The sequence below is a fragment of the Schistocerca americana genome, chromosome 7 (assembly GCF_021461395.2).
Source record: "Schistocerca americana isolate TAMUIC-IGC-003095 chromosome 7, iqSchAmer2.1, whole genome shotgun sequence".
NCBI lineage: Eukaryota > Metazoa > Arthropoda > Insecta > Orthoptera > Acrididae > Schistocerca > Schistocerca americana.
The window spans coordinates 571,875,914-571,940,809 of NC_060125.1; the positions used below are offsets into that span (position 1 = coordinate 571,875,914).

Below are 64,896 nucleotides of genomic sequence, written 5' to 3' on the forward strand. Positions count from 1 at the left end.
TTGACCTTCATGAATTATGTGCAATCGAAGTAAGGGACCCAGTCCTTCATTGGTGCTTAACAGTGGCGTGTGGTTCGGGTTGTGAGCCCCGTGCTCGGTCCAGTGTGGTCAATGGTGGCCGAGCAACTGGCTCGTCACAATACGCCAGTCACTACTCTCGATGAACTGTGGTATCCTGTTGAAGCTGCATGGGCTGTACACATAATCCAAGCTCTGTTTGACTCAATGCCCAGGCGTAGCAAAGCCGTTATTACGGCCAGAGGTGGTTGTTCTGGGTACTGATTCTCAGGATCTATGCACCCAAATTGCGTGAAAATATAATCACATGTCAGTTCTAGTATAACATATTTGTCCAATGAATACCCGTTTATCTTCTGCATTTCTCCTTGGTGTAGCAATTTTAATGGCCAGTAGTGTAAAATTTGCCGCTTCCGTAGGGGGAAGATTGGTGGGCCTATGCAGCGTGGCCACTGATGGATTAATAGACGTTAAAGGGGGAATATTTTATTGTTGGTCTTAAAATGCTGACACTCACCAGCGTCTGCAGACAGCCCCCACTACGGTGTGAAAGTCAGACAAAAAACATGGGCTTGTGAATGTACCTTATGAAGACGGTCATCTTCAAATGTGGTGCATCTTTGTAACACGTAATATGAACTAAAATTAAGGCTGTTATAATACAATGGGATGAGTAAAATAAAACATTTAGTAAACATATTATAATTACAGTCATTAAGTAATATAACATACTAATTTATATGTTGTTGTTGTGATCTTCAGTCCTGAGATTGGTTTGATGCAGCTCTCCATGCTACTCTATCCTGTGCAAGCTTCTTCATCTCCCAGTGCCTACTGCAGCCTACATCCTTCTGAATCTGCTTAGTGTATTCATCTCTTGGTTTCCCTCTACGATTTTTACCCTCCACACTGCCCTCCACTACTAAATTGGTGATCCTTCGATGTCTCAGAACATGTCCTACCAACCGATCCCTTCTTCTAGTCAAGTTGTGCCACAAGCTCCTCTTCTCCCCAATTCTATTCAATACCTCCTCATCAGTTATGTGATCTACCCATCTAATCTTCAGCATTCTTCTGTAGCACCACATTTCGAAAGCTTCTATTCTCTTCTTGTCCAAACTATTTATCACCCATGTTTCACTTCCATACATGGCCACACTCCATACAAATACTTTCAGAAATGACTTCCTGACACTTAGATCTATATTCGCTGTTAACAAATTTCTCTTCTTCAGAAACACTTTCCTTCCCATTGCCAGTTTTCTTTTGTTTCCTTTATTACTTGAATAACATCGCGGATAGGCTACAACCCTGTCTCACACCCTTCCCAACCACTGCTTCCCTTTCATACCCCTCGATTCTTATAACTATCTGCTTTCTGTACAAATTGTAAATAGCCTTTCGCTCCCTGTATATTACCCTTGCCACCTTCAGAATTTTAAAGAGAGTATTCCAATCAACATAGTCAAAAGCTTTCTCTAAGTCTACAAATGCTAGAAACGTAGGTTTGTCTTTGCTTAATCTATCTTCTAAGATAAGTCGTAGAGTCAGTATTGCCTCACGTGTTCCAATATTTCTACGGAATCCAAACTGATCTTCCCCGAGGTTGGCTGCTATCAGTTTTTCCATTCGTCTGTAAAGAATTAGCGTTATTATTTTGCGGCTGTGACTTATTAACCTGATAATTCGGTAATTTTCACATCTGCCAACACCTGCTTTCTTTGGGATTGGAATTATTATATTCTTCTTGACGTCTGAGGGAATTTCACCTGTTTCATACATCTTGCTCACCGAATGGTAGAGTTTTGTCAGAACTGGCTCTCCCAAGGCTGTCAGTAGTTCTGATGAAATGTTGTCTACACAGGGGGCCTTGTTTCGACTCAGTTCTTTCAGTGCTCTGTCAAACTCTTCACACAGTATCATATCTCCCATTTCATCTTCATCTACATCCTCTTCCATTTCCATAATATTGTCCTCAAGTACATCGCCCTTGTATAGACCCTCTATATACTCCTTCCACCTTTCTGCTTTCCCTTCTTTGCTTAGAACTGGGTTTCCACCAAAGCTCTTGATATTCATGCAAGTGGTTCTCCTTTCTCCAAAGGTCTCTTTAATTTTCCTGTAGGCAGTATCTATCTTACGCCTAGTGAGATAAGCCTCTACATCCTTACATTTGTCCTCTAGCCATCCCTGCTTAGCCATTTTGCGCTTCCTGTCGATATCATTTTTGAGACGTTTGTATTCCTTTTTGCCTGCTTTACTTACTGCATTTTTATATTTTCTCCTTTCATCAATTAAATTCAATATTTCTTCTGTTACCCAAGGGTTTACCTATTTTATGCTCTGCTGCCTTCACTATTTCATCCCTCAAAGCTACCCATTCCTCTTCTACTGCATTTCTTTCCCCCATTCCTGTCAATTGTTCCCTTACGCTCTCCTTGAAACTCTGTACAACCTCTGGTTCTTTCACTTTATCCAGGTCCTATATACTTAAAATACCACTTTTTTTGTAGTTTCTTAGTTTTAATCCACAGTTCATAACCAATAGATTGTGGTCAGTCCACATCTGCCCCTGGAAATGTCTTACAATTAAAAACCTGGTTCCCAAATCTCTGTCTTGCCATTATATAATCTATCTGATACCTTTTAGTATCTCCAGCGTTCTTCCATGTATACAACCTTCTTTCATGATTCTTGAACCAAGTGTTAGCTATGATTAGGTTATGCTCTGTACAAAATTCTACCAGGCGGCTTCCTCTTTCATTTCTCTCCCCCAATCCATATTCACCTACTATGTTTGCTTCTCTCTCTTTTCCTACTGTCGAATTCCAGTCACCCATGACTATTAAATTTTCGTCTCCCTTCACTACCTGAATAATTACTTTTATCTCATCATACATTTCATCAATTTCTTCATCTGCAGAGCTAGTTGGCATATAAAATTGTACTACTGTAGTAGGCGTGGGCTTCGTGTCTATCTTGGCCACAATAATGCGTTCACTATGCTGTTTGTAGTAGCTTACCCATACTCCTATCTTTTTATTCATTATTAAACCTATTCCTGCATTACCCCTATTTGATTTTGTATTTATAACCCTGTGTTCACCTGACCAAAAGTCTTGTTCCTCCTGCCACCGTACATCGCTAATTCCCACTATATCTAACTTTAACCTATCCATTTCCCTTTTCAGATTTTCTAACCTACCTGCCCGATTAAGGGATCTGACATTCCACGCTCCGATCCGTAGAACACCAGTTTTCTTTCTCCTGCTAACGACGTCCTCTTGAGTAGTCCCCGGCCGAAGATCCGAATGGGGGACTATTTTACCTCCGGAATATTTTACCCAAGAGGACGCCATCATCATTTAATCATACAGTAAAGCTGCGCGCCTTCGGGAAAAATTACGGCTGTAGTTTCCCCTTGCTTTCAGCCGTTCGCAGTACCAGAACAGCAAGGCCATTTTGGTTAGTGTTACAAGGCCAGATCAGTCAATCATCCAGACTGTTGCCCCTGCAACTACTGAAAAGGCTGCTGCCCCTCTTCGGGAACCACATGTTTGTCTGGCCTCTCAACAGATACCCCTCCGCTGTGGTTGCACCTACGGTACGGCTATCTGTATCGTTGAGGCACCAAGCCTCCCCACCAACGACAAGGTCCATGGTTCATGGGGGGTGGGGGGGGACTAATTTATATAGGTTACCAGTTAGCAGTAAGATCGGTAGGTATGGTAAATTAGTAAGGGCGGCAAAAGCGGCTGCTGCATATGTTTTGCCCTGAACAACACTGCTGCCTGCCGAAAAGTGATCAGAATAGTTGTAACAAACACTGCCATTGTTGACAGTGAGACTGAAAGAGGGAGCTTGTTCCGCTATTTCTTAGTAAAATCTTTTTTTGTGTTTGAGTCATCTGATGTAAGGTATGAGTTTCATTTTTTTTTATTGTTATCTCACTTGTACGGAGAGGAATAATATTTTACAATATGGATGTTTAACCAACGTCTTTTCACCTACAAATGTGGCTTCTCGTTTTTTTTTTTTCAATGTGTTAATATCACCTGTGGATAACAAATCATGGCGCCCGGTCGGGAAAAGCGACCAACCTACTCCTCTGGAAAAGCGGCCACGTTCTTTGCCCAAATAAGTTACTTACGTCGAAAAACTAGGCATGATACAAGAGATATAACTACCTTCTAAAAGCTTTTATACACAAAGCTGTCATCCGAGATTCTATCCGTTTGCAACTATTTCGAATTAATTATTTCATACTATTTAAAACTGTCTCTTTTCTGTTCCATATGATCTAGTAGAAAATTCCGATTGTAAACGGTCTGCTGCAGCCGACTGGTATTCTGTTAGTTAATAGGGCCCGAAGATGCAGGGAAACAGTTCCTGGAAATCAAGAAAATAAACATCGGATCGTGTTGCGATGGCACGTGCCACATTATCCGCTTGGTTACGAAAAACTCGACACAATGTGAGCCTTCAAAATATGTATGCAGTTTCTATATACCGTTTTTTGACTTAAACTGCTTGGTGTGATACCTTATAAAACGTAGATTAGAAATATGTAAGTCGTAAGCTTTTATCGGTGTTTAATATTTTTTATGGGATCTAAAATTTAAAAAACCTCTCACACCGGCCTGATTTAGCTTCACTGATTTGGATAGTAAAAGACATGCGTATATTAAGGGAATTTTCATTCACAAAGCAGGCTTATCACATTCACGCAGTTCAGTACTGTTCTATCCTGATTAAATTGAGCTTAACTTAAATTCCATAAGGCAGTGAAGCAATTTCGAAGTCTCGGTGTGACGAAAATTGTCAGTCGATCTCCTGAAAACATTTGTAATAATTATTACCTTTCGGTGATCACATGGGGAAGACCAGAGATCTGCTGGTAAGACCGTGTTAGCCTATTTATTTGAAGTAATAAACTGGATATCTTGAGCATACAAAACGGCAGGTTCGTCCAGTGTAAATCAGACGTTCCCCACTGACCCCGTGCAGCACAGCGTAGTAAGCAGACACTGTCAATAATACTCAGTTAAATAATACGCGAACACACTTACTTTAGTTTAGTTCATGTATTACATTCCTTCTAATACAGAATCTCATCACGATGAGGACTAGCTCAACGCTACATACCTATACATCTTCGTTCTTTCACGGCTAATCCGCAAGATCCCAATCCTTCTTTACATAAGAGAAAACACCGATAGCAGAGAAGCTATTCCATGGAGTAAATGCTCGCTCCAAGGAATAATAGTCCTTGAAACTACTTTGCATTGATAATCATCGTATATTAAAGTTTAGGAATCGGTAAGATAAGAAGAGCTATTTCGAGATATGTACTGAGTTATATAATTTATAAAAAATTTCTGAAAATATCGCGGAGAGACCGCTGCAAGAGACATTACAGGTAGCCATGGTTCGCTGAAAATGGAATTTCTCTTTGAGTAGCCACTTAACAGCCACCCCCGCCCCCCCTCCAACTCCTTATGTTTCTATGGACCAGTGTGCAAGTTATCACGCCACTTAACGTCAACACTGGTCCTTGACCGAAATAGTTTGACGCCCACTGGTGTTACACTTACACTGAACACACCCCTGTTCAGTCTTATTATACACCGCCACAACAGCGCTCCAAGCGGACAATCACCAGCACTTTTGAATACGATATCGGATGAGTACGAATAGTACCGTTTATATTAACGTAATTTCACAAGAGGGAGTGTATATATTGCGTTGAAAATTGACAATAATTAAAAAAAAGAGATTCCTAAGGAACTTGGGAGGTGTGAGACGGACAGGATAGATTACTAACCATTCTTTGCAAACGTACCGGTGTTTACGCAAAAATGTCGTTTCCCTTCAAGAACAAAGAAATGGATTGCAAACAGCAAAAGGCCTCATCCTTTAACTGGAAAAGTTGTAAAATTCCCATCAAGGAGAAGCTTTGTTTCCTACACTTCCAGGCAAATCAGTGAATGTGAAACGCCGGAAACCAGTGTGGAATACACTGCGTACATTATTTTACGACCCAAATAAATCACCGCAAATGTACTGGAAAGCAAACAACACAAAAGTGATAATAAAACACCGAAAGCAATAAAAATGCTTTTGCATCACAGACGAAACCAATTCTGTGATTGTTGCTAACTCTGCAGCTACACCATGTACATCAATAATCCGCAAGTCACTTGACGATGTGTAGCTGAAGGTACTGTAAGGTGTCAGGCATATCCAACAACTTCCATGAAAACCCTGACATGATAGCAAATCCGGCAGTGTGTCCCATAGCTCCGAATAAATCCTGACATTAAACTAACCAAAGTAATACGATCAACGAGTGAGCAAATGGAATACCACAGACTAACACAGGAACGCCTAAATGCATGTCATACCTTCCCACCGTGTAACAGACGCAGTTCCGCGGGAAGAAACGAGAACAGATGCCGAGAGCAGAATCGTGTAAGCTAGAAGGCCCTACGATAAGGGACGGACACCCACGTCGCCAGCCGACCGCCAAGACCACCCCACCCCCCCAGCCCATGTTAAAAGATAGAGCCCTCCAGAAGAACAGTATGAATCTTAAGAGAACACTAAAAGGGCCACACCAGCTGCAGGTTTTAGCGTGAGACTATACGTGTCTCTGTTACGTTGCAAACGTTGAAAACATTGCCCCACCACGAAAAGTATAACGTTTCTCATTGGATAGACAGAATTTTTGTAGGCGGAGCTTAAGGTTAACATTGAGACCCTGACTGGTCAGTTGTAAACGCAGCCAGATAGTTTTTTTTTTTTAACCAACTTCGGTAAATTGTAGTAAGGAGAAGTTAGGAGAGCGTTGCTTCCGAGACGGCGAGGTGTGTGGAGCTGCGCCGCCCGCCGCCCCGAAACTGACTAACCAACGACAAGGTAATGAACGCACGCATTGCCACGCTCATATGGCTTCACTCAGAACTGCAGAAGTCTCATCTGTTACATCCCCTTTTTGTGTAATACTAGTGTCGATCGTCAATTAAAGCTCATGGTATTCATATTTGCTACTTGAAGTTAAAAATCTGAAACGCGATGATTTTTCTGTTATATAATTATTGAGAAGCCACATCAGCCACTGTAATTTATGACAAGTTAAATAAGTAATTAAAGATAATTGAGGGTCTCTGTAGACCATTCTGATAGTTTTCTCTTTTATGAAACTTAACTTAAACCTAGATTATAGATGTGATATGGCATAGGTCATCCTTTGATCCATTGTAGAACTTGGAAACCCATTCAGGGAATATTCGTTCACATTCTTGTTGAGCGTAGTTGGTTTTTATCATCCTGTATTAAAATATTTCCTTTAATCAATAGTGCAATTTATAAACAATGTTTTGTGAGTAGAATAAAAATTCCAATGGTAAACGTAACTGCGTGTTCGACATTATTTTACCAGCTAACTAAAAATATGAAAGCCTTGAACCCCTTCCACTAAAATTAGTTAGTATTAAGATTCTTTTACAGGGAGTGCAGTGGAGCAGACGCTGAAATCATTAAGTATTTGATTATATCGTCGCTAGTCTCACTGAACTCTTCTGAAGTCTACATGTAATGTGTGGTCTGGCGTCTCCTTACCAGCAACAGGTCCCTGGTTCAAACTAGTCAATTCCCTAAAAAACACGCTCAGAGCGTCGTTGCGCGAAAGTGGTAGGGAGACACGACTTAGAACAAACAGACACCACGCAGAATGTTAGAGTACTTCTGGTACCACCGGCTGAACCCTACTTCCCTGTTTCAGAGCAGTGCTGTTAACGACTTTGAATGTGAAATGTGAAGCACTAACGGCTGTGGTAGACGCAATAGTCATCTGCGGAGTTACCATAGAGACGCGTACAAAATCGCTTTTGTAGCGTCTTCTGTTCTCTTAACGTTTCGAATTTAGTACTTGAGTCGAAGGAAACCTCTTTGACAGTTAATTATAACACAAATGCAACTTTTCGTGTGCAAAATGGCCAGGCCTTGAGGAGATGAAAATTTTGACACTTCATGTACACATGTAGCAGCAGCTGTTCAGCAATTTTTTCATTTTCCTTCAAGTCACTAATTAAGGATTCTCTTAATTACTCTGCTTCTTTGAAGCAAGCAAATTTTTTGCAAAACTTCACCTCGCTCTCGCTTATTTGATACGCCATTTGTTCATTGCCCACTCTTCGTTTGCCTATGAAAATTCGTACAAGAACTCTTTATGTTATTTATAGGTAATGATGTTTATGTTACACTCTGTCGTTTGACCAAAAAGGCAGAATCGATATAAATCAGTGAATATCACTCTGAAAATAGCCAAATCAATTCAGTTTGCTAAAAAAATGTCGTTTTCATAAGAATACTGACGGGGTATTTGTGAAGGCGTCTTTCGACCTGCGATCTTCCGTAGATAATTGGATGCTTCATCTATGAAAGTAACTACTAGCAAATGATACGAAATTTATTTCATATACTGGCATATTAGTGGCCCTCGTCAATGAATAACTTGTTCCTACTTCTTTTGCTCTTTGCTATATGTTTCTTTTGTTGTTGCGCCTCTGTTTGTCTTCGCATTTTCTCTTCATATGGAAATACATAAGTAAATGTACATGACATTAGTACACTGTTACACCATAACCAGTTGCTCATATGTCATCATTTTATTTTAGGTTAGATGAGCATCAAATGAATTTATAACAAAATGTATCCTCTGTATCCATTATTAGAATTAAATTATAACAAATAGGCCCATGATATGAAAAATTGTAACAAAGTCCTCTCCTTGTAGCCTCAAAATTTTAACAAATTTGCTCTCCATAATTTAGTAGCATTGCAATACTTGATATTAACATGGAGTGACCACATTTCACATTTATGATGACTCAAACTGTGCTGGGAACAATGATGTGTCTGAATGTCTCTGGAAGAATGGCAAACCATTATTCCTATAGAGCCCATATCACTGAACGTAGCGATTTTGGAAACTGGGGTCTGAAGAGAAGTCGACGTTATCAGTCGTCCCAGAGGTGTTCCATTGGGTTCAGGTCAGGAGTCTGGCCAGGCAAATATATCTCAGGAATGTTATTGTCCACATAAGATTGCCCCACAGATGCTGCTTTATGGCGTTTTCATCATTCCCGACTGTTCCTCACCTGTGCACAGCAGTGCAAATAGTGATCATATCCTTCTGCATACAGCATTTTCTAGAGCGTGATAATGGTCCACATGAAACACACTCCCATTTAGTAACACCGCCCACTCTATGCTTCACTGCTCACACTACACGTGGCTGCAGGTTATGTTCTCCAGGCATTCACCAAACCAACATCGTTGAGCCAGAATGCCACATGGTATAGCATGCGTCCCCTCTCCAAATAACTCATTTTCACGTGCATCACCCTTAGCACCACCTCAACGGTAACTTGACATTGACTACTAATGCAGTATGTGCGCCATATAAACATGGCCGACAACCGTACTCCATTCTTTTAACTCCCTAAGCAAAGCCATTAGCTGGATTGTTGGTGGCGCTTTGGTACTCATGAGTAATTCAACCAACTGATTTCATGCGATTCCTTACAACCACTCACCGCAATGCTCGATGGTCCCTCGCTGTCAGCGCAAGAGGTCCGCCCGATTCTGGGTTAGCTGCAGTTGTTCCTCCACATTTCCACTTCACTACCAACAATCGACTTGTGCAGTTTTAGAAGGGATAAATGTCCCCGATGGATTTGTTATTTAGATGTCATCCAATGACCAGTCACCATTCGAAGTCTCTGTGCTATTCTGACCAACATGTTGTGATTTTACTGCTTCCCTGCTGACGACCCAATTCTCAGTTCTGCTTTTCATACTGGCAGGTCCACCTCTAGTGACATTCAGTCGTCTATATTGCGTTACATAGGGACGTCATGATATGTTCAGTCAGATAGTGCCCTTCGCGTTATGGCAAAAATTGTAACAAATTGTCGTCCATAACGATGCACCACAACTGTCACAAATCAACCCATGTTAGAATAAATTTCAATAAACCAATTGAACCAATTTGCCCACTCTGTTGTAGTAAAGCTGCTACAAATTGGCTATCTTATAGCAAAACTGCAATAAAGAGCCCTCCGTGTAACAGAAAATTTGTATCAGTCGCCAATGTTGCAGCAAATTGCAAACAAACCGCCCATATGACAGCTACAGTTTAACAAAGAGCCTACCTTACACAGCAAAACTGCAATAAATGGCCATCCATGTTACAGCGAAACTGTAACAAATTGCCCATTTTACAGTAAAAATACAAAAAATCGTCATCCATGTGATACTGAAGCTGTAGCAAATTGTCTGAGGTCTTTCGTACTGGAGTCCTTGGAGAAAAAGTTCTCAGTAAACTTGCCCTGTCTAATTCAGATAAAATCGCTATCATTTGATGACTACCTACATCACCATCATCCTCAGAGTCTATTCTCACAGTAGTGAAACTCGCGAGGGTCCCCCTTTTATGCCCAAGTGACGGCATGTCATTGGCTGAATTGCAGCCCTCGTTACAGAAAACTGAACAAAACTGCCCGCCACATTACAGCAAAACAATAACAGATAACCTATCACATTCCATTGTAGAAGCTGTCAGATAAACAAACGGTGGTGCACATTCCGAGAAGCCCAAGATCTCTTCCTGTGTCCATGAAGTGAATGTTACATAAGATGTTTTAAATATGTATCCTCAAAGCAGTAGCCGATACACCACCTGGGCTAACTTGTACAAGGTTTTTGAGAAACACTTTTTTCTAGAGAGGACGCCAGAAACTTAATGGAATCTATAAACCTAAATTTTATGTACCTAAAATAGCCCACTTCCATAGATTTAGTGAATGCTGTAAATTTTTTTCAAGTTTGCTGCAATCACAGAAACATGGTCTGAATTTATTTTAATCATTTCTTCCACATGTTTACATAGGTTCCTGATTATAAAATGAATTGTAATTCATCAGATTGTGAAACATACCATGCACAATAAACCAGGACTACAACTGCAATTACATCTGCCATGTAAAACTGCACGTTAAATGACAGGATATTTATGTTTCACATCTGTTTGCTTGCAGCATTTCCTACAAATGTCGCTAAATTCTGACAGCCCTTCTTCTTTGGAAGTCATAATCAGTTTTTTCTTTTTTTTGTACGAAGTACTTTCTATGCGCTCTGCTATCTTATGCAGCTATCTGCCAAACCGTTCCATGCAGTCTACACATCGGTACAGATGAAATTCGGAATAATCGTCACTGTTACCGCAGTGCACGTAGAATGCAACACATTCTGATGGATTACACATTTTAGCAATTTGTCTTCAGAAGGTTGGTTGGTTGGTTGGTTTGTTGGGGGAAAGAGACCAGACAGCCAGGTCATTGGTCTCATCAGATTAGGGAAGGATGGGGAAGGGAGTCGGCCGTGCCCTTTGAAAGGAACCATCCTGGCATTTGCCTGGAGCGATTTAGGGATATCACGGAAAACCTAATTCAGGATGGCCGGACGCGGGATTGAACCGTCGTCCTCCCGAATGCGAGTCCAGTGACTAACCACTACGCCACCTCGCTCGGTTGTCTTCAGAAGGCTTCCTTGAGTATCACACTGTTTTCCTTTTTTCTTTTTTTTTTGATTGAATATGAAGAGAAGAAATGTCTTATTCGTTTAAAAAGGGCGCAATTGTCTCTCATGTGGAAAAACAATTGAGACAACACTTTTTACGTGTAGTCACTGTAAGTGCTTCACACCTATTAAACACAAATGTAAACTCAATTTAAACAAGCATGATCGAAAATTCGTGAAATTTTCTGATTGTAAGAAAAGATGACGAGGTAAAACTGAAATTGTGAGCTGGTGGTGTTATTAAAACATCCAGAAACATCAAAGTCTATAAAGAAATTTTAAACTCTGTACTTGATGTAATTCAAAGTGCCAGTTAATTGGCACAAAGAACTCAAAGAACACTTTATGATACTGACACCATTTATATGAGCTATAAATGAAACCACATAACAAATTTGGTGTTAGTAACTTAAATGTACATATAACAGATCTGTTTCTTTTTAGACATCGATGATTTGTAAATTACTCCGTGCTCTTGCTTTCAAGAACATAAAGTTCTGGTTATGAATCAGACATGAATCCATAATGAAGACGATGGGTCATCATTAAAGACCGGATTATATACAACATAAGAAAGCTCAAAATATGCATGCAAATTTGCATGAAACATGCAAGACCAAATAATAAAACGTGGTAGTTACTGCAAGTGATAAATCTCGAAACAGTACCTGTGAATATCGACTGATAGGAAGAGAGCCGGCCTCGACAGAAATCATGACATTTAGAATGCTCACCTCATATTCTGTATACTTTGTGGTAGAGGTAAGGCAGGATCCTTTATCAGATTAGTTGTTACAAAACTGCTAAAAGAAGACGGACACCGTTTTTCAAACATTGGCCCTTCATTGCATTGTAACAAGTGAATGCGATGCGAGTTGGTCACAGCAAAACAATCAATATGCAAAGGTCCACATTCGAGACATAACGCACCTAGAAGGGCCGCACAAGAACTCCGTAATGTTTTATTTAAAAAAACAACATAAAATCTGTAACATCTGGATGACATTAACTTTTAATTGGATATAAAATGTAGAATGGCAATGGTAAGGAGAGCATTTCTAAAGAAGAGAAATTTGTTAACATCGAGTATAGATTTAAGTGTCAGGAAGTCGTTTCTGAGAGTATTCGTATGGAGTGTAGCCACATATGGAAGTGAAACATGGACGATAAATAGTTCGGACAAGAAGAGAATAGAAGCTTTCGAAATGTGGTGCTACAGAAGAATGCTGAAGATTAGATGGGTAGATCACATAACTAGTGCGGAGGTACTGCATAGAATTGGGGAGAAGAGGAGTTTGTCGCACAACCTGACTAGGAGAAGGGATCGGTTGGTAGCACATGTTCTGAGGCATCAAGGAATCACCGTAGGGCAGCGTAGAGGGTAAAAATCATAGAGGGAGACTAAGAGATGGGTACACTAAGCGGATTCAGAAGGCTGTAGGCTGCAGTAGGTACTGGGAGCTGAAGCAGCTTGCACAGGATAGAGTAGCATGGAGAGCTGCATCAAACCAGTCTCAGGACTGAAGACCACAACAACAAAAACTTTTAATTAATATTATTGCACTAAAGTATAGTTTACCAATTACTTTAGACTTTGCTACTATTGTAAACATAAACGATCAGATACTGTTCCAAATGTTCCGCTGTAAGACTGTGTCTTCGATCACTGAAAACATTTTTATAAGCAGAAAATACCGTTGTACATTAGCTGAGGTAACTGGGAGGTATATGAATTTGGTGCTACTTCGCCACGTATTGTTCCTGGCAATAGTTCAACCGTCCCATTAGTAAACCCATTTGGGACAAGGGTTCAAAGCATTGGCTATTGTTCAATATGTTTTCAAGCTTTTCATTTAAGTTTCTCGGAAATTCCTCCGGCAGTGAGGATTTCACCACACTAATTTTATTCATTAACTGAATGCATTCATTCAAAGCCAAACCTTGAGTTTCAAGCTTTTTAATATCCGCAGCTATATGGGAAAAATAAGTGCTAATCATAGCAATGTTATTTAATACTGGAATCATTAAATGCCCCCTCGCATTTGTAAACTGCCAAAGACTCTTCACCATCGACGTCGTTCATTATGTATCTGATAGCGAAATGTTCATTGTAGAAAAACAAAGTTTCGACCCTTGTACCCCATACGAGCAACCACTGGTCTGGGAGGTGAGAACACATTTGGTAGTTTCCTTTGTAGGTCTTGATACGAACAGGTGCCTTAAGAAACACTTTCTTTGTGGATGAAATCTGTTTATTTACGGTCCAAAACAACTTCCGTAAGACGATCTACACCGTGAGTAAACCACGTCACATCAATCAAATTGAGAAAAAATACGGGGTGTTCAAGAAGTCTCTCCACAGTGCCGTATGATTTTTAGCCGCGTGTGCCATATGCCGCAGTGAATATACAGAAATGAAGCGCAATGAAATACAAGTTATTAATTTATTGAATATTCATTTTTACTTACAAATTTTCACATTAAATGTTGAAAGTTTCCAAATTGTTGTTGAATACACAATTCAGTTCCAAACACAAGCTGTAATATATCTTCTGTATCAGAAGCAGTGAAACTGGATATTGCAGTTTTCCATTCATCGATGGATTTTGGACGGTTTTTATAGACAGTTGCTTTCACTGCTCCCCAGAAGAAAAAGTCAGGTTGTGTTGGGTCAGGCGATCGTGGAGGCCAAAGTCCCTGTGAAATTATGCGATCACCAAAAACATCAAGCAGTGACACTGAAACGCGAGCTGTATGCGCGGTTGCACCATCTTGTTGAAAATAACCGTTCAGTATTTCACTTAACACAAGTTCTCCTATGAGTGGGTACAGAATATCACTGCAGTATTGTTGTACGTTTGCTGTTTCGTTGAAAAATATGGGACCCACAATCCGACGTCTAGAAATTGCAATCCAAACTACTATTTTCACAGAATACGAGAATTTTGCGAGTACATGTACCCGGTTAAATGAAACCACGCCTCATTAGTGAAAACTGTTTCATTAAAAATATCGCTTCCAATTTGTTGAACGAAATTTTTGAAGTATTGACAATAATGCAGTCTCTTGCCATGATCAGTATTTTTCAGTTCTGGCACGACTGTCACTACGTATGGGAAAAGTTCTAATTTTTTCCTAACAGCTGTGTGAGCAGTTCCGGCACTAACATTGATATCCTGGGCGTGTTTTCTTACTGACTTGTTCGGACTCATGGAAATTTTACCGGGAATATCGAGTAGTTTATCCTCAGACAAAACACTAGGACGACCACTTCTCGGTGCATCTGTCACTGAATCCGAACTTCTAAATTTGTTAAGCATGCCTCACACAGTATCGCGATGTGGGAGTTTTGTCTTCGGGAAAACTGAACTAAATGTTTGACGAACTGAAACTACGTATTTACCGCCAGCTTTGAACACTTGTTCGACTAAAAACACACGTTCTTCAATGGTTAGCATTTTAACAGTGGCAAAAATGAAACAAACGAACAAAGGAACTGAACTTAAACGTTCACGTCAACACGTAAGGCACACACAAACGATGCTACGGACGCTGGCTTAGATAAACAAAACAATGGAATGTTGGGAGAGTTGATTTGAAGGGAAGTAACCCAGGCAAGCGAACAATAATACAGCACGCATGGCTAACAATCATACGGCACTGCGTAGAGACTTTTTGAACACCCCCTACTTGGAGGGCTTTTGCTGCGTTTCTGATACAGGAGTAGCATCTGAGAGAAACACAACACTTTTTCATCTGCAGAACATTCTGGAAGTATTTTTCTAATACCTTTATTCAAGAATCTGACGATCGTAGAATGATACGTCTTTTGAAGTTCTTTGCAGGCCACTAAATATGAAGAAAAAGGCTCTTGTTTTAACGTAGCAACTATTACATTTGCAATGTAACGGCCACAGGTGCCGGTAGTTTCGTCAACTAAAATCCAAATAATGTTGTTCTTAAAGTTGACTACGTAATTCTTTCAGAACATCTAGGAAAATTGTCGGTATGTAGTTGTTATTCAATCTTGATTCACCTGGTATATGACTATTTTGTTTTAAACACTATTTGCACAGGAAGCCTTTGATGGTAGGGTTTGTAAATTTGTGAAGAGGGATATTATTTGCAACTCACCATGTTAGAGCGATCTGTTTGGTTACATCTGGGAATTAAATTTCTACTACTTGCCGCCGTCAAAAGTTGTCGTGGGCCTTTCTTATGTATTCCTGCTGTATGAAGCCTTGTCTTGACATACTGGTATGTTTGAAACTATTTTTTGCCCCAAACGTTTTTCTGGCAAACTCCACACTATAAAACATTTCAGTCATATGTGAATGTTCTAGTATGGTCAGTTAGACGAAACGACATTAATTTTTTTCTGGCAACATGGTACGTAACACGTTACACACTAAACGTAAACACGTTCAACTTTGTACAAGCAAATAGAAACCTAAACTGAAACAATGGACATGCAACTAACAACGTGCGTAATTTGTTACCGACGCGTGCGGTGTGACAGGGGAAGAGATTAAGCAGGGACGCATTGACTCTGTCTGCCTGGTCCTGTTCAGTAATCGGTTTTCGCTTACAAGTAATCTCTCGGTTAGCGATCGCACGCTCTTGTAGGTCGAGGTTACTCTGTAAGACATCAAAACGAAATTGACCTAGAGCTCGCCCGGCTACTTTTTGAAGTGTTGTAAACATACAGCGAAAATATGCATCGTCACTAGCTTTTAGTTAAAATATGCAATAACCGTTGAAAATGAGCAAAACATATAAATACACATGCAACATGCAAATGCATATATTCCGGTCTCCTCTCATCGTAGAACTCTTTTCTTCCAGAACTATAAAGACCGATGCCTACATCTCCATGAACATGAATACTCTGCAATCCACGCTTAAGTGCCTATCAGGGGGTTCATCCAACAACCTTCACTGTATTTCCCTCCTGTTCCACTCTGTAACAGAGCACGGGGAAAACGGGCACGAGAATGTTCCTGCGTGAAGTCTGATTTCTCTCAATGTATTACAATGATCGCCGGCCAGAGTGGCCGAGCGGTTAAAGGCGCTACAGTCTGGAACCGCACGACCGCGACGGTCGCAGGTTCGAATCCTGCCTCGGGCATGGATGTGTGTGATGTCCTTAGGTTAGTTAGGTTTAAGTAGTTCTAAGTTCTAGGGGACTTATGACCACAGCAGTTGAGTCCCATAGTGCTCAGAGCCATTTGAACCATATTACAATGATCACTTTTCCCTCTACCGGTGGGTGTCAACAAAGTATTTAAGCATACGGAGCAGAAACTTGGAGATTGATATTTCTGGAAAAGATCTCGCCGCAACGATAAAAACCTTTATTTTAGTGATTGGCAGTCCACTTGTGTATCATATCTGCGACACTCTCTCCTCTGTTTCACGACAGAAGTGCACGTTGGTTTACATTGGCTGACGACAAAAATTTATTTGTAGAACAACGAAAATTGAAAGTTTCCAAAATGTACTATACTGTACTACAAATCAGATCGGTAAAATATCAACAGCAAATCAGTTCGTAAGAAACAATTGGTAACCAGAATTAAAAAATTTACATAACTGCCAGAATAACATTCTGCATTACCTGATATCGCCAACAACATTCAACCCTTTGTGAATAAAGAGGCAACAAAATGTATTGGTATTTCGATACGAAGACATTTAAAATGGGATAAACGTATTTAATAAGTGACTTCAGAACTTATTTTTGGTTGACTGTATAGATTTGGGTGTTATCTTTGAAGGCTTCTAAAAAGGGTGAGCAAACGAGCAGTCGCTAAGGAATATTTACTCTGGCAGACGTTTCTTAATGCATGTCTGAAACATGACCTCATATTCTGGGTAACTTCCCCAAAAGTTCCGGGGACCTACAGAATCCAAAAGAGAAACTTTAACATTATTCCATGCTGCATGAGAATATAACTTTTCAACGAGTTTCCAGGTGATATAAATTTATACAACTGCATTTGAAAGATATATTTACAGTACCATGACTTCTTTTTTGTAAGTGAACAGATGAACTACAATTACGTAGTTAGTAATTTGTGATATGTAGGCTCCAATATGGCTACTTTCCTTTGTAACTACTAGCATTAAGTCACGTACAGTATCATCTTTCACATTCCATTGCATATGATCACAAGGCTAAATAAGTAACTGAATAAATAAACATATGTTACTTTGAATGTAGTGCTATGGTACAGCGCTTTGAACAGCTTTCCGAATGAAACAATTGATTCAATTTGTGTGGCGTCATCAGAACAACGGTAAATTTTAAGTTTCTTATATTCCCCAATAGCCTTCCGGTCAGTTTCCAGAACACGGTGTTATACCTGAAATTTATTCATCTGACGTTCTTCATCAACAGACAAACGCACTGTAATGAGAAACAACAATAATACCTCCTTGTTACCATAACGACGAAACAAAATAACGAAACAGAGGATGAGCTACAGCAAATACACAGCAGTTTCCCAAGCATCGCAGCTCAGGAACAGAGCAGAACGTTTTCCTTAGGCGTCAGCAGATTCCTCGAAAAAATTTTGTAATAAATAAATCACATGGAATCAGATAACTATGGCGATGCGATGTTGTTGCGTGAGATATGCAGTAGCTAACAGACCTAGAACTTGTAGTATATTAAAGGACCACGCGTTTTGCGAAATCACTCGCTCGATACGCAGACATCATAGAACACATGTCGTACAGCCAAATAGGTGTTTGGAAGTTGTAGAGGAAGTAGAATGCTTGTTCGACTGAGACGCTATTCATTCAATATTTATAAGCGAATCATTTGTTTATTTGAAACTTTTTTTCAATTATCTGACGAGTTCTGACGAAAAATAAATAATACGCACTGATCAAACTAATGGAGCCATTATGTCTTGTTCATATGAAATACTAAATGACTAAACTGAGAAGTTAAAAATGGAGATAAAATATGAGAGTAGCTTTTTTCGTCCTCTAAAGGTTCGCAGCTAACGATCGTTTGAGCTCACTATGGATGTGATGCATTTTGTCTTGCTACTGTAATATAGTTAGGAATGTGATGAACAGCTTTAACGAGATCGGGAGTTCGTCAGAAGGTCGTTCGCTGCTTCGTAGTGTGGACTGGGCCGGGTATCCCTCATACTCTTGCACTGAAGTCAAATTCTCAGCGTGTTACGCTGTGCAAGATGTCAAATTTAGTAATCCTACTTAGCTGCTAGGATAAATGCGTGGAAAGGACTGAATCACTTCGGCGTATATGTCAGACGAAAATGTACACAGAATACATCGATATTAGTGCAAATGGATTCAGAGAGAGACAGACAGAGAGAGAGAGAGAGTCAGAGACAGAAAATGCGACAAATTAAGTAAGCGCCTGTTCAAATATTTCTTTAGTTGCCTCGGTGTCGTCCACGATATTGGCACCACTACATCAAATACGGCACGTGCACATATGGCACCAGCCGGAAACGCTGTTCTTTTGTTCTTTAGATGTGTGCGTGCGTGCCGCCAACACGTGAATACTGCGAGCAAGCATCCCCACATAAAAGAGGAACATCAGTCGTCGCAGGTAGAGCTGAGTGGCTCGCAGCCAGAGTACAGGAGCGTAACACGGAAATGATAACCGTAAGTAGTTACTCGTCACCGGCTTCAGAATCTTTTAAGCCTCACAAAGCAGTTCATTCAATTTTTGCAAAATCTGCACTAGACCAATAGGCCATGGAACAAATATGTGTGAACTTACTACGAAACTATAACGCTAAAGCTTCAGTTACATTACATTACGTGGACAGAAACACACATAAGTGAAAAAGGAACGAGGCAAGCTGATATGACATGGAAAACATCGTCTAAAACACAATATTATTTTTTTGAACTAAACTGGAAGAGTTCGTATCAACAGACGTTGTCGGCATGACTACCGATTTTCGTATAAACTGTTGCGTTTGCGTGTATGACAGTAATTAATAGCGAGCCAAAAATGATGTATAATTGGAAACATGAGTCGTTGGATTCAGAAATAAATAAACAGGAGGTCAGTGATGGCACGGTAATCATTTTGATAGCTAAACGGCTTATTCTAAACTTAGTTTCCAATTTTGTCAGGAAACGTACAGAAAATACGGCTGTGGAGAAAGCTGAACATTTGAAAGAGTACACAAGTCTGGAGAAGACTTTTATTCATTACATGTGTTGTAATTGCATCTGTGAAATACATAACAAAAGAACTAGTAATTATGATGAAATATGTCTTTGACGCAGTTTCAGAAAGCTCATAGGGGCTAGCTGTATATTTGTCAAATGAAGTGATTCATTAACAACTGTCCCGTACGTGAAGACACAATCAAACAGGAACTTCGCCCAATCATTACGTGATTTGAACACATATGGGTATGACTTACTACGATACGATGAAACATAAAGAGGTCAGCTGTGCAGCGCAGTGAAACGTGGCATTTAATCTGACAGAATATGGGCGTGTCTGTCAACTGGTGTGTCAATGTATTAGATGAGATAGTTCTCATGATTGTGATATGTGAGGCTTCCTGCATTTCAATTTCCGTCAAAGTGCTTTACATTTCTAGTCACCATACACAACATCCATTAGAGAAGATACTTGCGGCTCATTTTCTGTCACATTTTTAGATTTGAACAGTAGTATTTGTGGTTGAGCTTCTGTACTGTGTAGGTGTAGACGTAGGTTTAAGTAACACTGATGATTGTGAATGCTGCCCGTTTCATTACGTATTTTAGTGATTTCGTAGTTTAATATAAACGAATTACAGGGTTAACATGATGACAGACTCTATTTATTAGGAAAATGTCACAGTTTCCCCATCCAATGAACTGGTACGAGTATCACCACGAATGTAAATGTTTTGCGCACCATTATAGGAACAATGATCCCCGTACATCGTAAAATCTACGTGATAGAGTAGCCATGTACAAATGCACAGTAGTTTGTCAGAATCGATTTTCAGTTGTGTATAATGTTAGACCGTCAAAGAGTAGCCGAAGGAAAATATGAAAAACTAATGAGTTCATTCACAAAATTCAGTTTTATGATATTTGTAAAAACGTCAACACACCCTGTTTAAAATGACAGAATAAGTCAACAGTGCCTGTGACACACAGTACGTTTTGCGAAACTACTTCAGTTACGGAAGGAAAACTTATTTTGGATTGACTAAGGCTATCTTCGAAATCAAGATCGTGTTTGAAATCGATAATGGGAAAGATGTGAACAGCATAAACTGAACCCAAACAGAATGTGTTATTTTGGTGAACTGCCTCTGCCAAACTATAAAGATAGACTCTGCTACCACTAAAGACATATGCAGTACGTCCGGCTAATACATACAAGATGTAGCGTAAAAAATGCTTGTTTATGCTCGCACGTATTAGTCGTTGGGAAACTCAAATTTTGTATACAGATACATGTGTGTGTAGTTCTGCAGGACTTTTATTGAAAGAATACAGTCATATTAGTTTGTGTTGTTGTGAAATTATAACTGAGATGAGTTTACGCAGGATGAACAATTGGAAATTTCTAATTGTTGTTTTATATTAAAAACAGATCGTTTCGAGTCGTTCGTGCTTTTGTTACTTTACTTTCGTACTATGTAGGTAGATACAATATGAAGTAAGCGAAGTACTTTAGTTGCTTACTTTCGACAGTGAGAAGAGAGAAGTGTCTGATTACTTCATAGGGCTATTCGACCAGTAAATCGATACAGGGGTACTTTTTATCGAGGAGCATTGCAAATAAAAGCATGTGCTATGATAGAGAAATGTGTATAGACTTATAGAAGCAATCAATGAAATACTAGAAATCGATGAGAAGCACTGATTTTCAGAGGAACATGAATCACTGTTTCAACGGCGTTGAAATGTTTTCCAGTCGAGAATACTACTGAAGATAGTTTCACATAATCGGTTCTGGATATTTCCTTTACGGAGCAATTAGATGATAGTCGGGAATCAGGTGTTATTAAATAATTACCCATCGAATATGTTGCAATACACAGTTGGGAAAAGCATATTCATTTTCTTCTTCAAAGTGAGCCCGTTTCGGTGCTGCAGTATCTTTTGTTGATGGGTGATTGTTAATTATGATTCGAAAGTGACGTAACAGTGAAGAATGGTGCTGTACTTGGCTATAGTCTTCGTTTGCGAGACGAGAAATTTCCCTGCTTGTAGCTATGAGAATATCTCTGCTTGACGTAAGAAGCTGATATGGGTCTTCATTCAAGAAGTATCATCACATTATGATACATTTGTTTTTGTCATCAGCGCGTTGGGTAAATTACTAAAAATCTCTGGAATTAGGGGAAGCAATGGCTAAGGAACAGCACTTTCATTTTGGCAAAGGAGGGGCTCAAATTTCATTCGACCTTCGAGATTTACTTTTTCCATTATATCCCCAAATAAATTGAGAGGAATCTCTTGAAGGTTGCTTACAATGGACACGACCTATTTCTTACCCATTCTTGTCCAATCTGAGTTTCATGTTCCATCTCCAAGTACCATGTCGGTGAGGGGGACCTTAGAACACACTCTGAATCCTGCGCTCTGCCTTTAATCACGTGGTCGTGGACAGAGAGTTAAAGTCCAATCTTAATTCCTTTCTCCTCTTTGTGAGTCGAGGGGCTATTCTTGCGCCAGTCAGTCCCTGACCTAATCAGTTCTCTGCTCTGTCGAAGGATGCTCCTAGTACCAATGTATAAAGGAACAGATATTGGAACAACATGGATCTGTAGGTGGTGGCATTGGGATTGGGGATTTGCTACTAAACGGGGCGCAATACTGTCATATATCTAGACGACTAAATTATATTCTATTTTACAGAGATCAGTGTTATCCATGGTGATGGTAATATACCAATGTGAGCCACAAACGACATATATATGTCAGTTGTTTCTTGGAGTCGTAACGTTTCTTTGTAAGTCCTTAATCTAGGCGAATATCACGCATACTACAGGCCCATGTGTTTTTAGTCTTTTGCAGCATTTCTGTGCAAATTAAGTCCTCGAATACCAGCAACATTTGTGCAGAAGTTGTAAACTCTGAAGCTGGCCTCTGAGGCCGAGCGGTTCTAGGCGCTTCAGTCCGGAACCACGCGGCTGTTACGGTCGCAGGTTCCAATCCTGCCTCGGGCATGGATGTGTGCAACGTCTTTAGGTTAGCTAGGTTTAAGTAGTTCTACGTCTAGGGGACTGATGACCTCAGATGTTACGTCCCTTAGTGCTTAGAGCCATTTGAAGCATTTGTAAACTCTGAAGGACAAGACTCTAAATTGCAGGTGAAATGAGCTATGCAATTTGCTTCTTGAGCTCTGAAGACACAAAAGGCACCGAAATCAACAGCTCTGGCGCAAATGAATAGCCTTGATGGCAGCTTGTAATAGGTAGTAGCTGCAGCCTTTGGACATTTCTGTGCTCACAAAACCTTCTGCATTTGCGTCTATACTCCGCAAGCCGCCTTGCGGTGTGTGGCGAAGGATACTTCCTGTACCACTGTCACTTGCCCCGTTTCGTGTTCCAGCCGCGATTATTTCGTAGGAAGAACGATGCCGATAAGACACAGTGTGAGCGCGAATCTCTTTAACTTTTTCCTCATGGTCTTGTCGCAAGATATACGTAGGAGGAAGCAATTTATTTTTAGACTTCCAGCAACGCACACTCTTGGAATCTAAACCATAGTGTGACACAGAACGCCTTCGATACTGCTTCTGCCCCCGGAGATCGCTGATATCTCTGTGACGCTTTCGCGCTTGCTAAATGAACCCGTAACGAAGCGTGCTGCTCTTCTTTGGATCTTCTCTAATTCTCTATCAGTCCTCTGTGGTATGGATCCCATAATGACGAGTAATATTCAAGTGTAGGTCAAACCAGAGTTCTGTAAGCTACTTACTTTGCTGATGAACTACGTTTCCCGAGGAGCCTTCTAATGAATCTCGGCCTTGCATCTGCCTTGCCCACGATTAATTTTATGTCATCATTCCACTTCAGATCCACGTCTAGATATTTTGTGAAAGCAAGTACTTCCAGTGATGGTTCTACAATCGTGAAATCATATAACAACGATCTTCATGTCTATGAATTTGCAATATTGTTTATGGTGAGAGTCAATTACCACTAAAGCGTCAATCATTTGAAGGTCTCCTCACATTTTACAGCTTCACGAGTTCTGTGTGTACAACACAATCATCTGCGAATAGCCTCGTGGTGCTTCCGGTGTTACCTAGTTCTCCGCGTGCAGCATTCCTTCTCTTTTTCGTCTACAACGTGTGCATATCTTCAGTACATAGTCCCCAGTTAATACTTCGAGATCCACCATCGTTAAGTTGTTCTGTTGTGCCATGATGGGAAAAACGCTTCGCTTTTGGCGTTCGTGAATCGGGGAGGGCAGCAGCGACGCGAAACGCTAAATGTGTACATAGTACTGGCGTCCGCAAATTTTGTTTCCTAGTACCTCCGTGGAGACATTTTCTGAATGCTGGGTTACTCTTGTGTTACACCATCTTACAGCGCCTGCAATAACTGAGTGAGAAAGTCCATTTTTTAATCATTGCGTGCTTTTGAATTATGTGTTTGATACCCTGCTCGACCGTGAAACCTACTTGGTGGTTTGTCGTTCGCCGTCTTCGCGCAGTACATTAAATCAGCGCTGAGACGCCCTTTGGTAGCCGAAGGATTCCATCAAGGTACAAAATCATACAGATTGTCTGAATCTAGAATGGAGACACTAAATGCTAGTGTGAGAAGTACGGCGTTGCTTACAGTGCATATTTTGTACCTGTTTCGCCTTCTTTGTTGTAAGCGTCGGATCTTAATGGCCAGCTTGTGACTGCATGACCTGCCCCAGGAGGCCCTGGGTTCGGTTCGTTGTACCATCAGAGAATTTGCGTCTGTGAGAAGACTAGAACGGGCCACGTGCAGTCCCTGAAGCCAGCTGAGGAACTATTTGACTGAGGACCCGGTAGCTCAAAGTTTTGGGAATCTGACATCGGCCGGGGCAGCGGTGTCCTGATTCATTTCCCTCCATACAACATAGAAATGACGTCATATGCCAGAGAATGGCACGTCGGCCTATTCTCATTGCTTAGTGCCCTACGCCAAATCGCATAGTTACTTTTCTTGTATAATATCAAAGCAAATTAAAAGCAGCTCCACTAGCTTGTGCGCCGCAGATGGTGCTGCTTTTTTAGATACATGCTTAGTGAGCAACCAAAGTCTTTCTAGGTCGGTGGATTTTGAGTGTCGAATAGCAGAGCAGGATATTTCCTTTTTCATAGCATTAGCTCTGTCAGGATTAGTGAGACTGTTTTGTTGGTGAGTTCATTCTGGAACCTCAAAAAAAAAAAAAAAAAAGGTTCAAATGGCTCTGAGCACTATGGGGCTTAACATCTGTGGTCATCAGTCCCCTAGAACTTAGAACTACTTAAACCTAACTAACCTAAGGACATCACACACATCCACGCCCGAGGCAGGATTCGAACCTGCGACCGTAGAGGTCACGCGGTTCCAGACTGAAGCGCCTAGAACCGCACGGCCACACCGGCCGTCTCTGGAATCTCGTACGACATTCTTAGAGCTAGAGGAATGCCCTCTGAAAAGCCCAACTTACGTTATTTTAGATATCAATAGGGGCAGAAAATATGGTAGCGCTAATCTTAATTGTAACGGCCGTGAAAATGTCATACTCTCCAAAGCCCACCAATAAATCCTTACATTGTAACGGCAGTACTCGTAGTTGCTGTCCCACATTAGGTTACGGTTACCAGTAGTCCGATTAAAATTAACATCACGACACATAAAAACTCATAATAGCTCACGGCGTCCGGTTCTGGTGTTGTCTCACCCATGGCCTTGTCCTGTCAGACCATTTAGTGGTGTGTGATTTATATTTACTTCCTTTTCGCCTTTGCCACTGATCGTTACCTACAGTTGAGTAATAAATCGTTTGTTTATTATGGAACTTTCGTCTGTCTACTAAGGCGTTGTCTCCTAAATGAATTAAAATTGCTTCTCTTCGTAGAAAAGGGTGGTCCTATAAAGAACTGCTACAATTAATGACTTGGTAGGCCCATTTCAGTAGACGGTCGGTAATACTCGATTTCATCTACCGACGATACAGAAACTTGACACGCTTCGGCCCAGAGGGAAAAAAAATGCGTTTTGTCCCACACTGGACTCGGTGCCAGGCTTAAATCTATTCATGTCTACTTGGTACGGCACAGTCATTCTTGTAATAATTAGTGATGCGCTTGACGCTCGTTCACAGGACACAGTATGTCCGATGAAGCGATAAATGAGTGGCTGTTGTTGAACTCAGCTCTTGCTCATTGTATGGAACTGTAAATTGTGTTATGAAGGAAAAAGAATAGTGAAGTACTAACCATTTGTATTCATCTTTCATTTGTCGGAGTTAAACATTATATGTTTATTCCCTCTGCTCGACAAAATTCTCGATATCTCTAGCAACCTGTCACTGGGTTCCTTGGCAGTTGCGAAGATTGCACACTATAGCTGTCGGAAGTTCGTCGTATTTGGCGGCATCTGCAGTGTGTACCAACGTTCGGTCCTCAAAGATTAACACCAATAGTGCTGAAGCGGCGGACTCTGAGTGAACGGTGGCATATTTTGGGCTGAAGGCGGAGTTAACTTCTGATACACGATCCACGAGCACTGAAAGCAGTAAAGGTGTAAAGGCTCTAGCCTGCCATTGACGTCGTAATTTGAGGATAGGTGAGCATCTCTGATGGAAGCCTATAATAGGTACTAACTGCAGTGTTTTTTGCAGTCACCAAATCTTGGCCAAAATATCTCCTCTCTGGCTGCGACGTGTTTTGTCTGTGTTGAGTATATAGTCTACCACAAACACTTCAAGATGTACCTTCGTTAACGTGGTCTGTTGTGTCGTGCTGGGGTGGTTCATACCTCTCCGGTGTTCATGACACAGTGGCGAGAAGTAGCGACGTGAAGCATTAAAAGTGCACCTGGGACTCTGGTCTGCAGATTTAGTTTCCTAGGCCCTCCACCGTGGAGATAATTCCTGATAGCTTGGTTACCCTTGTACTATATAATCTTACGCTGCTTGTAACAGATGAGCCGATCATCGCACGTCTCCTGTCCAGTTTTGTACACCTCGTTCACAGGAAACTAGGTCTTTGAAATACGTATTAAAGACACAGCTCCTCAAAGACACGTGTAAAGTGGATTTTCCATGCGTCATTTTGTTGCAGCACAGTAATTCAATAATAACGTGAGCTGTCGTGAATAAAGTATTCTATGAATCGTGTAGGTTCTCCGACTCCAGAAAACATTAAATTTTAATTTGAGAAGTGTAGCGTTGCTTACATCAAACCTTTTCTTCCTAATTCGTCCTCTATATTGTAACGTCAGTGTCGGTAATTGAGCGGCCAGCTTTGACCTATATGTTGCTCATTGCGAGGGTCTGAGCATGCGCTCTCCTCAATCCAACTGAGGAGGTTCTTCAGTGAAGAGCAGCGGCTGCAATGCCTGCAAGTCTCACAACGGGCGGGACAGCCGTGTGCTGAACCCATGTCCCCCAGTACCACATGGAAATGACGTAACCTGGCATAGGATGACGCAGCAGGCTGCCTCTTCGCGTAGTGTGCTATGCCAGATCGTATAATTACCTTCTTGTACAATGTCAGAACAAATTGAACGCGACCCTCGTAATTAATCAACTTTGCCTGCTTTGGTGCCGTAGAATGAGCTATTTCATTGAATACGTGTTAAACCGGCTACCGGTTCCTTTCTTTATCGCTGGTCTTTGCATGTTAAACATGTGGACATAGTTCTTTCACATTACCGCCTTTATCAGAAATGGTAGGGCAACGTCTTTGGTGGCTTCTTTCTGGAATCTCGTGCGTCATTACGAAAGCTAGTGAAGTGTAAGCTGAGAGGTTCAGGATAGGTTATCTCGTACGTCTCCCGAAGCAGAAAATATGGTAGCGTTAAGTAAAACTGTAGTGGCCGCGAAACTGTCATCTTCTTCGAAAATCACCGGCAAACTCTTATACAATAAAGGCAGGATGCTGTTGCCGACCCACACAAGGAACGATCGCCAATACTCCGAAGAGTGTTCCTTAAATAGCACAGCATATAGAAACTCATGAGACGTCAGTGAGTCAGATTCTGGTAATGTTGCACCTCACGGCCTCGGCTTGTCATAGCGTATAATGATGCATCGCTTTGTCTCTTGTGTTCATTGATCGTTAATGGTGGAAATATGTTGGGTAGTTGCTTGAAGTAATACTTGTTTATAACAGAGCTTGCCTCTGCTTGCTAAGGTCCTTTGCCCTGAACGAGTTTAAATTGCTTCTTTCTGTAAAAGAACTGAGTCCTCTGAGAATTTCTTCAACTAAAGACTTCATAGTCACGTCTTTCTCTATGATCAGCGATAGTACCTTTCTTCTTCGGACGATATAGAAAACTGAAGCCCGTCGGCCCAGAAGAAACTACTCCATTTTGTACGACACTTTACACGGGTAAAGTCTTAAATCTATTCATATCTATTTATCTGATACAGTGCAATGGCTCCTGTAGTGACAAGTGATGTGCTTCGCAACTGGAAGCAGCATGTCAAAGGTAAGTCGTAATTCTGTACTTGTTGATGAATTGGATCCTTGATAATTGAACTGAACTTTTCGAATCAGTTGTACTGAATTTAAATTTGTCGCTGATAAACATTCCTTGTTTATCCCCTCTTCTCGACAGCAATATTTCTCTCTAGCAACTTGTCGCTGGGTTCCTTGTCAGTTGCGAAGATTTGCTTCCTCTTTGTAATAAAGTCTTAAATGTCGTAATGCAGCCTGGGTATTACGTGTGAGGTACGGATGCCAACATTAGGGCAGACGTTCCCAACTATGTGATTTTGTTGTAAGTTCGTACTGATGTCTAGTGGAAGCATTGAAATAACTTATCTGTTATGACTAAGTATTTACAATTACATCTTGTTGCCTCCGTTTGCACGCGTTCCAGATACGTTAGGGGATTGCAGAACGATAGAAATCTCTCCTCTTCAACTCGCAGTAGAATTTAAAACCCATTGTCCTCGATTACTTGTTGCGCATATTCTGATGATTCCTCCTAGATTTCGGCACTCTTCGCCTCCCTTTGGTGCTTAGCAAGTTAGTTCTACCTTAACATATGTCTGTCTACCTGTCCCGTCTTGTGCACGGGGTTTTCCACAGTAATATTCCTTTACTCGCCAACTCTGTAGATAATTTCCATGTTTCTTCTCTTACCAATTCCCTTAAGTTTCAACCTGCATCTAGAACATTACATTTTAAACTCTTCGATTATCTTCTTTTCGGGTTCTCGCAAAGTGTATGATTACTTGCATTCAGTGTTGTCCTCTCGATGTACATTCTCAAAAATTAGTTAAGGATATCTGCTTCTGTATCGGCTTAATCAGGATGTAAAGATACACTACAGATGTTAGGTTTACGAACACAGTTAATTATACGGTACGGAAGGGCAGCTTTCACGTAAGAGGTTTAGACTACCATGGTATATTTGCTCACTTAAGACTATGAACAGAAGCCTCTGAAAGCGTTATCTTGTAGTGCGGCTAGAATTGTTTTGACAAGTGAAGCGTATAATTGAATCATCAAGCAGTATCACGAGCGTAGCATGACCACAGTTACAGACACACCCACAAGCTGCAGACCTGAAAAGATGCCTAGAAAGGATTTAACTTACATATCTAAGTAATGGTCTCAGCATTCTTCGGCAGGAAACTGCCAGTTTTGAGGAAAGGAAAAGCTCTGGGTGGAAACCAAAGACTGCTGTTAACGTAACCTTTCGACGAAAAGTGTGTCCCTTTTCCTCATTAGGTATAAAGGATGAATTTCTTCGCTGCAGCCATTTACCTGAAGAAGACGTCTATATCGCTCCAATGAATAAAAAAGCTGTTCACTTTGCTGTGGCTACCGATGTTTTAAATGTACAAACTTCATTATTTAACAACAGAAGACGGTAAATATTGAGGGTTTTTAAAGGTACAGACAGGCAATCAACACAGAAGGAGCCAACACATCATTCCAGAAGAAAATGAACAATGAAGATTCTGAACGCTACAGGTTGTGGAAACAGCACAAAGGGTGCTCGCTGCTGAGGACTCCGAGACATCGATGGACGGTGGACGATTCGTCGCGATCACCTGAGTATTAAGTACGTAAGTAATGAGACGACATTTTTCTACTCTTTAAGGTAGTGTCTGCTGCTATAAATATTTTTAATTAGCTTCAATTATACGTCGAACCGAAATCGAGTCCAGGAAGCACACCTTTTAAGGTCAGTGGGATAGCAATTGTGCACTCTCCTGCGGAACATGAAAACTGTGGACGGAAGAGTTTGAAACTGAGGAGTTTAGTGTACGAATAGCTATATTAATAGTGCAGTGTCCGAGAGGAGCAGACGCCTGGGTTCGTGTCTCGTTCCGACGCGCACACACACACACACGCAAAAGAAAGATCACGATGTACCACAAAAGAATTCTCCGAATGGCTCTGAAATCGATAGACGTGGTATACATGTAACATACAACTGATAAACGTTTCAGAAAAGTTGAATGATTATTTCAAGAGAGAGCTCCACTTGTGGCCTTTGTGTAAGCGGTTATTCGACTTGGCACTGATCGACAGAATTGTTGGATGTCGTCCTGAGAATTAGCGTGCCAAATTTTGTCCAGTTGGGGGGAGGGGGTTAGACAGTCGAACACTCGAGCTGGTTTGACGGCCCTGTCCATAATGCTCCAAATGCTCTCAACTGGGGAGAGATGCGGCGAACTTTCTGGCCGAGGCAGGGTTTCGCAAGCGCGAAGACCAGCAGCAGAAACTCTCTTCGTGTGTGGGCCGCCATTGTCTTACTGAAATGCAGACCGAGGGTGGTTTGCTATGAAGGGCAACAAAACGGGGCACAGCGTATGGTCGAGGCTCCGGGTACACTGGTTGATAACCAAAGGGTTCACGCCATGTAATGAAATGCCACTCCAAACCATCACTCCAGGTTATCTGGCCCTAGGGCGGGCGACAATCAGGTTGGTATCTCACCTCTCCCTGAGCGTCTCCAGGCACTTCGCTAGTCATCAGGCTTCAGTTCGAAGAGGGATTCATTACTGAAGACGATTCTACTTCAGCTAATGGGATCTCAGACAGGATGATCAGCGAAAACTTGGTTGGAGTCATCCTGGACAGCTGTGGGATACCAACCTAACTCGCCCGTTAAACGACCCGACAACCAGGAATGATGGAGTCCCATTTCGTTTCGTAGCTGGACCCCTTTGGTTGTCATCCGCGGCTCCCTGACAGCACAGCGATACGACGACAGTATTCTACGCCCTGTTTCCTTGTCCTTCATTGCATGTCGTCCTGGGCTTACGTTTCAGCACAACAGAGCCCGCCCACACACAGCGAGTGTGTCTACTGCTTATCTTCGTGCTTGACAAACCCCCATCTCGAGCAATAAGGTCACCGGATTTCTCCCCAATTGAGAATGTTTGGAGCATTATGGGAAGGGCCGTACAGCCAACTATATCAAGCAAAGCTGAGCCAAATAGCTGCTTGGGTAAGGGCCAGAGGTGGACCAACGTGCAAATGACTTAATTAACTCTCTCAAATTGTCAAGATCTCTCTCTTGAATAGATCATCCAATTCTTCCGAAACTGGAATCATTTCCCTATTTATTTGTCTGTATATGTACATCATATCTACCGACATCCGTCGCATTTGAATAATTCCTTTGTGGTGAGTCGTCTTTTTTTGTCTTAAAGTGTAATTTTTATTCCTCGCAACTAGATGATAGTGATGTTTATAGTATTGCTATCCTTCAGTGTGGTATAAGGAAGCAAAAGTAATATGTTGTCAGTTAACAGTTTCAATAATTTGTCTCTTTACAGGTTGTGTCTTCACACTCCGGACTCCGCTCTACGATCTACTGGCGAACAAAACACGCTCGTATGGAGATTCTCAGTGCAACTGAGTGTCTTTGGTTACATGAATGGGTAATTACAACAACTATTTCTGAAAGAAATAGACACCTAAAGCTCTTACCTTTCTAATGAGATTGTAGATTATAAGTAGATGGCAAAATTTAGAACGGTAATTACTTCAACAGTACATCATGTTGCGTCATTTATTATCAGCCATTGTAAACTAATGATTGCCAGAAAGTCTGTTACTGCACTACTGGCCATTAAAATTCCAACGCCACGAAGATGACGTGCTACAGACGCGGAATTTAACCGACAGGAAGAAGATACTGTGATTTGCAAATGATAAGATTTTCAGAGCATTCACACAAAGTTGGCGCCGGTGGCGACACCCACAACGTGCCGACATGAGGAAAGTTTCCAACCGATTTCTCATACACAAACAGCAGGTGACCGGCGTTGCCTGGTGAAACGTCGTTGTGATGCCTCGTTTCTGAATTTGATAAAGGTCGGATTGTAGCCTATCGCGATTGCGGTTTATCGTATCGCGACATTGCTGCTCGCGTTGGTCGAGATCCAATGACTGTTAGCAGAATATGGAATCGGTGGGTTCAGGAGGGTAATACGGAACGTCGTGCTGGATCCCAGTGGCCTCGTATCACTAGCAGTCGAGATGACAGGCATCTTATCCGCATGGCTGTAACGGATCGTGCAGCCCCGTCTCGAAACCTGAGCCAACAGAAGGGGACGTTTGCAAGACAACAGCCATCTGCACGAACAGTTCGACGACGTTTGCAGCAGCATGGACTATCAGCTCGGAGACCATGGCTGCGGTTACCCTTGACGCTGCATCACAGACAGGAGCGCCTGCGATGGTGCACTCAATGACGAACCTGGGTGCACGAATGGCAAATCGTCATTTGTTCGGATGAATCCAGGTTCTGTTTACAGCATCATGATGGTCGCATCCGGGGGTTGGCGACATCCCGGTGAACGCACATTGGAAGCGCGTATTCGTCATCGCCATACTGGCGTATCTCCCGGCATGATGGTATGGGGTGCCATTGGTTACACGTCTCGGTCACCTCTTGTTGGCATTGACGGCACTTTGAACAGCAGACGTTGCATTTCAGATGTGTTACGACCCGTGGCTCTATCCTTCATTCGATCCCTGCGAAACCCTACATTTCAGCAGGAAATTGCACGACAGCATGTCGCAGTTCCTGTACGGGCCTTTCTGGATACAGAAAATGTTCGACTGCTGCCCTGGCCAGCACATTCTCCAGATCCCTCACCAACTGAAAACGTCTGGTCAATGGTGGCCGAGCAACTGGCTTGTCACAATACGCCAGTCACTGCTCTCGATGGACTGTGGTATCGCGTTGAAGCCGCATGCACAGCTGTACCAGTACACGCCATCCAAGCTCTGTTTGCCCAGGCGTATCAAGGTTGTTATGACGGCCAGAGGTGGTTGTTCTGAGTACTGATTTCTCAGGATCTATGCACCCAAATTGCGTGAAAATGCAATCTCATGTCAGTTCTAGTATAATATATTTGTCCAATAAATACCCGTTTGTTATCTAAATTTCTTCTTTGTGTAACAATTTTAATGGCCAGTAGTGTACATGACTGATCAATAAGTGCTTGACTGAGGGAGCAAAGTTCACTTCCAAACTGTATGTATATTGTTTGAGTCTGTAATAATTTATGGAAGCATTGGAAACTTGTATACTTGTGTTTAAGACACTATTTCTCTAATTTTGACACAGTGGTCACTCCACAATATAAAGTCAAAGGCAAAAAAATACACTATCTGATGAAAACTAGCGGAACACTGCTATATAATGCGCGGTTGCGCAGTAAGTGTCGTGGGAGGCAGGCCCGCCATTACAAAAGGAGTGCAGTATCGTATTCTCAGTAGATAAACAGTAACTGCAGAATGGGTCAATGAGAAGAGCTCGATTACTTAGAATGTGGACTAGTGGCTGGATGTGATCTGAGTTACAAATCCGTCAGGGACATTTCAACCCCTCTAAAGCTGCCTAAGTGGACTGTTGGTAGTGTGATTGTGAACAATTTGCAGGTAAGACGGGATCAGGCTGGCCTCACGTGTTGGCGGACAGGGACCGTCGAGCACTGAGGAAGTCTGCTGTAAGAGTCGCATTAAATTAACAGAAGAAAATGCTCTTCAGTTCCAAAGTTGTTTCAGCAGTCGAGCTAGGAAGGTGTGAGTTGAGGGTTACAAGTAACTGACTTCAGTGGTAGAGCAGCTCTGCTTAAAACGGACAATTCTGTAATCAGTACCAACGGACTCTTCAGCTGGTGTAAATAGCGACGCCACGGGGCAGTTTATGACTAGAAACGAGTGATTTGGAGCGCTCCGATGGAAGTGTTTGCGTTTTGCGAAGCCTGGGGGACGTTACATGTCGTCGTTTGCACTGCCACAGGGAATTGCGAGGGAGGTAGTGTTACGTTTATCGTTGTTGGAGTTTTACGCATACGAAAACGCTGGTTGCGGAAGAATATGAACACATTGCACTCGCGTTTAGTATTGCGTGCGTTAGAGGGACGGTTCGAGGACGTAACAGTAGTTTTTACCAGCAAAAAAAAATGCAGCATATCATAAAGAAACAATATGAAAAATGGTTTCCGCACAAGTTTTCAGAAATGGACTGGCCAGCCCCGAGTCAGGAGTCATTGGAACACCTTCCGGATGAATCAGAAAGTCGTGTTTCGGTCCAGATTTCAGCGTCCAACATCACTGCCTTCTTTGGTTTCGGCTCTTATGGAATAATGGGCTCTCGTTATTCGACAGACACTCGGACACAGCACTGAAAGTGTCCCCAGCAGATTTCAAGTCGTCATAAAGGTGAAGGGTGGGCGCAACCTATAACAATGACCACTATTAAGTGTCTGGATACATCAGAGTTAGCCGGCCCAAGTGGCCGTGCGGTTAAAGGCGCTGCAGTCTGGAACCGCAAGACCGTTACGGTCGCAGGTTCGAATCCTGCCTCGGGCATGGATGTTTGTGATGTCCTTAGGTTAGTTAGGTTTAACTAGTTCTAAGTTGTAGGGGACTAATGACCTCAGCAGTTGAGTCCCATAGTGCTCCGAGCCATTTGAACCACATCAGAGCTTGTACGTATATTGGTATTTGGAGGAGAATGTTGCTGACTGAAATTTCGTGAAAATAATTCCCAGGAAGTAATAATGATTTTATTTTAATCACTGCTATGGCAACTTTGCCATAATATTTATGCCAGTTCCTCTTCTATTTCATTATAACACAAAACATATCACCCATTTTTGAACTTACTCGATTTTCTCTATCAATACCATTTTGTAAGGAATACTGAAGCGACAAAGAAACTGGTATAGGCATGCGTATTCAAATGCAGAGATATGTAAACAGGCAGAATACAGCGCTGCTGTCGCCAACGCCCGTACAAGACAAGTATCTGGCGCAGGTGTTAGATTGGTTATTGAAGCTACAATAGTAGGTTATCAAGATTTAAGTGAGTTTGAACGTGGCATTATAGTCGGCGCACGAGCGATGGGAGACACCATCTTCGAAGTGGCGATGAAGTGAGGATTTTCCCGTATGGGTTTTTCACGAGTGCAGCGTGAAAATCAGGAATCCGGTAAACATCAAATGTTCGACATCGCTGCGGCCGGAAAAAGATCCTCCAAGAACGGGGCCAACGACGATTGAAGAGAATCATTCAACGTCACAGAAGTGCAACCCTTCCGAAAATTGCTGCAGATTTCAGTGCTGGGTCATCAACAAGTGTAAGCGTGTAAACCATTCAATGAAATATCATCGATATGGGCATTCGGAGCCGAAAGCTCTCTCATGTACCCTTGATGACTGCACGACACAACGCTTTACGCCTTGCCTGGGCCCGTCAGCACCGACATTGAACTGTTGATGACTGGAAACCTGTTGCCTGTTCGGACGAGTCTGGTTCAAATTGTATCGAGCAGATGGACGTGTATTCTGTCTGATCACCTGCATCCATTAATGTCCATTGTGCATTCCGAGGGATGTGGGCAATTCCAGCAGGACAATGCGACACCCCACACGTCCAGAATTGCTACAGAGTGGAAACAGGAACACTCTTCTGAGTTTATACAGTTCCGCTGGCCACCAGACTCCCCAGATATGAACATTATTGAACATATCCGGGATGCCTTGCAACATGCTGTTCAGAAGAGGTCTCCATTCTTTCGCACTCTTACGGATTTATGAACGGTCCCGCAGGATTTACGTTTTCAGTGCTCCCCTAATTATGATGTGGTGACACGTTGTTCAGGTTTTTCATCACATTGGTGATATTCTTGATAACATTGTGTAGCATACATAATATGACCACATATGATGTTTTACACCACACACGTTTCGTTGACGGTGCGCAAATGAGACGTTATGACTTAACCGTTGCTGGTGCTTGATACAAGAACGTTTACGCTGTTTCTCATGCGACATGAGCCAACAGTTATCAACAATAAGCCTTATTTAAAGACTCAGAATTTCCCAGTGCTTGTCGTATTGTAACGTCCCCTTTGAACAATTATACATGACTGTGCTTAAACTGACACACAATATTTTGTTAGCGCAACGCAATCTGACTTTCAAAATTCCCTACAAAAGAATGGCCCTGACTAACATTAAACTATACCTTTCACAAATCACTTACCTCACAAAAATCTTCGCTGCTCAAGCTACTGCAATACAGCGAGCGCCACTACTGCCAGCTAAATAAAAGATTCAAACTACGGAAGGCACTAACTACTGATAGGGATAGTTAGCAAATGAAAGATATTAATAGAGAACAAACAATGTATTTACCTTGATATCATCATATATAAATATAGCAGTTCATGACAAATTTCAAAACTCCGCCATCTCTCTCCCCACATCCACCACTGCTGGCGGCTCACCTCCAACTGCGCAACGCTACGCGCTGTTCACATCCAGCTGCCGCTGCCCAACACTACAATGGCGAGTATTACAACAATGCAAAGCAGACACAGACTGCCCACAGCACAGCCAGTGATTTTCATACAGAGGTGGCGTTACCAATGAAAAACCTAAACAGCCTACTTACATAGAGAAAACATAAACAGCCTACTTACATAGCCCCCATGCTCCCCACAAAAATTTTTACAAATGGTGTTGGGCACTGGCCAATACAGATTTGACAAAAATTTTTCACAATTACAGTAACAAAGATATAAAATGCACACACTTATTGATACAATGTTGGTCAAAAGCTAAAATTTTCTCACAGTCCATAAAGACAGTCCTCATCATTGGTCACAGTAAAATTGCAGTGTTTTTCTCAAAGTCTGAGCAGTAAAGGAAAATGCACACAGAAGTAGTGGATTTCCATGCAATCTTGAAGAAGTAGTGTTGTCCTTCGAATGGAAAGACAGTGCTGACTCTCGACATGCAGACAGGTAATGGGCCACAACAGAGCAAACCCACAGCAGAGTCAGTCGAAATTTTGAAGAGTATTGGTAGGTAGGTCATCACAGAGCAGACCCACTGTAGTCCTGGTAGAGATTACGGTATTGGTGGGCCACCAGAGGTGCAGACCCACTGCAGTCCTTGTAGAAATAATGGCATGGTGGGTCATCATAGATGCAGACCCACTGTAGTCCTTGGAGAGATAGCCAGCAGCCATCTGTTGTGACTGTGCAGGTGCACAATCACCGTTGAAGAGTCTTGCGGATAATATAGCAAGTCCATAAACCACCACTTGTGCACTCACAAAGTTTTTGAAATTGTCCTTAGAACCAGCAATGCTGTTATCCAGTCCCTTGCTGAGTTATTAACACACGTGCAAACACTAACAGTCCCTACTTCTCACATATTGTCCACATACTATGACCAACAGAAACGTGTGCAGTGAAATGTAACTAACAAGTTAATAATGTCATGAACTGGTGACAATTACAATTTTATAACATAAGAATACAATTACAAAGGTACAAAATACATCATTAAAAACATAATAATACAGATAACATTTGTAGTACAGGCTTTACAAAAGAATAGAAATAAACATATACATCAGTGTTACAAAAATAGTGACATAAGTACATAGATAAAAGATCAGAATAACTTTCGAAACATCAACTTCACACATGAGCATTAACACAAAGTAGAGTAAATAATGTCTAAACATCTTTACAAAGTAAATAACACATTATTAATGCCAATTATATTCGAGGATAACAGTATTCCTCATCATAGTGAATGTAGCTTAATATTAATAGAAGAAAAAATTCTATGAAACTGCACAGAGACAGGAAGAAAACAAATACACAAGGGTACACAAACATATAGTGGGATAACACAAATAGGAAAGGACAGGGTTCGTTTTCAGTGTAACATGTGGTACTGCAGTCCAACCCAAAACTTCATATATCTTTCCTCTTATTTCATCCTTTGTTTCCACCCAAAAAATTCTATCTAAGCATGCTTTCTGTGTTTATATGTTCACACATTTCTTACCTCATTTTTATTTTCCATTATCTTACCTCATCATTTATTTCCAAGAAAATCCTACCTAAACCTGTTTTCTCAATGCATTTCTTCCAATTCATCGCAACTCATTCTCTTAGAGGCTACCCCCTCTTAAGCTAACTTAAATCTACTGAGCTCAGATGCTAAACTAAGGAACGAGGCAATGCAGCAGCACAAAACAATCAACACAAGCAGCAATGACAAAAAATGCAAATTGGCAAAGCTAGCAGCATAAATGAGCAAAAGTCAAATTCAATAACACTATGCCTGGCAAACAGCAGCAACTTATACCTAAACATGACATAGCGCAAGCAAAAAAAAATATTACACTAAACAACAATGCAGATAAGGGAAATGTATATTCACATCTTAATGTCTATGTAATTAAAGTGGTGCACCACAAGAAGTTATTCTACAAAAAGTTACCAATTACTTGAAAAGAAAATTATGAATGCAGTTACTAGTTCCTTCTTATTGTTCTTTCCTTTCCAAGTGCTCCTTTTTTAAAGAATGTGGATCATAAAATAATTATTTAATAGATCTGTTGACAGAAAGTGTTCACATTAGCAAATGCATTTTATTTTATTAAAGCAATGCTGCAACACAGCTGGAAAACAGATGTCAAATGAAATAAGCAACTATGAAAAGCAAAGCATAAAAATATCATTCAGTAGTCATGTGACATTTCGTAAGTCAGTAGCTCTCAACTCTCATAGAAAGACACTTGTCATAATCAGGTGTGCAGATGTACGAATATTTCCCATCAATTCATTAGGCATTTCAGTAAATATCATAAACTACGAGCTCCACATTATACTTTCAACAAGGAAATGTCAATACCGAGGCTAATGGCCTTCCCTTTTTTTTTTTTTTTGTACTTCCGGAAAGGCTAATGGCTTTTTTTTTTTCGGGCGGCTGTCGCCCAGGTGGGTGCCCGCGACGCATTATGTGCAGGTGGTCACTTAACTTTCTTACGGAAATATTTACGACACCAGCTTCCGCTACGGTAACAGTCTCACATAAAAATATTTCACAGGTCAAGAATTAGCGTTGCAAATCTGTAGAAACAAAATCCTATAAATATAAGTGTCCAAAAAAAAATATTCGTCAGCATTGTGATACAGTCACACATTTCATAACTCTTAAAGTACGTTTCTTGGTTTCCAACATCCTTTTCATAAATCAGAGTCCCTAAACACTACTCATTATTCCTTACCTCATTATACATATACATATTCGTCGACACTTCTTCAATATTTCATCGTGAGAAATACGTAGCATAATAAACATTCCTCAACAACATAATACACATCGTCGTCGTAATAATAACATCATAACACCTCAGTCAAATCTCAAAATCGTCGTAACTTCCTCCAATAATTTCTGAGCCTAAAAAAATTCTCTGCTCATTTCAATAGTGTCATCTACCTCAAACGTACTTTAAAATCATGCTCCCTTACGAAATACGTCATTCAAAGCTCTCATAGTATCACAATGATTCCGAAAAATATGAGCGTTTCTCAAAGTACAGACAAAATACAGTTTCATAAGTGTGAAGTTACCCAACTGTGTATTGCGTAAACATGTGTCACTGATGTAGTAAAAAGAATGTTTGTTTCTCTGTCAAATAATCAGATAGCTGTGTAATTCTGTGTTAGAGAAATATGGTACCGATGTGTAAAGTTGTATAAGCAAATACCATATTAGCTAGGGTTCCTTGTGGTTGCCACACACATGGTACACAAAGTAGGCGTGTACCCCCCTGAGGATTAATGTAATTATACCCTCAGGTGTTACAGATTACACCAATGGAATGAAATATATCACGGAAGACTTTCTTTGTAATTCAAAAATCTTTAAAAATAAATGTTTTAAGTATAAAATTGATCACTGAAATGCGTGTCCTGTAGCGCTAAATGTGCATCTTGTTGTAAGATAATCTCTGTGGAAGTGTCGTAGTTATTTTCCTCCGAAAGCTAAGTTCTGCAGAAGCCAATGTACTTACCTCATGATAAACAAAAGTGAAATGCTTTGCGTATAGATATCGTAGTTATTATGCTTATTGGCGTGATGAAGAAAGTACTGTACAGTAACGTATCGTTGTGCCACGAAAAAGGCTGTCTCATTGTTGCTATACCACAAAAGTTACTACTAAAACATGTTTTTCTTTCCAGAAGAATTCAGAAAACTGTGCAGATATAAAACAGATACACCGCAAAAGCAACATTGTAAATTGTCACTCATTAGTAGCGTCGTGATAAAAATCGTGTAGCTGTCACATAAACTAATTATTGTCTCATCTGGTATCTCACAGAAAGTACTTTAAATCCGGAATGTATTTTCAAGTAAACCAAAATGTTGCATTAAAATCTCATTAGCAGTACTGGTAAATGTTCTAATCGTGCAACTAACAAGCAAGAATGTACACACACAATTACACTGTGTCGTCTGTTCGCAATAACAATGCATTCGTAATTTCTGTTTAAATAATTTCTCTTGGTTCTTGGCTGGATATTTAACTTCAAACATTGTTGCATGGTAACAGATTCTAAGTCTGACAAAGCATATTAGTAATGTGAAGCGAAAAATTTTATGACAAAGACTAAGTTAAAAAGCAGATTATCTTTCAATAAACGGTTTTACATGTGAAATGTGGTGTAAACCTTTACTCTTCCTAGTACGCAGAGTTTCAACTTCAACGCAATTATCATGTGGTATACGTCGGATTCTGTAAGGTCCATTGTAAGCTAGAAAGAATTTGTGACTCAAGTGTTTCTTCTTATGTGACAATGAATGAGCTTTAATGAGAACCTTCTGACCAATATACAATTTCTTTGCATTTGCTTTACCGTGTAGTTTTCTCCTTTTGTCTGCTGCAGATTTTATATTTTTAAGAGCCAAATCAATTATGTCTTTGTGTCGAAGTTTACGTGTATTTGGGAAAGGTACAAGCTCTCTGATTCTGTTCGGTGGTTCTTCATTCTTTAGTACAAGAGTCGGTGGTAAAGCAGTGGAATCATGAGGCATTTCATTCAGCACATTTTGAAATAAGTGTAAATATCTGTCCCAATGCTGATGCTTTCTGTGACAATAAAGTCTGCAAAGCTTATTGATTTCTTTCATAATCCGTTCAGACGGGTTACAATGTGGTGAGTACAATGAAATAAAAACAGGTTTGATTTTATGGTTGCGAAGCATGCGTGACCAAACAGCAGATCTGAATTGCGGTCCGTTATCTGAAATGACTTTGCTAACGTGTCCAACTTCACGTAAGAAATTTTTAACAAAGGCGTTGGATACAGACCGTCCAGTGGCTTTACGTAACGGTGTGAAAGAAACAAATTTTGAAGTAAGTTCAACAGCGACTAGAACGTACGAAAATCCATTAGATGTTCTGACAAGCGGTCCCAAGAGGTCAACAGCCGCAAATTCTTTTAATTTAGAAGGAATAATAGGAAACAACGGAGCACGATGTGAGACAGTGGATGGTTTCGCCTTTTGACAAAGTTTACAAATAGACAAGACTCTTCGAATTCGCTTTTCCATATTGTTAAAATAACAAGTCGTTCGAAGAATATGATAACATTTTCGTGGGCCAAAATGTGCGTAGCTGAAGTGAATGTACCAAATGAGCTTATTAACAAAATCGTCAGGAATGCAAAGTACCCATAGCTTGTCATCAACAGTGCAGCGTTTGAACAGTATGTTGTTTCTAACCAGATAATAATGCCGAATCTGTGTGTGTGTCTTTTCATGCCATTTGCTCTTGATGTCTTTCCAAATCGGATCTTTATCTTGTTCATGAGCAATGTCCTTTAAAGATGTGGTGATGAAGTTTTCAAAGGCGACTTTCTGAATGTAAAGAATACTGAAATTTTTCTCGAGGTTGCCTTCTGTGGTACTTTTCTCAAGCCCAGCCGGTGCGCGTGACAGTGCGTCCGCAACAATGTTCTCCTTGCCGGGAATGTAGACTATTGTGAAGCGGAATTCTTGCAGAAACAATGCCCAACGTTTTAACCTGTCATGATTTAATTTTGAAGACATAAGAAATTGTAATGCACGATGATCACTGTATACTTTTACGTGCTTACCAGAAAGAAAGAAACGGAATTTGTTAAATGCCCAAACGATAGCTAAAGCTTCTAATTCAGTAACGGAATAATTTTTTTCAGATTTGGTTAGCACTCGGCTAGCAAAAGCAATGGTTTTCTGAATGGTAGTGTCATTTTCTATGGCTTCTTGAAATAAATGGGCACCAAGACCGACTTTAGAAGAATCCGTGCTAAGGCAGAAATCTTGTGACAGATCTGGATGAGCTAAGATTGGCGCGTGAAGTAACGCTTCTTTCAAAGAATTGAATTCCAATTGTGCTTGTTCGTCCCAGTTCCAAATAGTATTTTTTCCAGTGAGAGAACAAAGTTTTGGTGTAACAAGAATTTGCATATTCAGAAAACGACGGTAAAAATTTACGAGACCTAGAAAACTGCGGACTTGTCTTTTTGTGGATGGAACTGGAATGGCTCTGATTGCTTCTAACTTTTCAGGATCCGGCTGAATGCCTTCAGAAGAAATAATATGTCCCAAAAACTTCACCTTTGTCCTACCGAATTCAGACTTTTCCAAGTTAACTGTAATTCCAGATTCTGCAAAAATACGTAACAAACTGTTGAGGATGCGATTATGTAGTTCCCATGAAGCTTCTGCTATTAGAATATCGTCCACATATAAGGTGATGTGACGTTTTAAGAATTCAGGTAATATCGAATTTAGCCCGCGAATGAATGCTGCTGAAGAAATGTTCAAACCAAAGGGAAGTTTCCGAAACTGATAACAAACGCCGAAACAAAGGAAAGCTGTGTATTTTCTACATTCTGGATGAAGTTCGATCTGATAAAAGCTGGATCTGAGATCAATGGAAGACAACACTTTTACACCATTAAAATTTTGAAGAAGTTCTTCTAACGTTTGCGGCCTGTCTGTTTCAGGAATAATGATCGTATTGATTTGTCTCGAATCTAAGACAAGCCTGATCGATCCATTTTTCTTCTCAACAACATGTAATGGATTGTTGTATGAGCTTACTGCAGGCTCAATAATGCCCTCATCGAGCATAGATTGTATTTCTGTTCTAACACGGTCCCTATAATGTGCTGGAATTACATATGGTCTAACACAAAATTTAGTATGCTCACGAACACGAAATTGGTATTGAAATCCCTTGATTGTTCCTGTTTTATGAGTAAAAACTGTGGAATGTGCTTGTAAAATCTCAAAAAGGTCCTGCCTATCAGTGTCATTACAATTCTCAATTGTTTGAATTTTATTCTGAATTAACTTATTAGTGTCAAATGCGCCGTCGATATCATCCCTGTCAGTACTTGCAGAGTGATTGTTAGTGTCTAGTTCCGTAGAAAATTCCGAACTGTTGTCTAACAGAACGTAAAGCCGATTAATTTCCTCATCATGGTTTGAGAGCCAATCTTCAAATTTCAAAGCTATTGACTTACCTTCTTTTTCTAAAGTTATTTCAGCATCGTGAAAGTTTAAGATTGCTTTGTATTCATTCAAAAAGTCTACTCCCAGTATAATTTCCGTCGACAATAATGGAACAATAAGGAAGTTCGTAGAGAAGCTGTGGCTTTGACAAAAGAATTCTAGGTTGGTTTGTTGGCGTACCTCTACACTTTTTCCAAAGATTGCACCCTGTAATTTAATCTTACGTAACGGAAGTGTGGGGCAATCGTTCGATTTGTTGCATTTACTAAAGGCTGTTTCACTGATTACTGAAATGGGACTGCCAGAGTCAAGTACTGCCGTAAATTTTACGTCATTTACTGTAATGCAAATCACAGGATATGCAACGTTGTTATGTTTTACGTTGTGTTCTTGGAGTAAGATGTCCCTAATATCTTCCATTTTTACGTAATTACTAGCTACGGCAGCTGCGTCGTTAGTGTCATAAGAACGTTTTGTGGCTGCCAGCGGTGTGAGTCATTGCCTATTGTCTCTTTGTTGGCGCGCGTCGTTATTGGGGTTTGGAGACCTAACTTCTACAAATTCACCGTGACGAGAGGGCCCTGCTCTGTTTGAATCCCGCCAGTTCTGATGCAATTCAGGTCTGTCGTTACGATCATATCGCCTGTCGTCATGTCGGTAGATTCCATAGTTTCTTTCTTGTCGGTCACATGGTGGAGAATTTCTCCCTGAATCGTAACTGCGCGCTGGTCCGTTGCGTCTAAAGTTATTCTGTCTCCCTTGATAGTATTTATTTTGGTTCCCATATTGTCTGTTTCTCTTATTATCTCTGTGATAGTCATTACTACGGAGAGGTGATCTTTCCCTGTAGTTATTACTACTCTGCCAACGGTTGTCATACGGGTGGTGTCTGTTTTGGTCACGATTTGTGTTGTGAGAATAGCCTTGTCGTGTCAAGTTATTACTTCTTTCATCGCGGAATTGCGACGGATGTGACCTGTAATTGTTGTGTTCCTGGTTTCGCGTTCCGCGATTGTCAGTGTCAATTTCTAATTCTTGTAAGAGTCCCTGAAATGCTTCAATGTCGTCTTTGCAACGTCCTGCCAAAATAATATGTCGTAAATGTTCAGGCAGTTTGATTAAGCAAATGCGGATGAGTTCTGAGGGGCTGTATGGGTTTGAAAGATACTGATTCTTATGCAACATGTCTTCAAAATATTTCATAAGACTGGAAAATTCAGATTGTTCGAAACGTTTCATCATTATGATGCTATGTTTTACACGGTCTTGTGTGGCTTGAGACCAATATGCTGAGAGGAAGGCATGGTAAAACTCTCCTTCACTGTGGCAATCGTGAATTACCGATCGCATTCTTACAGCTGGTTCATTCTCCAAGTAGCCACACATAAATTCTAATCTGTGTTCCAACGACCAGTTGGGAGGAAAACAATGCGAGAATTGATGGAGCCATGCTTGTGGATGAATGTCGTTGCCAGAATTCTTAAATGTTTTGAATTTACGGGTAGTAATGAACAGCTTATAGTCAAAATCATCATGTCGGCGAGTCGCATATCGGTCATTGTTAGGTCGTGTCGGCCGTTCCCTCTCAAAATTCGGTGCACATTCCCAATTTCTTTCATAACTTCCGAAATGCCCTGTGTTATTATTTTGCGTCTTTTCCGTATTTCTAAGTCCCTCTTCCCGTGTTGGAGCGCGAGTGTCCTCTGAAATACGTAATTCTTGTATTAACTGTGTCAGCTGATCTTGTACTTCCCGGATTTCTCTTTGGTGTTGCGTATTAATCTGATTCTGATTTTGTTTGAATTTCCTTATTTGTTCATACTCTTCTGTGTCAGTGAAGGCTACGGGTCTTGTGTCATTCAGATCATCATCTACCTTTGTAGATAAGTTAGTGACCTGATCCGAAAGTTCGGCTACTTTCTCCGATAGTGTACTTATTTCTTCAGTGTGTTTTTCTGAACCAAGTTTCAGAGTATCTACTGTGTCCTTAAAGTTTTCCTGAGTTTTTTTAAGTTGCGTAACCGAATCGGTAGATGCAACTGAGTCAAATTTAGCTTGCAAGGTCTCATGATTTTCATGAACAATAATTTGCAGTTCTTTTATGGCTGCTTCGTGATTCTGTAATGCATTTTCATGCCGCGAAAAAATAGGTTGAAAATGCTCACAAATTTGTGTTTTTACGTCGTTACAGACTTTTTGACATTTCGATTCGATTTTATGTAACTCAGTAGTTAAATCTTCACGTGTTTGTTCAAGTGTTTGTTCCAATGAGTCTAACTTTTCAAGCTTTTGCTGTGTTTGTCTCTGATTTTGTTCCATTTGTTGCATTAATTGCAACAATAATGTATTAGTGTCTGGAATCTGTTTCTCTACGCTTTTCGGCAGTGCATTTGCACCGACAACATTCACATTTTGACAAGCTGAAAATGTGTCTTGACTTATTTGAGAAAACGGTGATGACCCAAAACCTGAATCTACAGTATTTGCGAAATTGTGTCCTGTCATTTCGGATTCCTGAGGCGAGCTGTTGCCGACCGATCGATCGATAATGCGTCCCTCTTCACTAATTGTTTCACTGTCCACGCCATTGTTTGCAGCCCGCTCCATTTCCCTATTCACAATTACCAAATTACTACTTTGAACATCAGTTAATTCATTACTCGGTGGCGCTAACACACTGCTTTCATTTTCACTGTCATTTCTCAGTTTACTTTGGAGCCTAGTATTACGTTTTTCACACGCCATAATTGTCACAATATTTCACACGACAACGCAGAAAAGCACAATTTGAAGATCAAAAATAAGAGAACACATTAACATAGCACTGAAAATAATATCTAGTTAATTGCAGCTGCGAAATACTTGGTGCAAATCTACATGCATGCCACAACTGTTTTACTGTACAACAATGAAAAACTACAACTACAAAGGAAATTCTCTCTACAATTACGCGCTAGCAATAAACAAAAGCTACACTAAATACACAAACTACAAGAAAAATCAGAAGATTCCAGTGAGGTATCCTAGGCTAAGGGTCGACATATGAAACGTCCCCTTTGAACAATTTATATACGACTGTGCTTAAACTGACACACAATATTTTGTTAGCGCAACGCAATCTGACTTTCAAAATTCCCTACAAAAGAATGGCCCTGACTAACATTAAACTATACCTTTCACAAATCACTTACCTCACAAAAATCTTCGCTGCTCAAGCTACTGCAATACAGCGAGCGCCACTACTGCCAGCTAAATAAAAGATTCAAACTACGGAAGGCACTAACTACTGATAGGGATAGTTAGCAAATGAAAGATATTAATAGAGAACAAACAATGTATTTACCTTGATATCATCATATATAAATATAGCAGTTCATGACAAATTTCAAAACTCCGCCATCTCTCTCCCCACATCCACCACTGCTGGCGGCTCACCTCCAACTGCGCAACGCTACGCGCTGTTCACATCCAGCTGCCGCTGCCCAACACTACAATGGCGAGTATTACAACAATGCAAAGCAGACACAGACTGCCCACAGCACAGCCAGTGATTTTCATACAGAGGTGGCGTTACCAATGAAAAACCTAAACAGCCTACTTACATAGAGAAAACATAAACAGCCTACTTACAGTATGTCTGTCAGAAATTCTGTTTTCAGTTTGTTCTCATGGTTTCCTACTTAGATGCAAATGTATAGATATTAACGAAAAGATAACTAAGAGATGTGCAACGAGCAGCAAATGTTATTTGGAACATACTGTTTACTTCTGAAGATGGAACGCTGGTACTCAAGTATGATCCCAGACTTACTTGTCATATACTGATTTCGTTGATATATTTCGTGAGGTGTGGCATTCAAATCCAGCATCCTGTTTTAGGCTTGTTGGAATTGTTTTTTATGTAATTTTTGCCAGCAACTTAGAAGCATGAGCTGTGAAGCTGCTTCTGCAACAGCTCTCACATTAATGGACCCTTGCTACCTTCGCCATTTTGGGAATTATATTCTTCGGAAAGTTATATATATCTTCATACGTTGTAAAAAATAATTTGAATAATCGTTTCGATGTTACTAGAACCTTTGACTTTAGATATTCCGTATTGATGTTATCTATTCCTTCTGCCTTACTGTATCTTCAAAACAACCATTCTTAAAACTCTAGGCCCTATATCCTGTAGTTTCACTAGCATGAACAAGATGAGCCTATACTGAAATTTCGTTTTTCCGTAATTGAGAGAGAATAACAGCTTACATTGTTTGTTTACCCTGCAGAACACACGGTGCAAAAATAAAACTCGATAATAAGGACACAGTAGGAGACGTCGAGTAGGACAAAATTTGCCAGACAAATACAGCTCGAAACTGTACTCTGTTTTTGTGACATATTTTTCACTTGTTTCATTATAATACCTGAAGCTACGCTAGCAAATTATGTTATAAGGACTGTTAGATGTTCACTATGACTAAACCTCGCCATTAGTCACCGTTTTTTCTAGTGGAGGTGAGAGAAGCGTGTTCTTTCTGCGCGACGAAAATTCTTACCGACGAAGCAGGTCAGTTAAAGCAAGAGAACAATATCCAGAAAATAAATCATCTGTTATGACATTATGAAGCAAACCAGTTTCGAGTGATTCGTGCCACCCTCACGTCAAAGCAGTCTGCTGCCCCTCACCTATGGTCCCACCGGATCCAGACAGGTGCTTCCACGAATATGCAAGAGAGGAAGGAAGACTACGGCTTGATGTTCACTCGATGACGAGTCCTTCAAAAACGATACACGGGCTCACTGTAGAAGAATGGGGCAGATATTTGTCGAATATGACTCCATTGTCTTAACAGGTCCGCCATCTAGGCTGGTTTCCCTTCGGAATTACGAGATAGTCATACACATAGATCTGGTAGGTACTCTTATGGAAACCATAACAGACATGAGTGTGGAAAGATTGTAACTTATTGTGTTGTCCATACTCTTGTCAAAATTGTTGGGCAGCTTATCTTAAAGTATCTGTGAGTAACTGGTTCATCCATTATTAGCCAGTGATTAAATCTGCCACGACGACTTGAATCATAGATACACAATTTTGGATATGTGTCCATTTCACTTTCACACTGCTTGACAATTGCTAAGGAACAAATGACACTTGCTAAGGAAATACAGGGGTCGGGAAGTGTTAACTGCACAGAACCCTGAGCAAGTACACATTCGACAGTTCATGCAGTACGGTATTTGACGAAAGTTGTTGTGGAAGCGATTAGTGCGACATGCAGTATGGTACGGCAACATGTCTGGAAGACATCATTTGAATGCTTACGATCGTAGACGAGGAGTAGGGCCGTCGAAGTCGGTCATAGTGTTACTTCAGTGGCCACAGTAATGGGTGTGTCATCTCGCGATTAAATGAGGCCGCTGAAGGTGGAAATGCTATGCCAAAACATGCTGGTTGTCGTAAACGGACGAACCACCACACCACAACAGGATCGATACGTAATCCTAATGGCGAAATGAAACAGACAGTCTGGAACCACGCGACCGCTACGGTCGCGGGTTTGAATCCTGCCTCGGGCATGGATGTGTGTGATGTCCTTAGGTTAGTTAGGTTTAAGTAGTTCTGACTTCTAGGGGACTGATGAAATCAGATCTTATGTCCCATAGTGCTCAGAGCCATTTTTTTGGAACAGACATTTCAATCCAAGGCAGATCACTACAGAGCTTGCAGCGGTTAACGGTGCACGTGTCTCTGCCAGAACCATTTCTTGGCGCTTACATAAGGCTGGTTTGCATGCACGAAAGCCTGTTAAATGCATCGCATTCGATCCTCGTCATCGTCGAGAAAGATTTCGTTGATGTAAGGAGCATGTCGGTCGGGGACCAGAGAGATATTCTCCAAAGAATCCCGCTTCACCATGGCTAGTGATTCAGGCCACCAGTTAGTGTGGAGCGACAAGGGAACACTTTACACAACACAGATTGTTAAGTCATCGGTAATGAGCCAGTTGCTATGGTGTAGGCAGGCATTATACACAATGACCGAACATCGCTGCACATCCTTGCGCGAAGTACTGTTTCAGGACAGCGGAATTGCAGGGAGATTATTATGGATCACGTCCTTCTGTTTATGGGTGCAGTAGGTGCCGGATTTCTGTTTATGGACAACAATGACCGTTTACACAGGATCACTGAGGTGTCGGACGCACCAGGAGGTGAAGATACTGAACGTGTGGAGTGTCCTGTGTACTTACCCTGTAGGCCATGCCTGAGATGTTCTTGGCAGACGAGTTTCTCAATGAACACACTCGCCCAGAGCCGTGCAACAACTGAACACCATCTTGAGAGAGGAGTGGAGCAGTATCCCCTAAGGACTCCTCTACAGTTTGGTAGCCAGCATGATTAACAGAGGTAAAATGTGATTTAGTGTCGAAGGAGGTTCAAATGGCTCTGAGCACTATGGGACTTAACTTCTAAGGTCATCAGTCCCCTAGAACTTAGAACTACTTAAACCTAACTACCCTAAGGACATCACACACATCCATGGCCGAGGCAGGATTCGAACCTGCGACCGTAGCGGTCGCGCGGTTCCGGACTGTAGCGCCTAGAACCGCTAGGCCACCCCGGCCGGCTCGAAGGAGGAAATGTCCCTATTGACAGTCAGACATTGACCTTTATGTTGGCAGTATGACCTGTATCAGAAACGAACGCTATTTATGTCTTCCATTCTGCTACTCCACATGGTCTAATTGATCCGTTTTTCGTTATAAATGTATCACTGCACCTGTATTATGTATGTACAGCGTGTCACATCGTCCATCACTACCGCGATTAATCCTGATCGGCACTGTCTCTGTTTCTTACTAACTGTCAAGCAATGCAATATATGTAAACTGAGACTCAAGCTTTTATTTCAGCACTTCTGACATGAATTTTGTAGAACTGAATCCCAACATTTGCTTGTTTTGCACAGTGTCTAATCTTTTTTCTACTTTTATTAATTGATCAATACCAGGAAATAACTTTAAGGACTAATTTTACCTACAGTGCGTCGTGACTTTACTATAGTTTTATTACATACTAAGAAAAGGATATTAACATGCATGCTCTCATGTATGATTTTTACCGCCCATTAAGTTTCAGGCGGACTTTCACAACCAGTTAAGGAGAATGAGGGGCAGCCATCGACGCAATTCTGAAAATGGTTGCTGTAATACTGGCGGCGTCGCATCAGTACGGTAGGCAACGTAGTCCCCTCTGCAGTGGACTAGTTCGCTACATGCTGTAACAGATCGCAGCGTTTCCTCCAGGAGACACCATGCCGGAGTGAGCAACATTCCTTCAACGCCGTGCATTCGACCGGTAGAGTCCTCGCGACGGACATCGGTCGAATGTGCAGCTACGTAACTGCTGACTCAACGAGCTGCGTCAGCAGCCATGCAGCCGATGATCTACGAGCCGTCAGCTAGTCCTGGTGCTTTCGAGCTTCGAACTGGATCCGCCAAGGCGAGGCCACACGCTGGTTGCCATCTCCTTGCACCCCAGCCGCTCTACGATGCTCCCGGGTTCAGGTGGGGCGCCGGTAGTTCCTGCTAGCCTCCTAGGGCCATGTGGAGTTCGCACTAGCCCAGCCACCAACTGAGCTGAAACATGGTATCCGTCACCAAGGGCGCCGTCGACCCAGCCGCTATAACGCTGTCAACAGCATTCCTCTGACTCAGCGTACGTCACTCGCTGCCCGCTAGCTACAGTCGGAGTAAACATTCCCGACTCCAAGCTCGCCACGGTACTGCAGATCCCATCACACAGCTTCCCGTACAAGCCACTCTGGAGCCGGAAGTGGCCAACACTGCTACTTCGCGTGTTCTCTAACAGTGTATTCGTAGGTAGAGCCCAGACTTTTACGTAATCCAAACAAACAAATAAAGTACGTATCTATGATATGAAAATGAGTGAAATTTGTAAGAAAATATGTAATATGATGAAAATGTTTTATGTAATATTTAACATAAAAGTTATTTTTGTTGAAATAAAATTCTGAAATACACCATAGCCTACTACATTCTATTAATATGCACTTAAACATATCATAAACACGACAAGTACATTAAAAAGGTTTACATTACTTTGTTTTTTATTATTTGTACTGTGCTAATATAACAAAATTACTTACGGCCACATTAACTTACAAAAGTGTCCATCCCCACTGACATTACTAAATTGCCTTATCCTACATTTTTTTTCGAAGCACATTGAACAACGATGTGCCTATCCCAATTTTCACCGGTGAGAAATAACGTTTCTTTTTTTCAGCAGGAAAATCATCTTTCCATGTAGCAGGACGTTGACTGCGCAAATTATGGTAGCTGAATTATTTCTGTAGGGATACTCCCTTCACCGTATTATCCTTCTCCTCTCGCTCCGTTAGAGCTTGCAAAAATTTAACTGGACATAGGAGATGCTCCAGTGAATAACTTCAGGAAGGGACATGGGGTCGGAGTAGTCAGCAGAAGGATGGAGCCCATCCCGTTCCAATCCAGTGACCAGGAAATTATTTAACAGTACTGCTCCATCTTATGTGGTTTATGCCCCCTGTATAGCACTGAGTAATGAATGGGTCTGTCGTTGACTGCCTGCCACGGTGGCCGAGCAGTTCTAGGCGCTTGAGTCCGGAACCGCGCGAATGCTACGGTCGCAGGTTCGAATACTGCCTCGGGCATGGATGTCTGTGATGTCCCTAGGTTAGTAAGGTTTCAGTAGTTCTAAGTTCTAGGGGACTGATGACCTCAGATGTTAAGTCCCATAGTGCTCAGAGCCATTTGAACAATTTTTTCTGTCGTTGATTCGAAGCACATTCTGTCATGGGACAATGTATATGTGATACAACAGAGCTACCTTTAGACAGGTAAAGTAAACAAAACCTCCAGCAAATAAAGAACGCACAGTAAACTGCATCAATACTCCAAAAGTCACACTTAAGTTCGTTGGTTTGGAGAGTAAGTGACTGGCAGAGTGTTCATCCAACCACTTTAACATTATTTCACTGCCGTTCCACTCTCGAACAGCGTATGCAGAAAACGAACACGTATCTTCCCGTACAAGCTATGATTTCTCTCATTTTATTTCGTTACTCATTACTCCCTATGTAGGTAAGCGTCAAGAAAATACTATATTATGATCTCGCCGCAACGAAAGGTGCCTTTGTTATGTGATAGGCACCCCAAGTCGCGTATACAGGGTGTTACAAAAAGGTACGGCCAAACTTTCAGGAAACGTTCCTCACACACAAATAAAGAAATGATGTTATGTGGAAATGTGTCCGGAAACGCTTAATTTCCGTGTTAGAGCTCATTTTAGTTTCGTCAGTATGTACTGTACTTCCTCGATTCACCGCCATGATTTCATACGGGACACTTTAACTGTTCCGCTAGGACATGTGCCTTTACAAGTACGACACGACATGTGGTTCATGCACGATAGAGCTCCTGCACATTTCAGTCGAAGTGTTCGTACGCTTCTCAACAACAGATTCGGTGACCGATGGATTGGTAGAGGCGGACCAATTCCACGGCCTCCACGCTTTCCTGACCTCAACCCTCTTGACTTTCATATATGGGAGCATTTGAAAGCTCTTGTCTACGCAACCCCGGTACCAAATGTAGAGACTCATCGTGCTCGTATTGTGGACGGCTGTGATGCAATAGCCTTTCTCCAGGGCTGCATCAGCGCATCAGGGGTTACATGCGACGGAGTGTGGATGCATGTATCCTCGCTAACGGAGGACATTTTGAACATTTCCTGTAACAAAGTGTTTGAAGTCACGCTGGTACGTTCTGTTGCTGTGTGTTTCCAGTCCATGATTAATGTGATTTGAAGAGAAGTAATAAAATGAACTCTAACATGGAAAGTAAGCGTTTCCGGACACATGTCCACATAACATATTTTCTTTCTTTGTGTGTGAGGAATGTTTCCTGAAAGCTTGGCCGTACCTTTTTGTAACACCCTGTATTAATGACACCATTTTCATTTAAATTTGGAAAACCATTTTAGTTGCTTCATCTGTTTTACGTGCAGTGGGTATCAGTTCCGTGCTCATTAATTTATTTAGTACAGGATGTTTGTAATTGAAGTGCAGCTACATACTGAGTTCAGTGTGGGCTTTAATTGTGGTATGGCAGCGAAACTTGGTCGTTGTGCTGATGCCTTAATGCGGAATCAATTTGCACTGGAAAGAAGTGGTGTGGCGCTAGTGCTGTACAGCATCTTGTCGAAATCTATGTTGCTCATACCAGGGTGATTTGACAAGTTTGTTGTATTTCCACGAAAGAATGGAACACTTTTATTGCGCCCTCACATTAGGCAAGCTTGGTTATTCTGAGGATCTTATAAAGAATTTTAACAATGTACAGCGTACAGTTCATTGTTGGCAGCTGTCTGAATTGATCAGCGTGTCGACTCCGCCTGGCAATGGAGGAAACTGATTTTCATGCTGTTATTAAACATTTTCTTTTGAAAGGGTGAACTGCCACACAAACCAAAACAGAATTAGATGAAGGTCACACAGACTGTGTACCATTATTTGAGACAATTTACTTTTTCGTCAATGAATTTAAACGTGGTCGGACAAGTCCAGAAGGCGAAGCACGTATCAGACGTTCAATTGAGGCCGCCACAAAGGAAACAATTGACAAATTCCATGACATGATAACGGAAGGCCGCCGAATAGAATTTCGTGAGAGTGCGGAGGCTGAAGGCAGCTCACCTCAGCGAGTGTGTAATATCTTGCATGGAGAACTGTCCACGAAGAAGCCGTGCTGCATTCACAGTGCCAGATTGACACCTGGTAACCAAGACTGGAACTAAATAAATTTTTCCAGCATAATTCGGTTCAGAATTAACGCCTTAGGATGGCTACCAAGTTTGACTGCCAGAGCATAATTACAGTCCACACTGGAGCTCTGTGAGTAGCTGCACTTTAATTGTATACACCTCGCAATTGGTTCTGATACTAGTTCCTTGATTTCAATCGACATCTGGTCTACGCCTACACAGTTTGGAAGAAATGCAGATTGGGTCTTAGGAGGGTGTCTAGTGAATTTTACAGCAAAAGACGAATAGCCAGGATTTCTTACCAGTATAGCTTCAAACGTGTTCACCATCTCCTGCCCAGTATCGCCTCCAAAGCCCGTCACCTTCCATTTGTGGTTTTCAACAATACCTGTTTCTGCAGAGCCAACCCGATAGCTTCTGACTATTTAATGCTGCTTGTAAGGAAACTGAAGTTGCTAGGGATGCAGACCACAGCGTTTTTGAATTTATGCTGAATAAACGCATTTAGTGATCTCGTACTGGCGTGAATATTCTCTCGCAAATGAATCCACCGCAGCTTTCATGTTTCATTGCGTGGAACTGTTCATAACAAAAACTATAGCTTCAACCCGTGTAACCCCCCCCCCTCCCCATTTGTTTAGACATTCACAAGCGGCACCGCTAGATTCGGGAACAGTTCCCCGTAGAGCGCCAAACGCTTCGAGACTTTGAGAAACACTGTTCGTGTGTGAAATTATTTTAGTGACCTCTGCGCAGCCGCCGCACACTTCTCTGGTGGTACGTTGTAGTGCATAAACCAGACAGTTGAAGTGGATGAAATGCAGATATGCGAAGGACGTTCAGTAAGTAGTGCAACACATTCTTTTTCTGAAAGCAGTTCGGTTTCATTCAGCATTCCAGTACACCATATTATTCTCCACTCTTCTAGCTAAAAAACTATGGTTGAGTATCATCTCCTTTCAGGGCGACGGCTTTATGCCATCTTACTGGATGAGTCTGTAATCCCGCACGGTACTAGTCTACAAGTCGGCGTCGGATACGACGTCTTGCTTCTGTAATGGCCTATCCATCATCCACGCACTGCTTTCCACGAAGTGCATCCTTCGTTGGGCCAAACAGATTGTAGTCGGAAGATCCGAGATCCAGGGAGTGGATGAAAAAGAACTGTTTAATGAAGTTTTGTGAGCCCCTCTCGGGTGTTCAGCCTCGTGTGAGGTGTTACATCTCAAGGAGAACGAGTTCATTTGCATTTAGGCGAAGTTCACGCTGACGTTGTTTCTTCAGTTTCTTGAAGGCAGCACAAAACACTTGCGAGTTGATAGTTGCACCATGAGGGAGGATGTCAAACAGAGCAACCCCTTCACGGTCCCTCAAGTCCGTGGCCATGACTTTACCGGCTGAATGTGTGGTTTGAACTTTTTATTCGCAGGAGAAGTGGCGTGGCGCCTCTCCATGGACTGCCGGTTTGTTTCCGTTTCGAAGTGATGAACCCATGTATCATCGCTTGTGACGATATTTGACAAAAATTTTCACTATCAGCATCGTAATGCGTTAGCAATTCCGCACAGATGGTCCTTCGTTGCTCTTTATGATCACACAAAGAGTTGAGTACGGCAACTAGTGGACGAGTGTGTCAGTATTAGTAACAGAGACGCCCGTTGTGCAGCGAAGTTCTTGATTGCGATCCGTCAATTACGTCTAATGAGAGTGTCCGCACGTTCCAACACTGCAAGAGTCCTAATTATGTGAGACCGGCCGGCACTTGGGAGATCGGACGGGTCTGCTCGACCTTGTTGCGAAGGTGCCAGACGCCTCGCACAACGATTCACCGTGCTTTTTTTTCACTCACCAGGTATCAGTACACATTCTGCAAGGGCCTATGAATATCTACAGAAGAGCGTCTCTGAGGTTTGGAAGGTAGGAGGTGAGGTAATGGCAGAACTGAAGCTGTGAGGGGGGCAGTCGTGAGTCGCGCTTGGATAGCTCAGTGATAACACTTGCCCACGAAAGGCAAAGTTCCAACCTTCGAGTCTCAGCCCGGCATACAGTTTTGGTCTACCAGGAAGTTTAACGAGGAGACTGCCAATGGAACATCCACATTCATTGGTTGATTTGTCGAGGGCCATTAATATGTGGTAGTCACTTTTTTAGTGCCACACCTTTTCAGAGCCTCCTTGTAACAAATATCTAAACTAATTTTTCTTAATGTCAGTTTATCATGAATGTGGTTTCGTAAGAACGCACGTAAACCTGGTCCCTTGGAATGCTCTGAGGTGCTGCTTCTTCTTCTTCTTCTCTGTTGTCGACATAATTCTGTCTGGGTGCAGGTGAGGCGTTTAAACTCATAGGAAACGATAAAAATCTTCGGATAATTAAAGCAAAGATTCCGATTGTAGGTAATTATGTTGAAAACCCGTCGTCAAGAAAATTCACGTATCACAATCGCTGAGGAACAGCGCAGGACTTCAGTATTCTAAATTATTAATCAAATTTTTTCTGCACACAAATCTGGTTTGCACTCATACAATACGAGTAATCCTCACTTCAGCACAAACACGCTATGAATATCATCACAGTCTACTCTTAATAGAAAAATTGAAATATATTTCTCGAAGAAATCAACCATTGTCGTACTAGTGAATCGTAGTATTATTAAGCCAACATGTAGAACTGCTAACATGAATAAGAAGCAGCTACTCACGTTTAGAATTCCAACATATTTTACAGTAAAATTGAGGTGGATGTAAGTTTTCCCATATCTCCATAGTTCCAGAACAAAATGTATGCATCGTAGCTAGTACCCAGATTCAAATTTCACTTAATACTTTACACGGAGTAACCGGGAACAACGTGTGGACGTAACTGTGATGAGAGTCAGCCGTTGACGCGTAGCCGTTAGCGACCAGCTACACTGCAGCTCCTAAATCGTCTACCATTCTCCCCCGTTCGTCCGACACATGGAAGGAGTAAACTCGTAGCGTTTTTGTTTTGTAAGTTGGTATTCCTGTTGCTACGGGTCTATTTTTCTATTCTCATATTTCATGTGTAGTTCACCCTTGCTGTTTGCGTTCACTTATTGTCGTTTTGTCATTTGGAGGTAGCGAGTGGAGTGGACGGTAGAAAATGGAGTGCCATGTGAAGAAATCAGAACATTTCCAATACATTCTTCTGTGAGCACGGACAGCAAACAGTTTCCTCGATTTAAGCAGGATCACTTTGACATTAATGGCTCTCCACGTTCAGGAAGAACCACGGCGTTTCATTAAGACCGTTTAAATGCATTAACCCACAACGACCCACGCAAGTGTTCTCGAGAACTGGCAGAAGTGATGAACGGTGTTCATTGCACCATCGTGCGACATTTGCATGCAATGGGGAAGACACAAAAACCGGGCGTATGGTTACACCAACAGCATAAAAATCACCGTGTGGCCATAAACGCATCTCTGCTTGCTAGTCATCAATTGGCTTGTGGACAACAATTACCATTCCAAACCCGCATTGTTACTGACGACGAGAAATGGTGTCCTTATACTAACAAAGGGAAAGAAAAGAATGGTTCAATCCGAACAAAGTGAAACTTCCCGTTCGAAGAACGGAAGATCCACAATGTTAATATTACGCATCTCGTGGAACAGCGACGATGTGATGTACATCGAATTGTTTCCTGACCATCGCTACTGACATTTACTGTCAACGTCCTGCACACGTAATCCAAGAGTAATGACCAGGCAGTTTGCGTGAAGCGATGTTGACTAACGATAACATCCGCCCGTATCCTGCTAGACCGACAAAAAACACTGTGTAGGAGCTCCGTTGGTAAGTCATGCCGCACCCACTTTATTCATCTGATCTTGCACCCCCCTTTATTGTCAGCTTTTCTGCTCTCTATTCCTTGAAGGTTATTCGATAGAGAGCATGTCGAGACAAAATCTTCGCCCCAAAACCACGTGTTTTCTACAGTCGAGGAATCTAAAAGTTACTCGAGCATTAGAGGCTGCTGTAAATAGCGAAGAAGAATTTATTACTCATAAATAAATTCTCCGTTATGTGTATCTGTTGTGTTTGTTGAACTAACCGAAGAACTCTACGAACTGACGGACCAACCCCTTTCTGTATTAACAGAAATAACACATACTGTAACACGTAAATATCTTATTAAATCACCACTGGGTTCATTGGAACCCATATTACAGTCAATAAATGCTGTCACTAATCCATATTTCACAGTAACCATATACCATAGAAAACTCATTTGTAGACTTTGTAGTCCTCTGCGTCTTTGTAGATATGTCGATAACATTTACTTCTTACAGGTATGCGTTTTTTGTTCTTTTTGAGTGCATCAACACATACATGTCCACAGTTCGTGGTACAACTGTTAGTGTCGCTGCATCTGAATAGCCGAGACATGGGTTCGATTCCCAGCCGGGTTGCGGGATGGAGATTTTCTTCGCTTGGTGGCTCAGTCTTTGTGTTGTCCTAATCAGTTCATAGCATCTTCAACACAAAGACGCGAAGCCGTCGAACTGGTGACAGACCGAAGGGATTGCACGACCCGACTGAATACCCTATATGGGGTATCCCAGCCAAAAATGCCATAGATCATTTCGATACGTACATGTTGCTGAAGTTGCGACGACATATAGCTCTCGATATGATTATAGCACGCTCGACATAGAATAAGTAAAGCTGGTAACTGAAGAACGATTCTCAAGCCGAAACCGCTAAAGAAGCACCTTATTGGATGACCGGTTTCGACATAGCTATGCTGTCATCATCGGATTTTGTGATATGTTGTAAAAATTCAAAACCATGACGTTCCATGATGATAGCGTAGCTCTGTCGAAGCCGGTCATCTAATGGAATGCTTTTGGGGCGATCTTGGCTTGTGAAGTTTTCTTCAGTTACCACACACTGAAAATTGCAACCAGACTGGATCATCTCAGGAATAAAGATTAGCGAAAGTGTCCACCATCGTCACCCAGCATCTCAATTTAGACGACAATTTTCATCAAACGACAAGCATCGTGAACACAGGACGTCGTGACCTCCTGATAAGTACCACATTGACGGAAAACAATTATTAACTTGAAGGAATGAAATATCTGGAATTCAGAGACAGAAAAGCCATTTCAAATGTGAAATGCTGGTACATTAATAACCCGTGTAACCGGCGGAATGATGAATGCAAGTATGCAAGCGTTAAATGTCAACACTATAATCGATTTAAAAATCTAGAAGGTTTTTATGTTTACTTTTGATTTTATTTAGTTCCATAAATCATATCCAGGATAAACGTTATGGCACGAAACGTGTCATTCGAACAAAACATTTCTCAGAAAATAAAAAACGTATTTATATGACTGCATACCGGGCATTAACGGGTCTGTAACTGGCCACATATCTTTTTTTTTTTAGGAATTACTCTATAACGCAGTAAATGTTTAGGAGAAATAGATTTATTCTGCATTTAAAACCCTTCTCCTTTATGTCATACATTTTATTTCGGTGGGAATGCAATCGAAAATATTATGAAGGTGATTTGATCTTCGGAGCTTTGTTTGTTCGACCTTCCGTTACCAAAGGAAAGTGTCGTACCTACTTTTCTGGCTTCTTTTCTCAACCAAACGTGCTCATCATCTAATAACTCTTGTACTGTGTACGTAGATGGTCAACTGGTCGAAAAGTAACGCTGCAGACTGGTCGGCTGATACTCATTTCTGAGCTGCCTCGACAACTTAGTGAAAACTGATTTTTACATCGTCTCTTTGGGTTCCATGTTGCAAGTATCCCATATCGTTCTGGTTTTCTTCCTCTTTACTGCCCATGATCTAGATCTAGGTTACAATTGGTCTGACAGCGTATTGAAATATGGAGTCTGAACTTGGTATCTAATTCAGTCTCCAACCAGGGCGTATTCCAACATATGAAGACTCCGGCTGTAAACAATGGTGAAGAACGCTCGAAGAGAAATGAATTATTGCATTTAAAACATGGTAACTGACGTGATTTTATCATTTTAGGTGATAGTTCCACGATAAATAAAGAGGTGACAGATATAGCCCTAACATCAGATTCTCATTAATGGCAACTTGGTCAGCATGTACACATGTAAGTGCCAAAAATGTGGTTGCCGATAGCAGTAAAGGGTTCGGTGCTCGTGTCTTCCGGTCTTTTCCTGTTTGTCTTATTGTAGTTGTGGCTGAAGGTGATTTTGGCAATTAAAACTGTTTCAGCTCAACGCTTTCTAGTTTCCCGACACTAATCGATATTATTCTTCGATTCAGCGTAGTTTTAACAGTCTCCCAGCAGTGCGTCAATGACCCGAAAATATCAGAAGTTCGTGGAGTATATACTGCAGCACAGATAGAATGGGACCTAGGCATGTGCCTCCAGTGGTCTGGGAGGTGCAGATGTTGATTACTGGGGGTGGACTATACAAAAAAATTCAGTGAGGCACAGTTACTTAAACGGAAGTGAGTAGATCTAAGGGTCATAATGCCATCATGGTTGTAGGTATGTTGCGGGGGCTGCCTTGTTGACATGTTACTCACAGTATCAAGCTTCATTACAAAAATGTACCTGTCTTATTAATTTGCCTTCGAGCGTCTCCTGGTACGTGAGAATTAAAGACAAGTAATTGGAGTTCCGTATATTTACAATAAGAATATAATATTTAAGCTGATAGATTATATCAGTCATTTTCAAAATAAGTTCCCATTCCCTGACAAAAGTGATTCCTTTCAGTTTCATTAATGATCTGTGAAATATACGCGTAAAGATTTTCTGTTGCTGGTTCCTGTAGCTGTATGCTTAATCCTCAATAGAAGTAAATTCAGTGTAGGAAAAAAGAGAATAGAAATTTATTACACTGCTTACATAAACTTTTATTTAGCAACAAGTATGGCACTAGCAGACTACTTCCTTGAATTTGGATTTTTCTACTTCCGGATGTTCTTCAACGACCTTCCAGATTCGCTCGAGCAGTTCAGCGCTAGGTTTCTTCTCAGTTGTGAAGATTTGAGCCATTTCTGCAACAAATAATTTTATTTATTCGATTGGCAGCAATGATTAACCTTCTCACTCTATCAATAAAATAAGGATATTTACTTTGTTTGCGGATGTGCTAGATCATCTACAGAGCGGTGGATATAATACAGTTCGTCCGAAAAGTACTTTACGTGTTTGTGTCAGAACGTTATCAAAACAGCTAATAAATCCCATGCTAGCCAACCAGATGACGACGACATTTTGTCACGATATTTGGCTATCGTTAGGTGAATGTTTTAGACTGGCGAATGCTGGTGCTTGTCACTAACTTTATACAAAAGATCAGATCAGACAGGCATGCGCCTAGTCAACGTCTATATGAGCGCCCTGTTCGAATATTGTTCCATCCGTGGCGTGTAGGCACATGAGTAATAGTGATGCTACATGCACGCCCTCTGCTGAAATACGGACTCATCACTTTTAAGTATGTGCCAGCGAGCCAGAGATGGAGAAATATTGGAAGAGGGCCGTCACTCAACAGATGGCGCTCATGCCTGAGCGCGTACGTCTCCGCGCCTATTTTTGGTACAAATAAAGGCACTAGCAATCTCCAGCCGAAATGTAGTGGTAAGATGTCGACTTTATTCTGTAGCAAACCAGAAACTACCTGGAACACTTTTTATGCGCTGAAAACTTCAAGAATCTCGTCAGTTAAGAGATTATTATAAAATTATTCTAAACGTTTCAGAACACCATAGAACTGTAGAGAAGTCGAACAAAACGAACGGATCTAGGTGGCGCAGTGGCTTGCACCCTGGACTCGCATCCGGGGGGACGACGGTTCAAACTCGCGTCCGGCCCTACAGATTTAGGTTTTCCGTGATTTCCCTGAATCACTTCAGGCAAATGCCGGGATGGTTCCTTTGAAAGGGCACGGCCGATTTCCTTCCCACCCTTCCCTAATCCGATGGGACAGATGACGTCGCTGTTTGGTCCCGTTCCCCAAACCAAACAACCAGCAAAACGAGAATGCTGGTCAGGTGTGCCAAAGGACATTAAAACATAATCTTGTCGGAATATTTCAAACGCGATCTGCATCTCTATGTTTAGGAGTGCCATATTGTGCATAACCTAAAGCTTCCAAACTAACCTGCACGTGACTGACTCTGCTATAGGTTTCTCAGTGAAGTGGTATCGGAACATCGGAGTCCGCAGTTTTTAATTTCATCGGACTAAAAATTTGCAATTATGCAGTAGAAAATCCTGATCACTGCATTGAACATTATTTGCATAGCGTCAAGCTGCTGTTTAGTAACGAAACTTGAAGCCAGTTACATGGAAATGTCGTGTGGCTAGGGCCTCCCGTCGGGTAGACCGTTCGCCTGGTGCAAGTCTTTCGATTTGACGCCACTTCGGCGACCTGCGCGTCGATGCCAGTTACATTATACCCAGCCTTTACGCTCTGCGTCATCTAAATGAGCTAGTCAGCTAATTTCTTTGCACAATCCTTCGGATAGGGAATGAATTCCTTGCTGTGCAGCAAAATTCAAACGCCACTGTCAAACTTCATTACAAATTCAATAAGTATGGCAAATCAGGATACGAATCGTACCGTGTCTTCTACTGGCAATGCTCTTGCTGACTATATTTTCGCTGTCTTCTTTTGACATGCCAAAAATTACGTATACTAGTGTCTGATGTTGCTGTTCACAGTGAATACTCATGCATTATGGTTTGCCTATAAACATAGAAATATATCGAATTGAAAGAGCAGGTACCAGTAAACATTACAGTTCAGAAAATATGAAATGACGTGTTGATGAATTGGAGTTACACATAAAACATTATAAAGTACGAACATTTCATAAGAGAAAGAATGTAACTTTCAAAAGTATTTTACGTGCATCAGGGCAGAAAGAGGACACGACATAGACGTATTCTGGTCATGAGAAACGAATATCACACAGGAATGTGACAATGACTCTGTTTTACTGGCAGTGACAGTCAAACGAAGAAAGACGCCTGACGTACCGCAAAACCTATTCTGAGAACTTTAAGTACTGCCTTACACGGCATAAATTACGAAAATGTTCTTCTCTACACGTAGAGACCGTACAGATAAGGATAGGAAAATAATACACAGCTCGTGAAGATGGATACGAGCAGTCATTATTCTCATGTTCCCATCCAGGAATGAAATGGGAAGACACCACAAGTATATGATACAAAAACAGCTACACTCCGCCACGTCCTTGAAAGTAATATGCAGAGTGTAGCTGTGGATGAAGATGATATAAATAGAAATAGTACATCTTTTTTCTTAGTGTATGTGGGAAGATGTCAAGTCTGATGCTGCCTTGCTCATTTGCATATTTGTTACTTATCCACAGAACAGTCAACAAATTTGATTCATTCTGTACTACGGTCGAACATTTTTAGGTGTCATTACTCTCATTCGAAGAAAAAGTTAACGATAAAATAACTTATGAAAGTATTAAGTGCAATGGCATATTTCAAATCTCATACATTCATTACTACATCAATTGTTATTACTATTATTACAGCCTGATTGATATCAGCTCATATACTACAGGATGGTTACAGTTAAACTCGAAGTAGTGTAGACGGGAAACGTTTACCGTAAGGACACAAAACTTTCTGGGAATGACGTTCAGAGTGTGCGCTGTAGATTTGCGTTGTTAAGTAGCGTCAGTGTCATGATTTGCCGTTAGGCGCCTGTACTGGTATCGCGACGTAGATGGTTCAAATGGCTCTTAGCACTATGGGACTTAACATCTGTGGTCATCAGTCCCCTAGAACTTAGAACTACTTAAACCTAACTAACCTAAGGACATCACACACATCCATGCCCGAGGCAGGATTCGAACCTGCGACCGTAGCGGTGACGCGGTTCCAGACTCAAGCGCCTAGAACCGCGACGTAGAGTTGAAGCACATGCATCGATGTGCGTTACAGTTATTGCAGACAGTAAACATGCATCTTGACAAGGCGACCAGGACTTTGCTCTTATAGTCAGTTGTTTTATCAAAACAACAGCCATAGTGCTGCTTCTCTTAGCGAGTATCGACGCGCTAAAGGAATACGGAGAGGTCCTTTTTCTGCAACGTCGTTGCAAAACATGATCTGAAAGTTCCAACTAACTGGCAATTTGGGAACTGCTCCCATTAGAGGTCGCCGACCAACTGCATCACGAATTGTTAAAAAGTTACTTTCGCCATGACTGAAGATCCTAGACGAAATATGCGATCTTCAAACAGTGTATGAGATCCAGAATGAGATTTTCACTCTGCAGCGGACTGTGCGCTGATATGAAACTTCCTGGCGGATTAAAACTGTGTGCCGGACCGAGACTCGAACCGAGTTCGAGTTCGAGTCTCGGTCCGGTACAAGTT

The 64,896-nt window shown here is 41.4% G+C and overlaps 1 long non-coding RNA gene across 2 annotated transcripts; it reads left to right on the forward strand.

Annotated features, from left to right (window-relative positions):
* Positions 1-28,570: 28,570 nt before the first annotated feature.
* LOC124622397 lies at positions 28,571-51,515 on the forward strand. Of its 2 annotated transcripts, none has more exons than XR_006980629.1 (3): positions 28,571-29,892; positions 31,615-31,719; positions 50,798-51,515. It is a non-coding gene; the product is annotated as an uncharacterized LOC124622397 (long non-coding RNA). The 2 variants fall into 2 exon arrangements; XR_006980630.1 differs by having other exon boundaries at positions 28,571-29,888.
* The last annotated feature ends 13,381 nt before the right edge of the window (positions 51,516-64,896 follow it).